Source organism: Bos taurus, chromosome 9 (genome assembly GCF_002263795.3).
Source record: "Bos taurus isolate L1 Dominette 01449 registration number 42190680 breed Hereford chromosome 9, ARS-UCD2.0, whole genome shotgun sequence".
Classification (NCBI taxonomy): domain Eukaryota; kingdom Metazoa; phylum Chordata; class Mammalia; order Artiodactyla; family Bovidae; genus Bos; species Bos taurus.
In genome coordinates this window covers 56,595,893-56,667,981 of record NC_037336.1, presented here as the reverse complement: position 1 = coordinate 56,667,981, position 72,089 = coordinate 56,595,893, and the positions used below count along the sequence as shown (strand labels likewise).

The 72,089-nt window shown below is 37.2% G+C and overlaps 1 non-coding gene and 1 pseudogene across 1 annotated transcript; one reads left to right on the top strand and one right to left on the bottom strand.

The window, feature by feature from the left end:
- Positions 1 to 22,371: 22,371 nt before the first annotated feature.
- LOC782527 (tripartite motif-containing protein 5-like) lies at positions 22,372 to 38,711 on the bottom strand (annotated as a pseudogene).
- Positions 38,712 to 57,922: 19,211 nt separating this feature from the next.
- On the top strand, positions 57,923 to 57,994 carry TRNAC-ACA (transfer RNA cysteine (anticodon ACA)). The gene has a single exon. It is a non-coding gene; the product is annotated as a tRNA-Cys (tRNA).
- Positions 57,995 to 72,089: the final 14,095 nt, after the last annotated feature.

Genomic DNA, 72,089 nt, shown 5'->3' with positions numbered 1-72,089 from the left:
GGATGGTCTTAGGATTTGGTTGAACTGGTGGATATAATGTGACAATGTAAGCAGTAGTATTTCTGAAATGCAATAAATTTTGAAAAGATCAAACATACTTATAATTCAAATGTAAGTATTGGATTTTGTTCCAAAGTCTATGTTGTTGATATTGGTAATGGTGTTCTATGTATAATACAGCGCATTCCTCTTATTTTGATATTCTTTAATATGGGTATGTGGCTGGAGTTACATTGTGAGATTTGATTAGTTCTACTAACAATCCTTGCTTCATTTCCTCTCCCTCCATTACTCTAATTTGGTTTCTTTCCATAGGTGAATTACATTTGGGTCAATATACATCTGCATTTAGGATACTGTTTTTTTTACAAATGTTATAAAGTAATCCCAAATAATTTGAAAGCAACATAGTATCTATTTAAATTTTATAAAATATGGTTACCAAAACAGTCCATAAAAGTAGTTCAACTTTGTTGTAATTGTCCGTCAGTAGAGCCGAGCACACTTCTTTAGTAGAGAGTTATCATATATCCTGTTTAGGTTAACTTGCATATTTTCTGCCATACATGCTGCCCTAGGAGGAGGCAGTAAGGAAGGGAAAGTATAGTGCTGCAAAAGAAAGGGACTCTTTCTACTTGGCATTGTGTGCGTTTTGTTTTGTTTTGTTTTTTTTTTTTTTTAATGAATCCAGAACTGCATGGATCATTCTGATACTTTTACTTGGAAACTGAAGTGTAAACTTATTCTGCTCCTATTAAACCATTCAAAGATTAAAACATGTTCAGTCTACTTTTTAAGGTTTATATTGGGAGTATATAAATATAATACTGAAGTTACAATTAAAAAAAAAACAAAACAAAACATGATGCTCATTATTTTCTTGTTGCTGCTGCTGGGTCACTTCAGTAGTGTCCGACTCTGCGTGACCCCATAGATGGCAGCCCACCAGGCTCCCCCGTCCCTGGGATTCTCCAGGCAAGAACAATGCAGTGGGTTGCCATTTCCCTCTCCAGTGCATGAAAGTGAAAAGTGAAAGTGAAGTTGCTCAGTCATATCTGACTCAGAGACCCCATGGACTGCAGCCCACCAGGCTCCTCTGTCTATTGGATTTTCCAGGCAAGAGTACTGGAGTGTGTTGCCATTGCTATTTTATGCAATTATGAATTCATTCGTAAGTCTGTATTTTATTTATTTTATTGTTGAAATAAGAGTAATACTGGTAAGGCAGTTTTAAAATAATTTAACATATACACCAATACATTGTTAGTTTATTTCACTTTCATCCTACATTACTTTATGTTTGTGAGAAAATCCAAAAGAAGCTTTTTGGCATTGAAGGACAAAATGTCTAACTGGCATGCACAATGAAAATTTTCCTAGCTTTTATCCTTTAGTTTTTTTTTTTTTTTATTCCTCTTGAGTCTCTCATTGTTGATAAAGTATCATTAAACCTTTTGCTTAGGATCTTACCTTGCAGCAGACTTGTAGGAAACCCTTTTAAATATAGATAGATAGATGGATAGATGGATACAGGTATGTATTACACATACTTATTTTTGCAGTAGATTTTCTTGCACAGTAAATATGGTTGATAAAAGACTTCCTGACAATTCATAAAAGAACAAGCCTTGGGGATCTTCATTAATTTTCTAATAGTTTCTGCTCTTGTCTGTCCCTAAAGTTTCTTGCTTTGTAAAGTATCTGTGGTAAAGCAGCAGCACTTGGGCTTTCCACTCAGCAGTGTCATCCAGCCAGATCTCTGCAAAATCTATATCTCTCTCTCAAGTAGTTTTAGCCTCAGCTATATTGTTGGCTGGTGTTCTGAGCCATGAAAGGGAGATGGTATTTGTTTAACTATGCTTCATAATACAAACAAGCCAAGAAAATACAACTCCTCTGGTCTTCTTTTGTGTCTCCTAATAGTAATATAGTTTTACTCTCAGTGACTGCAAAATTACTTGGCAGACAGATGTTCAGCATTTCTTTTGTTTGTAAGCATTTCTTTAAATATTGTACCTTAATAACATAATTGTGTTTAGAGTTATCAGATTAAGACAGTCTCTCATTGGTTACATTAAAAAATAACATGTCAAACAATCTGTGAAATGAGTTCCACATTATGTGACAACCATGAGTGGCTGTAACAAAATTTAATATGGAAAATAATTTCTTACTGGCTTTTACACTTTTTATACTATTAGCCAATAAACATTTTTAATTCTAAGATTAGGTTTATAGGGTAATCTTCCTTGAAAAAAGGGGTGGTATATCTAGCACCAAAATATTTTTTCTCAAAACCTGATGGGAATCGTGCTGTGCAGAATTTGATTTACAATATTCTAAGTGTATTTTAAAAGTGTGTGTGCCGGCATGCATGCTCAGTTGCTCAGTCATGTCTGAGTCTTTGTGACCCCATGGACTGTAGCCTGCCAGGTTCCTCTGTCCATAGAATTTTCCATACGAAAATACTGGAGTGGATTGCCATTTCTTTCTCCAGGGGATCTAACTCACATCTCTTGCATCTCTTGCGCTGGCAGGTGGATTCTTTAGCACTGTACCACCTGGGAAGCTCTATTAAAGAAGTGACTATTCTGTAAAAGAAAAAATCATGGGACTAATCTAGAACAGTACCTTGGTTACTTCATATGGTTTTGTATATACTGTGGAAAGCTACAAATGATTATTCCATATAATTTTATCCATTAAGATAGAAGATCAACTTGAAGCATATTACCAATCTATTAAATAAATGAAAAATTCTTTCGAGTAAAATCAACCACCTAAAACTGATGGTAACATAGGAAGATTTATATATGTGAAGGTATCCCTTCACTAAATTCTACATTTTATTTATTTTTTTAAAGTTTCGAATTCAAGTAGCCAAAAGATAAATTTATATAGGGCAACTATGCTTGAAAAGGAAGGTATAGAATTTAAACATTACAACCAAATGCAAAGTATTAAATAATATTAATTAGCTGTCAGGAAAAACAACTAAAGACATTAAAAATGTAATGCAAATCCAAATGGTTTGTGCTTGATTCTAAGACTTGTGTAGCACACACCACTTTGTCTTCTCAAAGTGTGATCTCCCAACTGGCAGCCTCAACATCACTTGGGACATGTTAGAAATACAAATTCCTCAGCCCTATCCTAAGCCAACTGAACCTAAAAATTGGGGCTAGAGTCCCTAATAAACTGAATTTTAACAAACATCCAGTTGGTTCTGATACACAGTAATGTTTGAGAACTGCTGCTTCAGACAGCATGCAAAATTGGCAAGAACTAATTCAGAGCTGAGGTCAATGCAGTGTTCTTAAATTGTAAGTCCAGAGGAAGTACAAGCCAAACCTTGACAACTTGGTAAAATGAAGATAAAGATCTCTTGCTTAATTATTTCTCTCATAGTTTTCAAGCAAGTGTGATTTTTTGGAAGTCACATGCAGAAAAGGCTTACTGTTCAAGGACAAGATGCTATTTTGCAAATCTGAGGGTGTGTGACTCCAGAACACCAAAGTAAACTCCAAACAGATCATTCCTTACAGCATCATTGTTTTTTTTTCTTGTATATTGTTGATGTAAAAATACTACTGGATATTTCTCTAGCAAGGAGGAGTTGATACTGGATTGGCACAAAACTGCAATTTGGGGTCTACAATCAATGCAAGCCATTTGCAAGTCCCAGCAAAGCAAAGAACGGAGAACGCTTTTTTAGAGGGGAAAAAGGAGTTAGGAGGGTTACAGTAAACAGAACCCATGGCTTTTCAGGGACTGAGACCGTGCCAGGAAAGGAGTCTTTCTTCCTGTTGGGTTCTGCTTTTGTCACAGGGTGCAGGAGCTCCCCCTTCTGGTCTCCTGAGCCTATTTAATTGAGACTTCGGTTTACTAACTTTCTAAGATATCTAGCTTTCCTCACCCGCCAAGCCAAGTGCTCATAGAAAAATATAACCACTACAGAAATTAATCAGCCTCTTGAAGCCTCTGCACTATGTATAATTCTAGTAAAATAGCTATGACCTAAGAAGCAGACTATCAAATTTTAATCACAATTTTAGTTACTTTGTTAGGATTTAGTGGGAGTACATTGAGCCAGTGGTATACTTTGAGGAAAACTTGCGTGTGTGCATGCTCAGTCACTTAGTCTTGTTCGACTCTTTTGAGACCTCATGGATTGTAGCCTGCCAGGCTCTTCTGTCCATGAGATTTTCTCGGTAAGAATACTGGAGTAAAACTTGGTAGAGAAGGCAATGGCAACCCACTCCAGTACTCTTGCCTGGAAAATTCCATGGACGGAGGAGCCTGGTAGGCTGCAGTCCATGGGGTTGCGAAGAGTCGGACACAACTGAGCAACTTCACTTTCACTTTTCACTTTCATGCATTGGAGACGGAAATGGCAACCCATTCCAGTGTTCTTGCCTGGAGAATCCCAGGGATGGCGGAGCCTAGTGGGCTGCCGTCTATGGGGTCGCACAGAGTCGGACACGACTGAAGCAACTTAGCAGCAGCAGCAGCAGCAGGAGCAGCAGTAGTCACTCAGTCATGTCCGGCTCTTTGTGACCCCATGGATTGTTGCCCACCTCTGTCCATGGAATTCTCCAGGCAAGAATACTGGAGTGGGTAGCTATTTCCTTCTCCAGGGAATCTTCCCAACCCAGTGGTCGAACCCAGGTCTCCTGCCCTGCAGGCAGATTCTTTACCAAGTGAGTCACCAGGGAATAGATAGTCTTTCATTGCTATCTGTATTTCTGGTAGCTAACAAACTGTATGGTAATCTAGTAGTAAGTACATTAAAAATCAACTAAGTTATCTTACTCTGTAGGTATACATATAAATATTTTCCATTCTGTTAGTGATCAAATGTTGCTATTAATGACCAACTATGGGGTCGCACAGAGTTGGACACGACTGAAGCAACTTAGCAGCAGCAGCAGCAGCAAGAGTATGTTATTAATAAACCTTGAGTGAGTGAGTGAGTGAAGTTGCTGAGCTGTGTCCGACTCTTTGCAACCCCATGGACTGTAGCATACCAGGCTCCTCCGTCCATGGGATTTTCCAGGCAAGGGCACAGGGGTGGGTTGCCATTTCCTTCTCCAGAGGATCTTTCCGACCCAGGGATCGAACCCGGGTCTCCCACATTGCAGGCAGACGCTTTACAGTCTGAGCCACCAGGGAAGCCTCAATAAACCTTGAGAAGGCAAAATACTTAATATCTTTGTCTTTCAGTTTTCTCATCTAGAAATTGGGAGTAAACTTACCCCTAAAAATGTATTCCCTAATATGGGGGTAATTTTGAACAATAAATGAGATTTTGAAACATACAACACTTAAAGTAATGAGTGGAAAATAACAAGCACTCACTTAATATTAGCTATGGCTATTATTTTTTTTATCTTACCATTTCATAATTCCGAAGTCAGAAATTTTAAAATGTCCTAGGCTCATTTTGCTGTATATACAAATATCAAACCCATAATGTTGTACACCTGAAACTAATACAGTATTATATGTCAATATACCTCAAAAATAAATACTAAAATAGAATTAATTAAAACATTTTTGTGCTTGGTTCTCAGTATTGTAAGGAGTCCTTTTTAAATATTAGGAAGTAGAATTTTTGTTTGGAAAAGAGATTCACATACTAAGATTCATTATAGGTTATGAAATAATTGTATTGGGCATCTGCATCACTAGTTATTAATTTACTTTGTTTTCTAAGGTTGTCCCATTAATCCTGAAACAGAGCTCGGAAAAGCAATAGTTAAAGGATAACTGCACAAAATAGTCATTTCTCAAGAGATGCAATCCACACACCTACTGTACATTTTTGGAATGCTCTTTAAGTCACTCTTCGAAAGGAGTATAATAAAGTGCACATCAGGAATGGGAATGCGTCCATTCTTGCCATCTGTTCCTAATTTTTTTGAGCCAAGGACTCTGTATTATTAAACCACTGTGTAAAATGTTAAAATGGCATTAGAAATCTGAGTAAAATCCAGAAGGGTTCAGATAACTTAAGGTTATTTGAAAAGATATTGACAGTGGCATTACAGTGATGAATAAAAAAAAAAAAAAAAGCCAGCCCCTTATTCTCAGGTAACCCTGAACTTCATTTCTCAACTTCCTGCAAGTTGAAAGTCCTTCCAAATACATTGTTACCTCAAATTGCATATATATTTAATTTCTATATAAACATGTACGGTTCTGCACCCTGCTTTCTTTACCCTCATTTTAGCTAATAAGAATTTTAACATATCCTCTAGCCCCTAAGTTATACAATTTTGACAGCTTACATGATCCCATGACAGATCTTTGGTGACTTTCTGAAGCCTTAACAGTTTCAGACTGTTTCTCCACAAATAGTAAGTTATTTGACTTATTTTCCCCAGGAAATGTGGACAGTATTTATTGTGGTGTCCTTCACAACTCCTAGAAACTTCTATATATAAAACCTGCCAGTATTGAACTCTCATCCTAGGCTCATCCCACATACCAATTTCCAGTAGGATTTGACAAGATACAAAAGACTCCTTGACTCCAAAATATCTCCATCCTTAGTTCTGTCAATGTACTAGAAACCCCTTCCATGAATCAGTACTCTCTATTTGGATTAAAATGTATTGTTAAAATGTAAATGTGCTCTGTTTTAGAAACAGGTCACATTTATTCAGCATTTATACTCAGACAAGCACTTCAGTAAGTGGGTTTCTATGATTGTAAGTGCTTCAGCATTTGAGAGGACCTGCATTATCTTTGCCCCAATTAGGTGGGTCAGATGGGCATTCAGGTATATAGATTTATTTTTACTTCTCTCTGAGATATCATCACCCACTTTTAAATAGTTCTCTACTTTTTCCTTTAAAGGAAAAGTCTATCAAAGAACAATTTTAAGAAAAGACTGTCTTAATTGTTTTTAAGGAGGTAGCAGTATACAATTGCATTTTTCTCATAGAAGTGTTCAGGTTTTTCTAGATCTCCATATTTATTTATTCCAGGATGTGCTGCTCATTTTCTTATGTGATAAAGGGCCAGTTAATTAATTTACTCATAAGATGTACTTGGAAACATTTCACTACCTGATTGGGTTACAAAGGTCTGTCTCAAAACTCTCCCTGGGAGATTAGGCTAATTACTTGATCCCATTCTTTTATGAGTTCATATCACACTGGTTCCTAAAGAATATTGGTGTCTTAGCCTCTTTTGACTGAGGTTATATTTCTCTCTTAACTTGATTCATTTTTCATGGACTGAACTGTGAACACTTTTTTGCTCATGATCTCCTTCAATTTTCTGATGTGTCTCCTGGGATGACCCGAATCTCTTCTGAGTTCACTGTCTTTGCTTTTTCACTGAGTTACTGCTTTGCTACCATATTCCTGTCACTGAAGAATCATTTTCTCTTATACCCACCCTTCAATCTCAGGAGGTTGGCTTGGAACTAGCCTAATTATCTCTGCCCATTTCCAAGGTTATCCTCCACGAAGCTTCTGCTGTGCTTGGTATTCTGCACCATCTTGCTTTCCATCTGACTCATGTATTTTTGACTCTCAGGGTGAGATCAAACAAATACTGAACATATAACACATCCCTTTGCTCATAGATATGGGACCTCCCTTTTCCACTTCGTAGAATGTTTTTGTGTTTTTCATTTTCTTCATTCATCTGCTAACTCCTGTATGGAAACATTATTTTCTCTTCATCTCATCTCACACCACTGCATAATCCATCCAGTATTTCATTCTACCTTAGTGTCCCTCAAGGGTAAGGTCAATAATAAAAAATAAGTAACAGCAATAATAATGACTAACACCATTTGGTTTTTTCGTGGGCAAGGCATTGTTTTAGTGTTTTGCATTTATTATTGTGTTTAATTCTCACAGCACCCCTAAGATGTTGATAATATTATCCCTGTCATAAGAAAACAGGAGAACATTTTGTGAGGCAAGATTAACATTGATCTGGGCAAGAACAGTGGACAAAAAGGAAGAAAAATACCTCTGTAAACTTGATCTTCCATTAACCTTCTGCTTTTACTGCTAGTCAGTACAGCTGCTGTCTCTCCATTGTTACCTCCCTCTTTTCCTCTACGCTTTACCCAGAGACCCGCCCAAGCACTGACTCAGCTTAGCATAGAAGAAATGCTCAGGTATTCTTAGAATGAATTTCTTCTCAAAAATATGACAGGCTATCTTTCTATTATTTGTCACCCCAAATCTACCAGTAGTCTTGTGAAGAGATGTTATTCTTGATTTTTATTTTTCAAAGCGTACAGCAAGGAGGTGAGCATTAGAAATAAAGTCCTTTATTCTTTCTGTCATCATTAGTAACAATAGCATTTTAATAAAACCTTCAATATGTTTTCTGCTTGGCTTAGGAAGAGATTGAGGGGAGAAGGCAGGAAATTATTTTTTATCATATTGCATCAGAAGATACAGAAATCTTTGTTAAGAAAGTGGTTGCAAAAGAGCCTTGCCAAGTAAACACTTGGGTTTCTTGAAAGAAAAAATAAGAGGGACAGGGATAGACAAGGTCAGAGAGCAAAAGAGAAAATATAATGATATAAAGGTATTCAAGTTTGAAGATTATCCCCACCGAAGTACACTGAAGGAGGACCTAGTTTCTCTGTCAGTCTCTCTGTGACCAACCTACTTGAACCAAATTATGAAAAACTGGAACTGGTGGCTCAGAGTAGCTTTGGGCTGCAAAGCTGTTTGGAGATTTATATTCTAAATACTTGAGTTTTCTTCTGCACACTTTTCCCCACAAACATGAAGTTGCATTGGTTGATTAGTTCCCTTGGTATCACAACCTACAAGAGTACACAAAATATTTTCTAGGAAGGAGTGGCTAACGTTTACTGAATACTCATTATATATGCCCTTTTCAAGCATTTACATAATTGGATAGAATAGGACAGGTGTTTTGTCCCTTTTTAATGGATTAAAGAAACTTCATTTAGAGAGTTTCAATAATTTCTCTAAAGTCATACTTAGAGGGTGGCAGAATATGTCTCTAGGTCTCTTTATTCAAAAACCTATGCTCTTAGTTACTGTACCAGTAGCTTTCTATTTTTTTTTTTGGTCATCACTGCACAGTTCTGAGTACTAGAATTTTTGACAATACTCTTGAAGTGATTAAAAGACTCAAAAGAACACTAAACGTTAGCAGTAATGACAATGCAGTCACTACGACAGCATAACAATGTCTCCCAGTGTCTATAAAAGAATCCACTGTTCTCTAACACAGGCCACTATTGGAGCTGGACTGTTTACTGCCCATCTAAACAAGCGCAGTTATATACTCACCAGGGAGAGTTCTCATACACCCTGCTTAACTCCTGTTTGTTCTCTGTCTCCAGCTTAACATTAAACTCTGCTTGACTCTTACACAGCACATCTTATGCCCAGCTATGAAGCCCAGCTATGAAGCACAGCTATGAAGGACTATCAGTGCAATATTCACTCTTTAGACATTGTTTAACATTACGTATATTCGGTTTTAGCAAAAATTGACTTGTATACATTGATCAAAATATACTGGTTGCATTAGTGCCTCAAAATACATTTCATTCCAGTGGCAGATGCAGACTAAGCGTGAGTTCAGATGAGCAGAGAGGGATCAGGGAAGACTTGACAGAAGCAATGACCTTGCATCTGGGCCATGAAGGTTAAGTAGGATTTTATCAAATGAGGGTGGAAGGAAAGGCATTCCATAGAAAAGGGGGAGCTTTGACAAAGGGCCAGAGACATCATATGTGCATTATTTGAAATTGCTGAGTGGATTACATTCATACAGCCAGAAGTGCTGTATGGAAAAGAGACTGAAAGGTTAGGTAAGAGTTACATCATAAAATTGGTGACAATAAAACTCTTTGAAACTGGAACACTTTTAAGAGTAAAAGGAGGTGCTATGAATAATGACACCAAAACAACAGATTCAGACTGGGATTTCCCTAAACAAAACAAGATAAATGGTCACCTAATAACAGCCCTTGAATGTTATGGTATATTATGCTCAGGAAGTGACTGAGATATTTAATCGGAGGCACATTTCTAGGAAGGATGGCTTTTGCAGTAGAGTGGAAAGAGTTATCAGTGAAGAGCTGGGAATGACAGACCCATTAAAAGGCAATTTCAGTGAAATGTGAGAGTACTGGGGACTCTCTGTTTCTCTCTGTCTCTACCTGAAGTTCCACATCTTCCCTGGAGCCTTCTTTGATCTTCTTGCTGGATCCTTTGAAGGGCCCAGCACTCTCTAGAACTATCTTCTTCACTTAGGTTCTGAACCAAATTAAAAAAAAAAAAGATAATAATAAGCAATGGGAGCCAAAATATCACCTTTATTACTGATAGATTCTGGGTTGAAGGATGTGGCTTATGACTGTAGACAAGTGCACTTCTTATGTCAAATTTCAAACCATAGGCAGCTCTGGACAGAGGCAAGTTCCCTCCACAACCTGAGACAGAGCTTAATCTTAAGAGAGCAAGCATACTCTACTCATGCAGGTAATTCCAAAAAGAGAAGGGCGATGTTAAACTGAAATTTTCCGATGAGAAAAACGCATTGAATTCCCATGGGATGGGAGGATTAAAGAGGCAGAGAGAACTCGAGTGCACTGATAATTTTACTTCCTCTCATGTGGAAGGAGTATTTAGGAGTGGAAAAGAGCTGTTACCTCCTAACACTCTTTACCTTGAAAAGTTCTTTCTGGACTCATTGTTAGTGCCCATTTATTAGTTAGGCATTGAATTGTATATTTCTATATTCACTACATTGTTCTATAGCGATTTCTACCATATTTTTGCATACTTCTTTATATTCTTGTGTTTTGTCTTCAGATAGAATAGAAATTCTCTTGCCCGGTCTCCACTGAGCGTTAACTGCTGGTTTAACAAGAACTCCCTGTCCCTGTGCAAATGACTGACCACTGTCTAAGGCCTAGAGAGTATTGCTCATAGGCCTCTCTTTAGTGCACCTGTGCACTTCTGCTCCCATGAAGTCCTTATATGCTTAATATGAATCAGTTATTTAAAAAAAAAAGAATCAGTTAAATTTGTTCTCTTTTTTTTTCTTTAATAGAAAATTATTTAATTAGTATACATGTGTTCCCCATCCTGAACCCCATCCTAAAAAAAAGGAAAAAAAAAATTTGTTCTCAAATATACTTAAATCAATTATAAATAAATTACGCATAATTGTATATTGCATACCGGGAGAAGGAAATGGCAACCCACTCCAGTGTTCTTGCCTGAGGAATCCCAGGGATGGGGGAGCCTGGTGAGCTGCCATCTGTGGGTTCGCACAGAGTCAGACATGACTGAAGTGACTTAGCGCAGCAGCAGTATATTGCATATAAAATTTATATTATATAAATATTGCATATTCATATTTTATATGTAAAATTATAATCCTATACTACTATTACATTTATAATTAAATGATTATAAATGAAATTGTAAATACATAATTAAAATTACATTATAATTACATATAATCATATATTTATAATTATTAATTGTGACAGGTGTTGGACTCTGAAGCTAAGTCCAATGCTCTCAGTATTTGGTCACCAAAGAAAAATATCTTTAAGTTTATGCATAAGTAAGGCCATATATCAGAGAAGGCAATGGCACCCCACTCCAGTACTCTTGCTTGGAAAATCCCATGGACAGAGGAGCCTGGTAGGCTGTAGTCCATGGGGTCACGAAGAGTCGGACACGACTGAGTGACTTCACTTTCACTTTTTACTTTCATGTATTGGAGACGGAAATGGCAACCCACTCTAGTGTTCTTGTTTGGAGAATCCCAGGGACAGGGGAGCCTGGTGGGCTACCGTCTATGGGGTCACACAGAGTCTGACATGACTGAAGCAACTTAGCAGCAAGGCCATATATGAGGCTTCCTGGTGGCTCAATGGTAAAGAATCTGCCTGCCAATGCAGGTGAGGTGAGTTTGATCTCTGGGTTGGAAAGATCCCCTGAAGAAGGAAATAACAACCCACTCCAGTTTTCTTGCCTGGAAAATCCCATGGACAGAGGAGCCTGACAGGCTACAGTCCACTGGGTCACAAAAGAGTCAGACATGACTCAGCAACTGAACAAGACCATGTGTAAGTAAGACCATAATAACTGATTAAAAAAAAAAAAAATACTGGAAGGATTTTTTACACATAGATCGTCAATCTACTTCACCTTACTTCAAAGAAATAAAGACTAGAAATATAAATAATATATTTCAATCACAAGACCAATATTTGTAAAAGATCTGACCTGAAAAGGTTGGTGAATGAGAGATTATTTGTATACGTTAAATGTTTAATTTATGTATTATTGTCATTTATTATCCCAATTTAGCTGTATTTCATTACTATAGATTTAGGCCCATTGGCAGGAGGGGCTTTGTTTAATAATCTTTTGTATTCTCACTAAGGAATCTTGTGGTTTTAATATATGTGGCTGGAGGTGGTGGTGATGGTGGCAATCATGAATAACAGACTACATTTAAAGAACCGGAAGGAATCTTTAGAAACTATCATTTAGTGCACTGATGAGTAAACTCAGACTAAGTGATTTTGTCATTGTCACACACATAGTTAACATAAGTTAACATTTAATAAAGGATGAATGATTGGATGATTGGATATTTTGGTCCACAGATAGTGTTAGTATTCAAATATGCTTAAAGATACTATTCAAAATAAAAATATTCTGTTACATCATCTTCTCCCTTTCTCTAACAGTAACCTGAATGTTCCGTTATTTTGAACTGTTATAGCCCTTCTTATAGTTCATGTGCTCATTTTTACCAGAGTAACAATTTCCTAATATCTCTTGCTTAGTTATCACAAAGGGATTAACTTTAAAGAGATAATATTCTGGCCAAAATATAGACTCACTTCTGAAAGAAAAAGATAATTGTTTCCCAAAGAGGAAAGTATGTGTATCTTATATAGGGTTTAAATGCAAGTTTGCATTAGACACTTTGCATTTATTTGTGTTATTTATTAGAAGGGAAAAACAATGTACCATATGTATCCCTCTGGAGAGGAAAAGCATTACTATCATTCTGAGGAGGAGCATTACCTATGAAGAGTACCTGTGATACATGGCTAAGACATTGGTGGGAGTATAGTCACAAATCTGCTCTGCCCTAAATTATCACAGATGAGAATGACTGCGGAGGAAAGACATAGCCTTTCATCCCAAGTGGTTAGCAAATTTTCTCAAGTTATAAATGGAGACATAGATACACCTAAAGATTGCTATGAGAAAAATGCAATCACATTCTGCTACTTCTTTAAAAAAAAAAAAAAAAAACTTAAGACATGATTTTCTTAAAATTCTTTGACTCCTTCAAAAGAGGAGTAGAGGACTATTTGAGGATGTGTGATAAGAGAAAAAAATAAAGGTGCTGAATTTTACATATGGGAAGTGTGTGTATATAAGCCATGTAAAAACACATTTGAAAGTAATAAATATTGGAATTAGATAAACCAAAGTAGTTGTATTCAAGAGGGGATAATTTTTCTTCTGTTTTTGTTTTCTTTATATTATTTTTGCAATTTAAAAATTATATAAAGATTTTTTTTATTAGCCTGAGTGGAAAAAAATGCCAGCTTAGGTTATTTCCCCACAGAAGAACAGAGTGCTCTGGCAAACTTTACAGCCTGTCAGAGAAGTTTTTGACATTAAGGCCTAATATTAACCAGTGTTTTGGCTTGTGACCTAGTATGTTCCTATGTTTATTGTAGATGCTGTAATCTGTTCTAGGTCTGTGTAGCATTCATAAAGGGTATTTCTACTTTGGTTCTGTAACTAACCAACCTTGGGGGCCACAAAATTTCAGTCTGAAGAAAGGATCTTAAAGGCTCTTAAAGGGTCTTTTTTAAGCAGAAAGGAAAAGGCCATAAATAAAAATAAGAACATCTATAAAAAAATCTCATTGGTAAAGTCAATTTTATACTAAAGGCATGGATCAACCCCTTAAAAAGTAAATATGAAGATTATAAGAAAGTATAAAGTCAACTATAACTACAATTAGTTAAGGAATATAGAAAATGAAAAGATGTAAAATATCATGTTAAAAACATAAAAGCACAGAAGGGAGGAAATATAGTGCTTTTAGAATTCATTCAAACTTATGATGAGCAGCCCTAAATAAACCGCATGTATATAGGTCAATATTCATGAACCTTATGATAGCTACAAACCATAAACATATATGTATACGCACACACACACACACACACACACACACACACACACACACAAGAGAAACCCAAGCATAACATTTTAAAAATTCTAAAACCATAAGGGAAGAGACTAAAATAAGAAAGAAAAAGAGAAGAACTACATAAACAACCAGATAACAATAAATAAAATGGCAAGTACATACATGTCAGTAATCATGTATTCAGCAATCAAAGGGACAGAATCAGAGAGAACATTTAAAAATACCCTGGGACTAACGAAAATGGAAACAGAACTTTGAAAAATTAATGTTGTTGTTGTTCAGTTGCTTACTTGTGTCTGACACTTTGCAACCCCATGAACTGCAGCACTCCAGGCTTCCCTGTCCTTCACTGTCTTCTGGAGTTTCTTCAAACTTATGTCCACTGAATAAATGATGCCATCCACCCATCTCATCCTAGGAGTCACTCTTCTCGTACTGCCCTCAATCTTTTCCAGATCAGGATCTTTTCCAGTGAGTCAGCACTTTGCATCAGGTGACCAAACTATTGGAGTTTCAGCATCAGTCCTTCCAATGAATACTCGGGATTGATCTCGTTTAGGAATAATTGGTTGGATCTCCTTGCAGTCCAAGGGACTCTCAAGAGTCTTCTCCAACACCACAGTTCAAAAGCATCAATTCCTCGGCCCTCAGCTTTCTTTATAGTCCAACTCTTACATCCATACATGACCACTGGAAAAACCATAGCTTTGATTAGATAGACCTTTGTTGGTAAAATAATGTCTCTGCTTTTTAATATGCTGTCTAGATTGGTCATAATTTTTCTTCCAAGGAGCAAGCATCTTTTAATTTCATAGCTGCAGTCACCATCTTCAGTTATTTTGGAACCCCCCAAAATAAATCTCTCACTGTTTCCATTGTTTCCCCATCTATTTGCCATGAAGTGATGGGACAAGATGCCATGATCTTGGTTTTCTGAATGTTGAGTTTTAAGCCAACTTTCTCACTCTCCTCTTCACTTTCATCAAGAGGCTCTTTAATTCTTCTTTGCTTTCTGCCATAAGTGTGGTGTCATTTGAGGTTGTGGTGTCATATATGTGTGTCATATATGAGGTTATTGACATTTCTCCCAGAAATCTTGATTCCAGCCTATGATTCATCTAGCCCGGGATTTCCCATGATATACTCTGTATATAAGTTAAATAAGCAGGGTGACAATATGCAGCCTTGACATACATCTTTCCCAATTTTGAAGCAGTCCATTGTTTCATATCAAGTTTTAACTGTTGCTTCTTGTCCTGCATACAGGTTTTTCAGGAGGCAGGTAAGGTGGTTTGGTATTCTCAACTCTTCAGAATTTTCCACAGTTTTGTGATCCACACAAAAGCTTTAGCACAGTCAGTGAAGCAGAAGTAGATATTTTTCTGGAATTATCTTGCTTTTTCTGTGATCCAGTGATGTTGGCAATTTGATCTCTGGTTCCCTTGCCTTTTCTAAATGTAGGTTGTACATCTGGAAGTTCTTGGTTTTTGTATTGTTGAAGCCACACTTGGAGAATTCTGAGCATTTCTCTGCTTGTGTGTGAGATGAGTGCAATTGTGCAGTAGTTTGAACATTCTTTGGCATTGCCTTTCTTTGGGATTGGAATGAAAACTGACTTTTTCTAATTATGTGGCCACTGCTGAATTTTCCAAATTTGCTGGCCTATTGAGTGCAGCACTTTAACAGCATCATCTTTTAGGATTTGAAATTGCTCAGCTGGAATTCCATCACCTCCACTAACTCTTCCTAGTAATGTTTTCTAAGACTCACTTAACTTCACACTTCACACTCCGGAATGTCCGGTTTCAGGTGAGTGACCACACCATCATGGTTATCCCAGTCATTAAGACCTTTTTTTCTTGCCCCCTCTTCTTAGTCTCTTCTGGCTTCTGTTAGGTCCTTACTGTTTATGTCCTTTATTGGGTCCATCTTTCCATGAAATGTTCTCTTGGTATCTTTAGTATTTTTGCAGAGATCTCTAGTCTTTCCCATTCTATTCTTTTCCTCTATTTCTTTGCATTGTGCACTTAAGGTTTTCTTATCTCTTCTTGCTATTCTTTGGAACTTTACATTCAGCTTGGTATATCTTTTCCTTTCTCCTTTGCCTTTCATTTCTTCTCTCAGCTATTGTAAGGCCTCCTCACACAACCGTTTTACATTGTTGCATTTATTTTTTTGAGGATGGTTTTGGTCACCATCTCCTGTGCAATGTAATGTACCTCTGTTCATAGTTCTTTAGGCACTCTGTCAACCACATCTAATCCCTTGAATCTCTTTATCACTTCCAAATAAGGGATTTGATTCAGGTCATATCTAATGGCCTAGTAGTTTTCTTTACTTTCTTCAATTTAAGTCTTAATTTTGCAATGGAATAATCAATGGAATATGGCAAAAGCAATTATAAGAGGGAATCATAGTGAACAGCCTTACCTCAAGAAATGAGAAAAATTCTAAATAAACAATTGAACTACATACCTAAAGGAACCAGAAAAGAAGAATAAACAAAGCCTAAAGTTCATAGAAGTAAGGAAATAATAAAGATCAGAGTACAAAAAAATGAAATAGATACTAATAAATAGAAAAATATCAATGATACTAAGCTAGTTCTTTGAAAATATAGAATAGATAAAGTTTAGCCAGACTCAAGAAAAAAAAAAGAGTATTCAAGTAAATAAAATCTGAAAGTAAAGAGAAGAAATGCTAACCCATACCACAGAAATACAAAGAATCATTAGAGACTGCTGTGAACAATTATGTCAGCAAATTGAGAAACCTAGAATAAATTCTTAGAAACATCCACTCTTCCAAGATAAATCAGGAAAAAGCAGAAGATATTAACAGAATTATTAATAATTCAGTGAATCAATAATCAAAAAAAACTTCCAACAATTAAAGTTCAAGTCCAAATGGCTTCTCTTCACAGGTGATTTCTACCAAATGTTTAAAGAAGTATTAATACCTATTTTTCTCAAATTATTTTTTTAATTGAAGAGGAACACTTCTGAAATCATTTTCTGAGACCAACATTACCCTGACTGATACCAAAACCAGATAAAGATACATCCAAAAAAAAAAAAAGAAAAAATCCAGGCCATTATCCCCAATGGACTTAAATGAAACTATTCTCAATACAATATTAGCAAAATAAATTCAACAATTGAATAAGAGGATAGTTGTACCATGACCAAGTGTGAGTTATTCCAAAGATGGGAGAATGGTTCAGTATCTTCAAGTCAAGCAAAATGATACATCACATTAATAAAGCAAAGTATAATAATTATACCATCATCTCAATAGATGCAGAAAAGTGTTTGACAAAATTCAGCATCTGTTTATGATAAAAACTCTGCACACAGTAGGTATAGAGAGTAACATATGCCAACATAAAAAAGTTATACATGATAAACTCATAGATAACATCATCCTAAATGGTGGAAAACAAAGTTATCCCTCTGAGATCAGGAAGAAATCAAGGATGCCCATTCTTGCAAGGTATATTCAACATTATTGAAAATGCTGGCTGCAGCAATCAGATAAGAAAAAAATAAAGAAATCCAAATGGGAAAGGAAGAAGTAAACTGTTACTCTTTGCAAGTTACATGACAAGATATATAGAAAATATTAAAGATGCTACCAAAAAAGTATTAAAACAAACAAATGAATTCAGTAATGTTGCAGCATACAAAGTAAATATATAGAAATATGTTTTATTTCTGTAGCAAACTATCAGAAAGCAAAATTAAGGAGATACCATTTACAATTATACCAGAGAACAAAATACCTAGGAATAAATTTAATCAAGGAGGTGAAAAATCTGTACTCTGAAAGCTATAAGACATCAATAAAGGAAACTGAAGATGAAGCAAGTGAAAAGATAGACTGTGTTCATGGATTGGAAGAATTACTGTTGTTAAAATGTCATTGCTACACAAAGCAATCTATATATTCAGTGCAATCCTGATCAAAATACCCATGGCAGTTTTTAGAGAACAAGAATAAACAATCCTAAACTTTGAGGAAACAACACACCCTAAAAAGTCAAAAGCAGTCTTGAGAAGGAAGAAAGCTGTAGGTATCATGCCATAAACAGTATAATACTGGCACAAAAACAGACACACAGATCAATGGAACAGAACAGAGAAGCTGCAAATAAATCTATGCTTATACAGTTAACTAATCATTTGGCAAAGGAGGCAAGAATAGAAAATGGGGGAAAAGACAGTCTCTTTAATAAAATGATGTTCTGAAAACTGGACAACTGCACAAAAGAATGAAACTAGACCATTTTCCTACATACCATACAAAAATAAATTCAAAATGAATTAAACCTTAAATATAAGACCTGAATCCATAAAACACCTGGAAGAAAACATACAGAATTTGCTGTTTGATATTGGTCTTTGCAGTATTTTCTGGATGTGTCTCTTCAAGCAAGGGCATCAGAAGGAAAACTAAGCAATGGCAGTACATTAAACTAAAATGTTTTTGTGCACAGCAAAAGAAACCATACTGTCAACAACAAAAAAAGGCAGCTTAATGCATGTGAGAAGGCATTTGCAAATGATGTATTTGATAAGGGCTTATTATCCAAACTATATAAAGAACTCATACAACTCATAATCCTCCAAGTCTACTTAAAATATGGACAAAAGACCTGAATAGACATTTTTTTCAAAGAAGACAGATGACCTGCAGACAGGTGAAATGATGCTCAGTATCATTCATCATCAGGGAACTATAAATCAAAACCACAGTGACATACAATCTCGCATCTATCAGATGCCCATTATCAAAAGATAAATAACAAGTATTGGTGATGATGTGGAGAGAGGGGAACATTGGTGCACTGTTGGTGGGAATGTAAATTTGTGTAGTAACTGTGGAAAACAGTTGAGAAATTCCTCAAAAAATTAAAAAAAAAAAAAAAGAACTAACATGGATCCAACCATTCCACTTCTGGGTATTTATTCAAAGAAAATGAAAACCCTAATTTGGAAAGACATATGCATCCCAAAGTTCACTGCAGTGTTCATTGATAGATGAATTAATAAGGAAGATGTGAGATACACACACAGGAATAAAACATAAAACCAAATCTGGCCATTTTTAACAAGGTGGATGGACCTAGAGGGTATTATAAAGTGAAATAATTCAGAAGGACAAAGACAGCTACTATCTGATCTTGTTAAAGATAAAATGAATGAGAAAACAAAGCAAATAGAATCCTAAAACAGAAAACAACTCAGTAGATGCCAGAGGAGAGGGAAGTTACAGGATGAGCAAAATAGGACAAGTAGATTAAGAGGTACAAACTTCCAGTTATAAATTAAGTCACTGGGATAGAATATACAGTATAGGGAATATGGTCAGTGAAATTGTAATAACTGTGTGGTGACTAGGTAACTGGATTTAAAGTGGTGGTCATTTTGTAATGTACAAAATTGTTGCATCACTGTGAGCCACACCTGGAACCAGTATAGTATTTTAACTCAATTATACTTAAATAAAAAAAGATAAAATATTCCTCTTTACTTTGAGCCACAGAAATACAATCACAAATATTTTACACTGTGATATTCATTCCTATTCCCTGGAGGTATGAAAATTAATTGACTTTTTCTAACTTATAATTTTAAAATTCTTGAAAACTGTTACTGTATATTTTCTTCCTTGAAACTCTTAGCTCATATCTGATATATATATATATATATATATATATATATATATATGATTTTATGTTCATTCAGCCATGTCTCTGTGAACTAACTAGCTAGTTTTCAGTGTCTGCTTTAACTTGTATCATGCAGAATGGAATAGGAGTCCAGAAATTGTATTTTCAGTGCAGGAATGTAGGAGATATTTACAATGAATACTTGTAGTAGATGCCAACCGTGGTCTTTTCCAACTTCTAGAACCAACCAAGACTCTATTCCCGATCTTGTATGGTGCCAAAAGTGATTGACCCAAAGCATAAGATAGCTCAATAAGATCCTTTCTTTTGGGAATTTGAAACCTCCCTGAATATTAGGAATGACCTGAATGAAGCACTTCAGTAGCAAAACTCTGAATAGAAATTCCAAGTTTCTATAGCTCAGCCCTGGGAAAATCTTAGTTTCTGCTTTTTCTCTAGCACATCTTTTGGTTTTGGATTCTACTTCTGGATCCTGCTTTTAGATTTTCTAACAGTTTCTTTTGTTTGAAGATTGATTGGGCCTTAAGGTATATGTCCTATTTAGATCCACACAAAAGCAGACTGGGTAAGGGGAAGCATCAGAGAAAAGAGAGAAAAAATGAATATTTTTATCATGACAGGCAGTTGAGGAGAAAGATTAAATAGAAAACAGGGGTTAACAACATTATGAAGGAAGCATGAAAAGCTAGGGCAAGTGTGCTCATTTAGGCAATCAGTAGATCATTGTTGGGCTTTAAAAATAAAATTTCAAGGAACTAAAGCTGTACTGTATATTTTTTCTTCTATTTTTATTGGAATACAATTGCTTTACAATGTTGCATTAGTTTCTGTTGTACAACATTGTGAATCAGCCCTGTGTATACATATATCCCATCCTTTTTAAGCCTTCCTCCCATCCCTCCATTCCACATATCTAGGTCATCACAGAGCATCGAGCTGAGTTTCTTGTGTTATAGAGCTGCTTCCCACTAGCTATCTATTTTACTCATGGTAATGTATATGTGTCAGTGTTACTCTCTCAATTCATCCTCCCTCTCCTCCCCCCAATTTGTCCACAAGTCCATTCTCTACATCTTAGTATAACTCTATTCCTGCCCTGCAAATAGGTTCAACAGTAACATTTTTCTATTAATAGATTCCATATATATGTGGTAATATACAATTTGTTTTTCTGACTTACTTCAATCTGATAGGGTCAAGGTTCATCCATATCACTTAAAGTAACTCAATTTCATTCCCTTTTTATGGCTGAGTAATAGTCCATCACTGGAGAAGGCAATGGCACCCCACTCCAGTACTCTTGCCTGGAAAATCCCATGGACAGAAGAGCCTGGTAGGCTGCAGTCCATGGGGTTGCTAACAGTCGGACATGACTGAGCGACTTCACTTTGACTTTAAAGTTGCACGCATTGGAGAAAGAAATGGCAACCCACTCCAGTATTCTTGCCTGGAGAATCCCAAGGATGGGGGAGCCTGGTGGGCTGCCATCTATGGGGTCTCACAGAGTCAGACACGACTAAAGCGACTTAGCAAGCAAGCAAGCAATATTCCATCACACACACACACACACCCCATATCTTCTTTATCCATTCATCTGTTGATGGACATCTGGCTGCTGTCCTAACTATTGTAAATAGTGCTGCAGCGAACATTGGAGTCCATGTGTTTTTTTGAATTATGGTTTTATCAGGGTATATGCACAGTAGTGGGATTGCTGGGTCATATGATAGTTCTCTGTTTAGTGTGTTTTTTTTTTTATGCTTTATACTTAGTTGTGTTGATTTTTTCACAATGATCTTGTGTATGGTACAATTTTATAACAAGATTATTTTAAGAAAATAAACATATCACTTAAATATGCTATTCAAGTTTACACTTCTAATATGTAGAGACAGGGCTTGAACTTAGACACTCTGAACACAAAACTTTAATTCTTAATACATATCATTCATGATATTTTTTCCTCAATTTCTTAATGAATATTGGCATCATGGATAAACTGAGACACAGCTCAGCACTCACTCTTTAGTGAAGGACTCCTATACTAGGTCTAATATACAAATGTTTTTGAAAAGCTTTCTATCATTTTCTCAGTCAGTGGCAGAGTAAATGAGATTGTAAAATTTGGCAAAGGTGTTACATCAATACTGCTCTTTCTTTATGGGGCATCCATCATTTTACCATGGAGTATGGAAAATTAAGATTTTCTAACACATACATGATATTGGGGAAAATATGACACAAGGGAAATTGTTCACCCTCCTAATGAATGAAGGATGTTCAAATGGAAAAAAAATAGAGAGGCAGCAAGGAAAAAGGGTAAGAATGTTGCAGATAAGCACAGGTGTGTCAGATGCACCTACAGTAAGAGGCACTATAGAGGAGTGAGTGTGAATGTAAGAAGACTCAACGGCTTGGTGAGAACAGAGTCATGGGGGCACCACAGTTCATAGGATTGAAATATGGAACTATGTTCTGAGGAAAGGAACATGAAGAGAATGTATAAATGGGAAACCCATGGTTGGTGACATTGAGAAATAAGACAGTGTGAGCCTCATAGTCTAGGAAAACCCCAACACGATGGGGAGAAACACTCAGGGAGAGGCTTAAAATCACAGGACCTGAGAAGGAAGACTCAAAGGCATTATATACAGAATCATGTTTTAACCCTATGACCCAATAGCCATTTTTAGGTTGATATCTGGAATAAACATTGTGACAATTTCCACAATTTCTATTTTTAGGTTTATATCCTGAAAAACCAATTGGATAATTTCCATTTCCTCAATTTCCAAATACTGATGGTACTATCATGGTATTTTCACATTTTTCACCACATACCCCCAGGATCCAGGCACTTTTCTTTGACACGTCTACCTCCCAGTAATGTCTCCCTGATGTGATAACTGGGGAGCCCAGGACACCAAAAGTTTCATAATTATAATTCAAGTATGCATTATAGCCTTGGTCACTGGATGCATATCTAACTTGTGTCTGATCCGGAGAAATGACAACATTTGCACACTTGGGAGAATTCAGGGTCACCTGAACCCAGTAGCGTTGCACATCTGTCAGCTCATTAAACACATGCAGTATCTCTCTCAGATCAGGAGCTCGAAACACTCTCCTCTGTTCCTTGGGGAAAGATTTTGGCTTCTTCAGAGCCAAGGTTTCACTCCTTTTCATGATAACATTCACATCCTGCAGCAGCTCCACTGTTGATCCCTGCAAATGGCGCTCCACATCTGAGATGAGATTGCTCACCAATAGCTTCTCTTGGACCAGATCATTCTTAGATCCTGCCAGCTCTTTGAGAATAACTCCCAACTCATCCTTCAGTTTTCTCAGTTCCTTAATCTCCTCATTGTCCAGGATTTGTCTTAGTTGTGTAAACTTTCCCTGGACATTTTGTATCTCATTTTGTATTTGAATCTTCCAAGTAGACATCTCTTCTCTGACTTTAATTTCCAACTCCTCAGCTTCCTGTTTTTTCCCCTTCAGCCTCTGCAGACATGATTGGAGCTTTTTCTGGTACTCTGGCACAATCTCTTCCATGAGGAATGTGTTGTGACCTCGGTGCTCCTGAGATCACTCGCAAAGCCAACAAATGACCTTCCCATCCTGCTCACAGAAGAGGTGGAGTTTCTCTCCATGGTGAGCACAGAGATTTCTCTCTTGCTCCACCTCTGGGCTCACCTTAACCTCTCAGAGTCTCTGCACTATATTGGCCACATGCCTGTTAGGCCGCAGGTTCCCAGGCTTAAGGAAACTCCATACTGTTCTTTGTATCAGTTCAGTTCAGTCACTCAGACATGTCTGATTCTTTGCAACCCCATGAATTGCAGCATGCCAGGCCTCCCTGTCCATCACCAACTCCCAGAGTTCACTCAAACCCATGTCCATCGAGTAAGTGATGCCATCCAGCCATCTCATCATCTGTCGTCCCCTTCTCCTCCTGCCCCCAATCCCTCCCAGCATCAGAGTCTTCTCCAATGAGTCAACTCTTCACATAAGGTGGCCAAAGTACTGGCCATGATAAGTACTGGAGCTTCAGCTTTAGCATCATTCCTTCCAAAGAAATCCCAAGACTGATCTCCTTTAGGATGGACTGGTTGGATCTCCTTGCAGTCCAAGGGACTCTTTCAAGAGTCTTCTCTAACACCACAGTTCAAAAGCATCAATTCTTTGGCACTCAGCTTTTTTCACAGTCCAACTCTCACATCCATACATGACTACTGAAAAAACCATAGCCTTGACTAGAAGGACCTTTGTTGGCAAAGTAATGTTTTCATATGCTTTTCAATATGCTATCTCGGTTGGTCATAACTTTCCTTCCAAGGAGTAAGCGTCTTTTAATTTCATGGCTGCAGTCACCATTTGCAGTGATTTTGGAGCCCAAAAAAATAAAGTCTGACACTGTTTCCAGTGTTTCCCTATCTGCTTTTCAATATGCTATCTAGGTTGGTCATAACTTTTCTTCCAAGGAACGAGCGTCTTTTAATTTCATGGCTGCAGTCACCATTTGCAGTGATTTTGGAGCCCCCAAAATAAAGTCTGACACTGTTTCCAGTGTTTCCCTATCTATTTCCCATGAAGTGATGGGACCAGATGCCATGATCTTCGTCTTCTGAATGTTGAGTTTTAAGCCAACTTTTTCACTCTCCTCTTTCACCTTCATCAAGAGGCTTTTTAGTTCCTCTTCACTTTCTGCCATAAGGGTGGTGTCATCTGCATATCAATAATCTGAGGTTATTGATATTTCTCCCAGCAATCTTGATTCCAGCTTGTGCTTCTTCCAGCCCAGCGTTTCTCATGATGTACTCCGCATAGAAGTTAAATAAGCAGGGTGACAATATACAGCCTTGACGTACTCCTTTTCATATTTGGAACCAGTCTGTTGTTCCATGTCCAGTTCTAACTGTTGCTTCCTGACCAGCATACAGGTTTCTCAAGAGGCAGGTTCTCTTGAAGAGTTTTCCACAGTTTATTGTGATCCACACAGTCAAAGGCTTTGGCATAGTCAATAAAGCAGAAATAGATGTTTTTCTGGAACTCTCTTCCTTTTTCCATGATCCATGGGCTGTATCAATTTACCTTCCCAACAGCAGAATAAAAGGGTTCCCTTTTCACCAATCCTCTCCTGTATTGTTTGTAGATTTTTTTTTGTGTGGATGGCCATTCTGGTCAGTGTGAGTTGATACCTTTGTAGTTTTGATTTTGATTTCTCTAATAGTGATGTTGAGCATCTTCTCATGTGCTTCTTGGCCATCTGCATGTTTTCTTTGGAGAGATATCTGTTCAGGCCTTACACCCATTTTTTTGATTGGATTGTTTGTTTTTTGGTATTAAAGTCCATAAGCTATTTGTATATTTTTGAGATTAACATTTGTTGCTTCATTTGAAAATATTTTCTCCCATTTGAGGATTGTCTTTTCATCTTGTTTGTGGTTTCCTTTGCTGTGCAAACTGGAGAAGGAAATGGCAATCCACTCCAGTACTATTGCCTGGAAAACCCCATGGAAAGAGGAGCCTGGTAGGCTAGAGTCCATGGGGTCGCAAAGAGTCAGACACGACTGAGTGACTTCACTTACTTACTTACTTTGCTGTGCAAAAGCTCCTAAGTTTAATTAGGTCCCAATTGTTTATTTTGCTTTTATTTTCATTATTTTAGGAAGTGGGTCAAAAAGATCTTGCTGTGATTTATGTCAAAGAGTGCTTTTCCTATGTTTTCCTCTAACAGTCTTATATTGTCCAGTCTCCTATTTAGGTCTTTCATCAATTTCAAGTTTATTTTTGTGTATCGTGTTAGGTCGTGTTCTAATTTCATTCTTTTACATGTAGCTGTCCAGTTTTCCCAGCACCACTTGTTGAAGAAGCTGTCTTTGCTTCATTTTATATTCTTACCTCCTTTGTCATAGTTTATGTGACCATATGTGCATAGGTTTATTTCTGGGCTTTCTATCCTGTACCATTCGTCTATATTTCTTTCTCTGTTCCAGGACCATACTATTTTGATTACTGTGGCTTTGTAGTATAGTCTGAAGTCCTTCTTCACAGAATTGAAACAAGAAAAACTTCCATTTTGTATAGAAATACAAAAGAAACTGAATAGCCAAAATAATCTTGAGAAAGAAAAACTCCAGCTCCGTTTTTCTTTCTCAAGATTATTTTGGCTATTCAGTTTCTTTTGTATTTCTATAGAAAATGGAAGTTTTTCTTGTTTCAATTCTGTGAAGAATGCCATTGGTAATTTGATAGGAATTGCATTGAATTTGTAGATTGCTTTAGGAAGTATACTCATTTTCATCATGTTGATTCTTCCAATCCAAGAACATGGTATTTTTCCACATGTTTGTGTTCACTTTGGTTCCTTATATCAGTGTTTTATAGTTTTCTGAGTATAGATATTTTGCTTTCTAAGCTAGATTTATTCCTAGGTAAACTTTTAAGGAGTAGTGTGAGTAGAAAGAAAATGAAAGCATTCTTGGGGTATCTGATTTAAATAAACACAGTTTGAGCTTGGTGAGTTATGTAAGGATAGTTTTTTAGCTCACTATGTTTCAGACATATGACTATGTCTGAAGAAGTTAAAGATGAAATAATTAATGAAGTATACAAAAAATATTTCCTGAGAACTAGGAGGTAATGGAATTAATAACTCAACAGTAAACTTTCCTTGAAAAAGGAGAAGTGGATGACAAGTAAGGGATGGTGAAAGATATTTGAATTATTTTGAGGTGTTGTAACAGGTGGACATGGAAACTATTAGTAAGAGTATATTGATATCTTCATTAGGACACAGGCCCCACTACATAATTTGAGTGTCCAGTGCACAAAAGGGGGCCTATGGTTCAAAGTTAAAAATTTCATCATGGGAACAACAGAACTCAAAGCCAAATACGAGTCTTTCTGAGTTAAAATACTCCAAATTATTTTTAATTAAAGAAAACAAGATTTGGGGAGGGAACCTAAAATATAATACAAAGAGTATAAATTAACTTAATAGTGTTACAAATGAATAACAAATTTATTGAAGGGATGGAAAGAAAAAAAAGAATATAAGGAACTTGCAAAACAATATTTTGATTAATCTAAAAACAGACAAAAACAACTTTACATAACTAGCATTTCTACTAGGAAAATGAGTTGATAATTGAGAGATTGTATCTTTAACTGAGCAAATAAGAAAACAGTGTGGGTAGTAAGTGTCAGGTTTCTTATTGTGGAGAAAAGGAGTTAGAATTAAGGAAAGGAGACTAGAAGTTGTTGAAGTAGAATTAGAAATATAAATTCGAGTTTAATATACTTAGGTGAACAAATAGGATATACACACATATGGAGATAAATATGTGTGTATAATATATATGTATTTTCTAGCTCTGTCTACTGAAAGGGTCTGGAAACAAAACGAAGTAGCAATTGACATGCTTTTTGGTTTCTGAATGGTAGTTTACAACCAATGGAACCAGAACTCTCAGGAAAAATGGCAGATTCCAGAAAATGGAAAGTACATTAAAGTAAAGGAACATCTTATGGTGGTATAAAGTAAGGAAGTGCTCAAAAGATTATTGGAACATGCACCAGTGGCCAAATATCTGGTACAATTAGAGCAAGAAAATAAGTGACAATAGTAATGGATTATAAAACATAAAAAAAAAAATCCATGAGTTCATAATGAATGTACCTATATATGCATGTATACATATATCCATATATATATATGAATAAATAAATGAGAGAAAAATGACAATTCAAATTAATTGTAGAAGAAATTATGGAAAAAGAAAATTGAAATTTGTTGAAGACTGTAGGTATAACTATTTGGGGCAAGAATTATCAATGGGTGCTAAAGGTAGTGGGTGAAAGTATGATGGAAATGGGGTATTGACATAATCTCAAGTATGTTCCCATCAGATAATTATAAGAACAAAAGGGGAAATGATTACTTTTTAATGGAAAGGCCTAGCAGATCTTTGGAGAAGGCAATGGCACCCCACTCCAGGACTCTTGCCTGGAAAATCCCATGGAAGGCGGAGCCTGGTAGGCTGCAGTCCATGGGGTCGCTAAGAGTCGGACACGATTGACTTCACTTTCACTTTTCCCTTTCACGCATTGGAGAAGGAAATGGCAGCCCACTCCAGTATTCTTGCCTAGAGAATCCCAGGGACGGGGGAGAGTGGTGGTCTCCCGTCTATGGGGTCGCAGAGTCGGACACGACTGAAGTGACTTAGCAGCAGCAGCAGCAGCAGCAGATCTTACTTGAGTGAAAAAGGTTAATTTGCCAGCAATGAACTATATCAATAACTTGAGCTTCCTGATAAGATACACCAAAGACAAAACATCACTTCTGTGATATACTTCCCCAAATATATAATCTGACCATCAGTTTAGTTCAGTCGCTCAGTCGTGTCCGACTCTTTGCGACCCCATGAATCGCAGCACGCCAGGCCTCCCTGTCCATCACCAACTCCCGGAGTTCACTCAGACTCATGTCCATCGAGTCAGTGATGCCATCCAGCCATTTCATCCTCCGTCATCCCCTTCTTCTCCTGCCCCCAATCCCTCCCAGCATCAGAGTCTTTTCCAATGAGTCAACTCTTCGCATGAGGTGGCCAAAGTACTGGAGTTTCAGCTTTAGCATCATTCCTACCAAAGAAATCCCAGGGCTGATCTCCATCAGACAACCTTAAATCATGAGATTTCTGTGAGATAACTTACTGATATTGTTCAAAAGATTCAAGATCACAGCAGATAAAAACAAGGAATTGTCCCAGATAAAGTGGTCTAAAGAAACATGACATATAAATGCAATATGTGGTCCTGATTGGGTTCTGGACAAGAAAAAGGATATTAGTGGGATGACTGAAGAAATTTCAATGATGTCTCTAGATTTTGACAAGTGTTGTCTCAAGGTTAATTTCCTAGTTTTGATTATTTTATTGTGTAATGGTGTTAACATTTGGAGAATATGGATACAACATTTTTGTATTAATTTCAAAATGTTTTTTATAAATCTGGAATTATTTTAAAATGAAAAGTCTAAACAGATAAATAACTGATCAATGGCATAGGATATGTTTTATCCATAATGCTTGATAACAGAAAAAAGTAGACTATAAATGAATATATTCATCCCACTGTGTGACTATTTTTAATGAGATTATATAATATACATTGGGAAGAATGTACATGAAAATATTGAGAGAAATGGGAAGTTGAGTTTTTTCTTTCCCTTCTTTTATTTTTTTTTCTTTCTCTCCCTCTCTTTCCTTCACCTATCCTTCCCATCCTCTCTCCTTCCCTTCTCCTTCCTTCCATTCCCTCTTCCTTCCTTTATTTCTATTTCTTTCTTTCTTTTTTTTTGCTTTTCTATGCTTTCCAAACTTTCCATAATTAGCATATATTGCTTTTGTAATCAAGAAAATATAGTACAATACTTATAAAATACACAAATTAAAGCATGTTCCATGGGAAATGCTAAAACCTTTTTATTTTAGTATCTGAGGATAAGTATTTCAAAATAATTTCATTTATATGTGGTTATTGTTTTCTATCCTATTTCTTTTATCTTAATAAAGCCATAGGTAGCTGTAATGAATTCTTGGACCAACACCAGTTAAAGATGGCCCAGTGTCGAGACTTTCCTCTAATTTCTTTTCATAGACTATCTTAATGATCTCTGCCTCTCTTCTCATGGTATTTCTAAAATGATTACATTCAACTGGGACAGCACACACTCATAATTACAATATAATAAGGAATACTTTTTGGTTTTGAAAAAAAATCCTGCAAGTATTATCTCTCTGTGTCAACTATAGGTATTTATAACATTAAAATATTAATATATACTTAAATGAATGATAAGTTTCTATTGATTTTGCTCTTCTAGGACTCATGGTTCTTATAGTGTGGTTGCTATACATTTCAAGTAAAATTCTTGAAAGTGTAATGTTTCATTAAAGCCCAGAACAAAACCAGTTTATCTAATTTCAAATCCCAACTCCTAATCTCAATGTTTATGTGACCATGAACAAGTTACTTAACATGTCTGTGCCTTAGTTTCTCACATGCAAGATGAAATAAAAATATAACCTATTTTTAAGGTCATTTTAAAAGGAGATGAATGATTAAAAGTCACTTAAAATAGTCCCTGGCATATGGTAAATACAAAGTAGGTGTGAGCTATTTTTCTTTTCTATTATACAAACTGAGATCCTGCTCAAAGGTGACCTCCAAATAATAGAGCAGTCTTATCTTTACATCAACTAAAATATCTTTGCTGTGGTTTTTACCTATCTTTCTACATTAGAATTAACCAAATTTTTAGAATATCTTCATTATGAAACTATCTTGACATATATAACAAATCTTACCTTTAAAAATGAAGTGCTTGATATTAATTTAGAACTTAGAGTTAAAAAAAGAGTTTTCCATATATTATCTGATTTCAGTTTAAGCTTCACACTTTGTTACACCCTAAATAATAGAGTCCCTAGCTTGTAGGTGTGCTAATTACCTGAAAGAGTTCTGTTCATTCAAACTCCAAGTTGCAGTTAATTAACTTAATTAATTTTTCATCATAATTTGATCCCTAAAGCCCCATTTTGGTTGTAATTTCTTGTAGTGTTCTGAGTGAACCAATGAAGCACACAAAAAACAGCATAATATTCCAGCTGTGACTTTTATCCTTGTATAACAGGAGACAACCAAACAAAATTTATAGCTCAAAGATAATAAGTTACATAAAAGTAGAAAAAATGATGGAGAAATGGAGCTGGCTGATGTTGAACATAGGTAAAGAGGAAGGGGCATCCCAGGGAAAGGGGAGAAGATAGAAGAAATCAATAAATAAGGAAGAGGTAAGACAACAGAAAATATATGGATAGGAATCTTAAAAAAAAAAAAAAAATTGTGAGAGTAGGAAGGAACCATTCTCAGTCAACAGAGCCAAAAAATAAGGGAAGAACATGGGGTCCCAAGATTTAGTTCACGTGAAAAGAAAGGGAAAAGGCAATATTCCTTTTAAATATATGTGGAAATGCTAGATTAAAACAGCTAAATAGCTAAGCTAAAATAATAAAGTGAATCCATACCCACTTGAACTGTTACAAAACCAGTACAAAAGTGATAGGTCAGGGTTGATAGCCAAGTGGTTGAGAGATTGGGGTTCTAGAAGGTCCTATAAGGGCTGGAGAAGTGGACTCTGAATCTCATGAAGATTTACCAGGGTTTGCAGTATGACCTCAGGGCTGCGCAAGGTAAGCACTTACAGAAAATTCAGCACTCCTCACTCCAACCCCTTTTCTTGGAAAAAAGTACAGGGATTTTTGTGTTTTGCTTTTAAGAGAAAATGTCACTTAAGGGGAATTTGGAATTCCAGGCATTTCTTACATGTAGGTATGGAGAGAAAATGCACATATTTTGCATGGTTGAGAACCTCATAGCAAAAATTCCAGGTGAAAGTTGGTCCAGGATCACTGAAGTCCTTGAAATTCCCTCAATTAAACAATCCAAAAATACTTCCAAAATAACATTTTTATGACAACTTCAGGGTCTCATATTGAAAACAACAAATAAATAAATAGAATTTCAACTAAATATAGCAAATAAAGTAACATGAGAATTGGCACATAGTATGAAGAGAATAATGACCTAACTAGAAATATTGTAAGATTAAAAATTATTAAAATGATAAAAGAAGCAATAAAACCATAAGAAAACAAGAGTAAGAATAAAGTGACCTGAATTTAAAGCCTCCAAATCCTGGGATTGGTCAAGTTCACCAATAAGTAGTTGAAAATCTGGTGTTGAATTGCTTTGAGCTTGAATTTTTTCATGGAACTACTGATATGTTTATCTCATGATGTTTGCATAAAGATTGTATAAGGAAATGCATGTAAAGTCCCTAGAAAATTATAAGTAGTCAGTAAATATCAGTATTTATCTCCCATTTATGACAGAAAAAGATGTTGAAACATGGTCCACTGTTTATTTGTAGTTCTGAGTACCAAGATCTATTTAGTGTACATTAAATTTTGAAACATGATTTCCTACTTAGTAGCATTGTAAAAAATTAGTGTGGAATAGGGCATTTATCAAGATACACAGTTAATGTGATAACAGTAACATGCCAATTTTCCATCCATATATGTAATATCTTCCTCAGAGATGTGTAAAATATAGTCCAAATACTTCTCTCAAGCATGACTTTCTCTAGAGGATAGAGCATGGGGATAGCACCAACTATTTTTTCAGATAAGGCTTAAAATCATTTTTGCCAAGTTTTAAATACATCTTTTTTGGATATTGATTAGAATTTCATTATATTTACAGATAATTTTTAGAAATGGAAATCTTTTCATCCAGAAATTTGGTGTGTTTCTTTTATTTGCCTTTAAAAATACTTTATTCCTTTGCAAAGCTTTGTGATACCTTTCATAAACATTTCTTAATAAATTAATTCCTATATATTTTAGACCTTGGTTGCTATAGTGACTCACATCTTACATACTATTAGGTATCCATGGAAACTTTTTATTTCTTTATATTTTATGTCTAACATATATACCATTTTTCAAGTATTTTTAATTTTTCCCTTTGCTTTTTTTAGGTAAATAGATAGTGACATATTCTAGATGCCTTCCTTTACAAATTAGTTCTACTATTATTTATCACACTGACAAGAAATTTCAAATAGTATGGCCTGGTAAGTGAAAAGCATAGAACTTATTGTCCTGTACATGTTGAATTCGGTTTTCTAAAGATGATAGTTTGTTTGGCTTCTTGGTGTCACATAATATATTAAAGAATTTTATTAACAAAATTTCTAATTGGAACCACCCTTTTCTTACTATATATATACACACACAAATAAAAATTGATTATGAAAACTAAGTCTTTTAATAATCTTCCGAAAAACATGTCCTTGTATTTTGGACAACTTCGAAAGATCATACCATAGTTTATTTTCACATGTTACATGTTACTTTGTTGGGTCTAAGTACCAAGACTAAATTCATGGGCCTGAGAATATGTTTCTTTACAGTTTTAAGTAATGCAGCTGTAAAACTGTACTGTAAGTTGTGAAGGCAAGGATATTTCCTGTGGTAAACAACTCAGAAGCTTAGAGAGATATTCATTGGTTAGGTAAGTTACAACATAAACACAAAACATCAGTGTTACTAAAATAATTTTCTTCTGATGAATCAGTGCCTTTCTATTTAAACAAATTTGGATGTTTACCAAAGTAAAAATGCTCAATTGTCTTCTCCTGTCACTAATAGCCCTTGGTGGAAAATTCTGTTTTAAAAATATAAAATTTTGCTTTATGTATTTTGAGACTGATGTTTGTCAGAATCTTAGGGCTTCCCTGATGACTCAGACAGTAAAGATTCTGCCCGCAATATAGGAGACCTGTGTTCGATCCCTGGGTTAGGAAGAGCCTCTGGAGAAGGGAATGGCAACCCACTCCAGTATTCTTGCCTGGAGAATTCCATGGACAGAAGAGCCTGGCAGGCTACAGTCCATGGGGTTGCAAAGAGTCGGACATGGCTGAGTGGCTTTCGCTTTCACTTAGGTTCTTAGAATACTTTGAATTCTGATGATCTCCTTCAGTCATTAATTTTATGTCATTTCATAAATAGACAGTATTATTTTGTCATCGTTGATATTATTATTATTTGTTAACAGGCAATGCTTTTGTAAAATTGTTTTCTTGCTTTCCAATGCCCTTGACCTAACTTACCTGCCTTCCTTTTAGTTTTGTGTACTTTTTTTAGATATAGTATCGATCTTTGAATAATGCAAGGGTCAAGCTGAAACTCCACTCCACTCAGTTTAAACTCCACTCAATTGAAAATCCAAGTATAACTTATAATAGGCCCTCTATACACAGGGCTACTGCTTATTTGTGGTTCCTTCATATCTGTGGTTTCCAATCCACAGGTTCAACCACCTACAGATGGTGTAGGACTGTTGTTTTTATTGTTGAAATAATCCTCCTATAAGTGGACCCACACCGTTCAAACCTATGTCATTCAAGAGCCATCTGTATCTCTTTTATAACTTGTAAAAGGTAATATCCTTCCATCTCTCTGAGGATATCTTTATTTCCCTTTTGGTCTTATGAAAATTTATGTAGGTGTATAGTGCTAAGTTCAACATGTTGAAGATATGTCTTCAGCCTTTATTGTTGATAAAAATTTCTGCTCTCAACCTAATTCTTCTTTGCATGCAGTTCTTGTTTTTATTCTTAGGAAATTTTAAACAAATGTTTGAATTTTAATTTATTTTTATTTATCCATTACATGTTTTTTTCTGTTTGGTTAATACAAAGGTTTGTTGTGGAAATTCTCAAGCAATATACACTTTCATTATTTTTCTCTTAGTTCTATTGAGATATTATTGAAATTATGTAATTTCTAATTATGTACAAAATTATGTAATATGAGATATTATTGAAATTATGTAATTAGTATATATAATGTGATGATTTGATACATAGGTATATTGCAAAATGACTTTAAATTAGCTAATACCTACATCCCATTACAATATTACCATTTTAACTTTCAAGTGTATGATACACTACTGTTAACTATAGTCACTATCTTATATTCTATCTCCAGAACTTACTTCTTATGAGTTCAGTAACTCAGTCATGTCTGACTCTTTGCAATCCCATGGACTGCAGCATGCCAGGCTTCCATATCTATCACCAACTCCTGGAGCTTGCTCAAACTCATGTCCATCGAGTTAATGATACCATCCAACCATCTCATCCTGTCATCCCCTTCTCCTCCTGCATTCAGTCTTTACCAGCATCAGGGTCTTTTCCAAGGAGTCTGCTCTTCCCATCAGGTGGCCAAAGTATTGGAGTTTCAGCTTCAGCATCATCAATCCTTCCAATGAGTATTCGGTACTGATTTCCTTTAGGATGGACTGGTTGAATCTCCTTGCAGTCCAAGGGACTCTCAAGAGCCTTCTCCAGCACCACAGTTCAAAAGCATCAATTCTTTGGCACTCAGCTTTCTTTATACTACACCTCTCACATCCATACATGACTACTGGAAAAACCATAGCTTTGACTAGACGGACCTTTGTCAGCAAAGTAATGTATCTGCATTTTAATATGCTGTCTATGTTGGCCATAGCTTTTCTTCCAAGGAACAAGCATCTTTTAATTTCATGGCTGCAGTCACCATCTGCAGTGATTTTGGAGCACCAAAAAATAAAGTGTGTCACTGTTTCCATTGTTTCCCCATCTATTTGCCATGAAGTGATGGGACCAGATGTCATTATCTCATTTTTTTAATGTTGAATTTTAAGCCAGTTTTTTCACTCTCTTCTTTAAATTTCATCAAAAGGCCCTTTAGTTCTTCTTTACTTTCTGCCATAAGGGTGGTGTCATTTGCATATACTTATCTTATAGCTGGAAGTTTGCACCCTTTGACCAACATTCCCCTACCCCTTAGCTCCTGGCAACTCCACTCTCTTTCTATGAGTTTAGGTTTTTAGATTCCATATATAAATAAGAATAAACACATTTGTCTTTGTATGATTTATTTCACTTGGCTTATGCCCTCAAAGTCCAACTGTATTGTCACAAAAGGTAGGATTTCCTTTTTTCTTGTAATTAATGATTATATTCAATTCTTTAATCCATTTTGTGTTAATTTTTGTGTAATAAAATGAGTTGAGTTTTATCCTTTTTCCTGTGAATATACAGTTTTAACACTATTTGTTGAAGAGACTATGCTTTTCCCATTGAGTATTCTTGTCTCTCTTATCAAATATTCATTCACTTCACATGCTTGTATTTACTTCTGAGCTCTTGATTCTGATTTTTTGGTCTTTGCATCTATTTTTATGCCAGTTCCATACTATGATTACTTTTGGTGTCTGACTTAAAAAGATCATACAGATTTTAGTATTGTTTTCTCCTTCTGTAAAAAATGTCATTGGAATCTTGATAGGGATTGCATTGAATGTATAAATGGCTTTGTGAATGGACATTTTAACAATATTAATTATTTCAATTCATAAAACATAGGATATCTACTTACATGTGACTTCTTCCATTTCATTGAACCAAGTCTTTTAATTTTCTGCATACAGATTTTTCACCTTTGTTTTTGTGCTGATCCCAGTCTATTGAACGTATTGATCTTGGCTAGAAATACCAGAGTGTGGTTCTTACTTGGGCCTGAGGCAAGTTTCTCATAGACTTATCCCCTTTTGGAACCATTGTTGTGGCTGGACTGGCACTGTAGGTCTTATGATTGCAAGATGCCTTCAGTAATTACCATGAAGAGACTATGAAACAACAGAGCTTATTACTCACAGCTCTTGGAGGGTACATGGCACACCAGGGGTCACATAGGGAGGCCTCAGGTGGAATGAGGAGAGGTGGGGGGGTGGGCACGCAGGCCTGGTAGCTCTGCTTCTATTGCAGTCAGTAGTGGGGACCTATGATTTTGTGGGTTCACTTTTTATTGGTGAATTTAAAGCATAAGATGAGGAATTAACGTGCAAGAAGAGAAAATCCACCAGCCACTAGTCAATTATCTAAGTGAATCAAAGATCTCTAAAACAAACTTTGGTGCTATAGGGGCGTGGGGCAAAGCCTAGCTCTTTATCTAGTCATGGGACCCTCGATGTGTTTAGTAGCTGTATTTGAACTGGATTTCTTAATCACAGCTTAAGTTAGGCATTTGCATTATGATAAAAACAAAAAAACACTCAGGTACTTACAATGCAAGCTCCTTGGTTAAAGTATTTTATTATTTGTGATTCTATATTAAACGATTATTTTAATTATCAGGTAGTTAGTTGTTAGTGCATAGAAACAGCTGATTTTCTATGTTGATGTTTGTATCCTACAACCTTTCTCAATTCACTTTTTAGTGTCAGTAATGTTTTGATGTCATCTTTAGGACTTTCTATGTGTAAGATCATGTCGCCTGAAAACAGAGACACTTTTACTTATTCGTCTCTAATTTGGATGCCTCTTATTTAATTTGTTCTTACCTAATTTCTCTGACTAGGAATTTTAGTATTATGTTGAATAGGAGTGGTAAAATGAGCACCTTTGACTTGTTCCTCATCTTAGTAGGAAAGTTTTAACATTTCACTACTGAGTGTGATGTTAACTGTGTGCTTATTATATATGATCTTTATTATGTTGAGGCATGTTCCTCCTATACCCACTTAGGTGAGAGTTTTTGTCATAAAAATTTGTTGCTTTTGCTGCATCCCATAAGTTTTGATATTTTGTATTTTCACTTTCATATGTTTTCAAATAATTTTATTTCCTTTTTGATTTCTTCTTTGACTCATCGGTTTTTCAGGAGTGGTGGTCTAATTTCCACACATTTGTCATTTTTTCAGTTTTCCTCCTGTTACTGATCTCTAGTTTCACACCATTGTAGTTGGAAAGATACTTGGTGTGATTTCAATCTTGCATTTGCTATGGCTTATTTTATCTCTAAACATACACTCTATCCTGGAGAAACTCCAGGTGCACTTGAGAAAAATATGTATTCTGCTGATGTTTGGTGGATTCTTTTATACATGTCTATCAAGTCCACTTGGTCTAAGGTGTAGTTCAAGTCCAATGTTTCATTACTGATTTTCTGTCCGGGTGATCTCCCCATAGTTTATGTGAGGTATTGAGGTCCCCTACTATTATTGTATTGTCTGTTTCTCCCTTTGCATGTCAGTGTTTGTTTAATATATTTAGGTGCTCCGATACTGGATGCATATATAAGTATAATTAGTATATCCTCTTGGTGAACTGACCACTTTATCATTATATGATGGCGTTATCTGTCTCTTGTTAAAGTTTTTGATTTAAATTCACTTTGTCTAATATAAGTGTAGCAATTTACTGTCTTTGGGGTTCTATTTACTTGGAATATCATTTTCCATCCCTTCATTTTGAGCCTATGTGTGTCCTTAAAGTTAAAATGAGACTCTTCTAGATAACATAACATTGGGTCTTATTTTTTAATCCATTCAGCCATTTCTCTCTCTTGATTGGAGAAGTTAGTTCATTTACATTTAAGGTAATTTTGATAGGCATGGATTTACTATTGCCATTTAGTTATTTTGTAGCTGTTTTATAACTTGTTTATTCCTTTTTCTGTTGCTCTCTTACTTTGTGATTTATGATTCTTTAATAGTGCTGTGCTAAGTTGCTTCAGTCATGTCTGACTCTTTGTGACCCTGTGGACTGTAGCCTGCCAGGGTCCTCTGTCCATGGGATTTCCTAGGCAAGAATACTGGAGTGGGTTGCCATTTCCTTCTCCAGGGGATCTTCCTGACCGTGTCTCTTAAGTCCCCTGCATTGGCAAGTTGGTTCTCTACCACTAGCGCCATGTTATGTATTCATTCTTTTCGTCTATTAATTATCTTCAGTAGGCTTTTGCTTTGTGTGCCATGCGGCTCACAGGAAAAAAAAATTATAATGATCAATTTTAAGTTGATAATAACTCTAAACACATAGAAATGTTCTACATTTTTTTCCTCTCAGATATTCTGTTTTTGATTTCACTTTTCCTCTATATATACTGTATATCCATTTACAAATTATTGTTCTGTAGTTATTTTTGTCTTTAAACTTCATACTCAAATTATAAGGGATTTACCCTCTACCTCTTTTTTGATTTTATTCAATATTATTGTGTGTCTTGGAGTTAGATTGTTTTGAGTGGAAATTTTGTGGTGACTTATTACCTTCATGAAATCGGATATTGAAATCTGTCCCCAGATTTGGGAACTTTTTAGCCATTTTTTCTTTAAGTTTTCTGCTCCTTTCTTTGTCAGTTCTCCTTCTGAGACTTAGATTGTTTCTTTTAATGATATCCCCAAATTCACTCTTTCATTCTTTTTTCTTCTTATTCCTTCGTGTGATTTCAAATGACCTGTATTTTAGTTTTTTTCAGACAATTCATAGATTTTTATTTCCTTAGGATTTATCATGGAAGCTTTATGGTTTCCTTTGGCAATGTCCTGTTTCCTTCATTAGCAGTGATCCTTGTGGCCTTGTGTTTGTGTCTTTCCATTTGAGAGGCACGTCTCCTAGTCTTTACAGACGCTTCAGTAGGCAAAGCCCTCCATGTTCAATCTGTCCAGAGCTTCTGAGTGGGCCAGCTGATGGAGTCCATGGATGAATTTGCTGCTCAGAGTCTTTGGGCAGGCACAGCTAGTGCCTGGATATGCAGTCGCAGACCTAGATATTGATTCTATAGGAGTCAACCAATACTGAGATGAACTGGCAGCCAGGTTTTGTAGGACCCAGTCTGGAAGCTGGGGTTTTTGAGATCATTCTCCTAGCAGGATGAGGTAGAGTCTGTGGCTCCAAGAGTCAGCTTATAACCTGGGGTCTCAGATGCTGACCTGGGCCTAGCCTGGCACCGTGAGCCTGGGTCAGTCAGCTGGTCTAGAGTCTAGGTCTGTGGATACTGGCCTGCAACTGGTATGGGTCAAAAGTCTGGTTCTATCGTAGCTGGCCTGGCATAGGACTTAGCTGGGAGCCTGTATTCACAGGTGCCCACTTGGAGCCTGGTGCCATGAAAGTTGCCATGGGACTCAGCTGGCACCAAGGTAAGCTAAGAGCCTAGCTTCAAAGAAGTCCACTGAAAGCCTAGAGCCATAGGAGGCACCCTGGGTCATAGAAGCCAAAAGCACTGGGGTGGGAGCCTAGGAACTAGAGTCCACTGACAGCGTGGTGTCATGGGAGCCACCTGGGGCCTCAGGAACTGCCCATGTCTTCAGGAGCTGACAGGAGTAGGGGTGAGCTAGGGGCCTGGATTTTGGGGAGCCTATGGGGACCCTGGTGCTGTATATGCTGCCTGAGACTTCAGGAGCCACTGAGGCCACTGGAATTGGCAGATGCCAGAGTAAGTGAGGGGCCTGAGTTAGTAGAAGCATACAAAGAGAGACCTAAGGTCCAGGGATTAGTCTGGAATTGGGTTAAGTCTGTTCTGGACTCCATGGTAAAGTCGAGTACTTGCCTCACTCTCCATTTCCCACAGGGAGCATATCTTTGTCCACACCAGGCTGCCCAGGCTTGGGGAAAGGATGATGGAGGTAATGTGAATATATGCTTCTTAACCTTTCTCATTTCATCTTTTCTTATTTTTGTGCTTTACCCAAGTGCTATAATCCCTTACCTTGAATTTTTCACTCATATGAAGATATTTTTGAATGCACATAGTTAACAAAGTTGATGTTTTTGTTGGGGTAGAGCTAGAAATTCCTATGCTGTTATAGGAAATTCTCTTGACACTTTTTTCCTAGAGTTATCACTAATTCAGTAAATATGTACATATTTATTGAGAGTTACCATGTTACCAATACTTTACTAGGTGTTATGGAACTACCAGCCTTGGATTCATGTCAGATCCTCCTTATCTCATAACATCTCTCATATTATCTGTGATAGATTATCTATCTAGCTGTCTATGCTATTTTCTGTATTATTTTACTAAATCCATTTTTTTCTAACCATTAATACTCTTTTCACTTCTGTATGCTATTTTATGGAAAAAATTTTTATTTCAAAATAAAATTTTTATTTATAGAAGTATAGTCTTTTTCTAACCTACTTGTTTTTCCCCATTATCCTGTAGTTTCTTCAATAAATATTATAGATAGTCCTTTATGATTATCTTTCAGATTTAATGCTGTTACTCTACTTATTAAGGATAAAAATGTAGGAATCATCATAGATTCCTTTTTGTTCACCCTGCATCTAGTTCTTGACCTCTCTCCAATATTTGTCCAAAATCTTTCCACTTTCTGCCACTTCCACTGGTACTGTGTGTGTGTGTGTGTGTGTGTGTGTGTGTGTGTGTGTGTGTGCTCAGTCATGTCCTACTCTTTGTGACTCTGTGGACTGTAGCCTGCCAGGCTCCTCTGTCCATTGGATTTTCCCAGAAAGAATACTAGAGTGGGTTGTCATTTCCTCCTCCAGGGGATCTTCCCAACCCAGGGACTGAACCCACGTCTCCTGCGTCTCCTACATTGGCAGGCAGATTCTTTACCACTGAGCCACCTGGGAAACTGTCCCAGTCTGGTATGTCACTATCATTTGTGCCTGGGTTGTTACCATAATCTCCTAACTAATCTCTACCCAAGACTTGTTCACTGACTGCTCCACCATCCTGCCCACTCCCCACCCACTCACCCAATAGCAATGTATTTGGAGCCTCAGCCAGAGTGACTGTTTCAAACTCTAAATCAGGTTATGTCACTTCTGAGTTTAAAATTTGCTCCTCATCTTTTTCAACATAAAACCCAAAGTTCTCTCCATGGCTTATTGAGTCCTATACATCTGGCTTCTACCTCTCCACTTAACTCCAGTTCTCTTTTTCCTTACTCAGATCCAGCTAGTTTGGCCTCCTTATGCTTCTTCAAACACACCAGGCATATTCTTATCTCCGAGACTAACCCTTGCTTCTGTTTCTGGTTAAGTTTCTGGATGTTCTTCCTCTGGATATTTGCATGTGTGTTGATTATCTACTGCTGCCTAGCAAATTATCCCTGAAACTTAGTGATTTAAAATTTTAAATATTAGCTCTCACAGATTCTTTGGCTCCAGAATTCGAGGGCATCTTGGCTGAGAAATTCTATCTTCCCTTCTTACAGGATATAGCAAGATGTTAGCTGGAACTGTATCCATCCGATGTATGCATGTATTTACTGGGCCTGGGAGGTTAACTTCCAAAGCGACTGCTTACATGTGTGGCAAGTTGATATTGGCTATTGGTGGGAAACATTATTTCTTCTCCATGATAGCCTCTTCATGGGCTGAGTGAGTGTCCTCATGCCATGACAGCTGGCCCTCCCTAGAGAGTGAACTAAGAAATCAAGACAGAAGCTACCATGTCTTTCACAGCTTGGCTACAGAAGTCACACAGTCTCTTGTACAACATCAAGTCTTTCTAGTGTCACTTTCTCAGTGAGGACTTCTTTGACCTCCTGCATGGTAAACTGCAACCTCACTGTCATCCTTGCTCTCTACTCCCTCTTTTTTTTTTTAAATAGATTTTTGATTACATGTGTCATCTTCCGGTAAAGCAGATGTTTAATTGCTCCTTGTGTCTGTCTCTCTTTCTCCAGTGGAACATACAGTCCATGAAGAGAAGGGCTTCATCCTCTTCATTTCTGTTTCCACTGTGCTAAGAAGACTGGCTCACAGTGAAAATTTGTTTTATTAGTTTCTGCCTTTTTTTTCTTCTTAAATTTATTTATTTATTTTAATTGGAGGGTAATTATAATAGTTTCTGCCTTTTTAATCTGCTAATATCTGCTTCACTGAGGTTTCTTATTCAGTGATTGTATTGTTCTCTGTGTAGTTGCTTCTGATTCATATTTTCCCTGTGGTTGTCTGCACTGTTGCCTTGACTTCTATAAAGGGACACTGATTAAACATACTTTCAAAATGTTTAGGATTTTGTCAGAAAACCTAACTCTTCTGACTGCTCTTCTGAGTTACACTGTTTTGAACTTTCATGTAATTTCCTATAGCCAGTGATTTTTTAAATACTAGTTTCTCCTTATAGAGAACTCTTTTGGGTCATTCTGCTCTGGTGTGAATTGGGGCCTGTCGGAGGTTGTGGGACTAAGTCTTTCAAGCTGAAATGAAGGGATAAGAATAAAGTTCCCATGTATCATAGTTTTACTTTGTCAGTTTAGACCTCCATTTCCAGAGTTATCTAGAGAGAGACCAATGTGATGGGCTTTGCAGTGGGAGCCTCTCTCCACTCAAAGACCACCTCTCTTTGTTTACCATGGCAGCTATTATTTAGCAGGGGCACTTCCCAGGATACACCATGAGCGAGTGCCACGGGATCAGATGTGTAAGGCAGACAGAAATTGGGCACTTAACTGAAATTCTGATGGAATCACAAATTACTATCTTACTGTCCTGATACCTGGTTTTTCTGCAAGTTGCTGCTAGTGAGTTCTTTTGGGATCTCTTCACTTATTTCCCAAGCAAGGTATTCATTTGCGTGCAGACAAGACGTTGTCTGTGCAGATTCTCCTTGTATAGAGAATTTCCCTGAAGTTCCTGGTGTGAGACAGTTGTTCTTCCATGTTTTCTAATGCTGGATACAGGATTTTCTCTGTATATATTGTATATGCAGATAGTCCTTTTAATATGATTTTGAGAAGGAAGTTAAATGTATGTCTCATTCATTATTTAATCAAGATATCAGCATGATACCCTTAATATCAGGTATTAAGAGAGGGTACCTCTGACCATCCAAAGAAGGTCCTTTCTTTTAATTCTGAGGCAGATCCATTTATATTTTTCCCTTGGAGCACTTAAACAATTTTAAGGTATTTAATTATTTGTTTACTTATCCTTTGCTCTCTTTTACGTTCAAAGCTCTGTATGGTTAGAAATTCTGTTTTGTCGCTATATCTCCATTGCCTAACATAGTCCCTGAAAGTCAATAGTTTTAGATGAGGCACCAGGGATATGAGTAAGGTAAACAGCCCAGTTAGTCTTTCAGGCCACAAAACTTCACAACTTTTAGCTTTAACTCTGCCCATGTTGTGGCATTCATTTCTTGAAGAGGTTGAGAGAAATATGAAAATACAAAAAGAAAAATGCCTCTAATTTGTCAGAAACAGCTAAAGGAGTGTTATTTTGCCAGTAGTAAGATTTATGAACTAAATATATGCACCATTATGAAAATATAACAAAAAACCTGATTGTATTTTCTCCAGCATCATTAAAGACACAGCAAGAGGAATTGGCATTTACTTGTACAGAAAAAAACACAAAAACTGAAGTACAACAAATAACTTCACAGTAAGATCATTAATGACAGGAAAAAGTGCCGAAGGGCATTAACGAATATTCTTTTTTACAGTATCCTCTGGAAAAAGGAGAAATACCAGTTAGGTGTTTCAGATTCAGCCTTTGTAAAGGCAAGTCACCTCTGAAAAATATTTTTAGATGAAGAGATAAACCAGAGTAAAGTATTTCAGACATATTTTTGACACAAGCTAAATGTAAGCCTAGAATAATTTGCTAAATGTCACAAAAGAGAAAAAAAATTAGTCAGAATAAATAGCTGTCTTTAAGCTTAACTGGAGTATTTTCTTGTATCTGTGCTTTAAAAAATCACCCCTGTTAGCTAACAGAACACATTAAATCAAAAGGATTTAGCATCATGGTTAATGTTCTTTATGAGCTGCATGGGCCTAGATATTACAGCACATATTTTACATATGTAATTCTGCTTTGGGACTACTTTCAAACCAATGTACAATATGCTGAATTAATAATGCTTATAAGTGTAATATATATGAAGAGAGTTTGAGAAACTCTTGACGAAAGGTGATATATATTTATGAGGTGCCAGATGTTTTCCTTTAAAAGTAATTTTTTCTGACTAACCCACACTTTGGAGATTTGTATTGAAGTGGTCTCTCTGTGGTAATATATTATTTAAAATATGTTCTGTGAGACCTAGGCACAATGGGGTGAATAAAAGAATAAGTACCTGTCTAAATTTTATATATTTTTAAAAATTGGACCATTGGGGTGCATTTCTTAATGCAGGTGCAGTGAATTAGATAGAAAACAATAAAAAGAGTTACATATTTCATATATAACTGCAGGTGTTGAAAATGCACATATTATTTTTATTTTAATATTTTCTTTTTATTATGGAGGTAATCATGATATCATATGCTTATATATCATATTTCTTCCAAGGTGTTCAAACACATCACAGTCATGAATTATTTTACATTTCATAACTTTCCCAGAGGAAAGCAGAGACAAGTATTATTGCCCCATTTTACAGATGAAGTACCTTGTTACCAAATGACCACTTTCTAAATGTCTGCAGAATCTTTTCAAGCATTTCTCAGGGACTTTTTCCTCTGGCCTTCCATAGTGTACAAGAAACTGGGCTGTTTCTGTTGACTGCCCCCTGCCCCCCTCCCCCTCCCCCTGCTGCTGTAGTACCACTTCTCTGATAACTGTCTTGCCACTGTGACTGGGACACTCAAGAATGTGCTCACTTCTTCCCAAATATAAGGCAGAGTTCACATTGCAATTTTTTTTTCTGTTATTACATTAAAAAATGTTTATTTTATATTGAAGTTGAATTGATTAAAAATGTTGTCTTAGTTTCAGGTGTACAGCAAAATGATTCAGTTACATATTCATATATCCTTATTCAAATTCTTTTCCCATTCAGGTTATTATAGAATATTGAACAGTATTTCAAGTGCTATACAGTGTAGGTACTTGTTGATTATCTATTTTAAATGTAGTAGTGTGTACGTGTTAATCCCTAACCCCCAATCTGTCCTCCCCATCCTTCCCGCCTTGAAACCACAAGTTTGTTCTCTAAGTCTGTGAATCTCTTTCTGGTTTGTAAATAGGTTTGTTTGAGTCATTTTTTCAGATTCTGCATATAAACAATATCATATGATATTTATCTTTGTCTGACTTGACTTAATATGATAATCTCCAGGTCCATTGATGTTGCTCCAAATGGCATTACTTCATTTCTTTTAATGGCTGAGTAATATTCCTTTGTATATATGTACCGCATCTTTATCCATTCATCTGTCAGTGGAAATGTGGTTGCATCCATGTCTTGGCTATTTTAAACAGCACTACACTGAACATTCAGGTGAGTCTATGATTTTAAACCATGGTTTTCTCTATATATGCCCTGTAGTGGGATTGCTGGATCATAGAGTAGCTCTGTTTTTAGTTTTCAAAGGAATCTCCATACTGTTCTCCATAATGGTTTTATCAATTTATACTCCCATCAACAGTGTAGGAGGGTTCCCTTTTCTCCACACTCCCCCCAGCATTTATTGTTTGTAGACTCTTTTTGACCATGCCGCATGGCTTATAGGGGTTGGTCTCAGTTCTCCAACCAGGGATCAAACCCAAGCCACAGCTGTGAGTCTGAAATCCTAATTAGTAGGCTACTAGGGAACTCCCATGTAGACTCTTTGATGATGGCCATTCTGACTGCTGTGAGGTGATACCTTATTGTAATTTTTATTTGCATTGCTCTACTAATTAGTGATGTTGTGCATCTTTTCATGTGCCTTTTGGCTGTCTGTGTGTCTTTTTTGGAGAAATGTCTATTTAGGTCTTCTGCCCATTTTTTATTATTATTATTTTTTATACTGAGCTGCATGAGCTGTTTGTAAATTTGAGGGATTAATCCCTTGTATGTTGCATTGTTTGCAATATTTTCTCCCTTTCTTTGCATTGTCTTTTCATTTTGTTTATGGTTTCCTTTGCTGTGGATAAAAGCTCATAAGTTTTATTAGGCCCCATGTTTAATTTTATTTCCATTACTCTAGAAGACAGATCAAAAAAGATATTCCTGTGATTTATGTCAAAGACTGCTTCATTTTCACATTTTATAGCATCAAGTCTTATGTCAGGTCTTTAATCCATTTTGAGTTTATTTTTGTGTATGGTGTTAAAAATGTTCTAATTTTATTTTTTTACATTTAGCTATCCTATTTTCCCAGCACCATTTATTGAAGAGACACTCTTTCCTTCATTCCGTATTCTGACCTGTTTTGTCATAGATTAGTTGCCCATAGGTACATGGGTTTTTCTCTGGGCTTTGAGCATCTTTTCATGTGCCTCCTGGCCATCTGTATGTCTTCTGTGGAGAAATGTCTGTTTAGGTCTTCCACCCATTCTTCCTCTGTAATTTTTTGGAAGAGTTTCAGAAGAGTAAGTGATTCACAGAATTCACTTGTGAAGACATTTAGCCCCGGATTTTTGTTTGGGAGTTTTTAATCACAGTTTCAGTTTCAGTACTTGTGATTAGTCTGTTCATACTTTCTGTTTCTTCCTGGTACAGTACTGGAAGTTTGTACCTTTCTAAGAATTTGTGCATTTCTTCTAAGTTGCTCATTTTATTGCCATAAAGTTACTTGTAATAGTCTCTTATGATCCTTTGTATTTCTGCATTGTCCACTGTAACTTTTTCATTTCTAATGTTATTGATTTGAGCTCTCTCCCTCTTTTTCTTGATGAGTCTGGCTACAGGTTTATCAGTTTTTATCTTCTTAAAAGATGCCAGGTTATCCCTGGCAGGTATAGGATTTGATTTTATCAGGATTACGCCCATTTGTACTTCTATGGATTCTTCTTTGTCTTTGGATGTAGGATTTATTTATTTATTTATTTATTTGGTTGGCAGTTAATCCATAGTTAGTTGTGATTTTGGTATTTCTGTAAAAGGTGACCTCATCTTTCTACTCTGCCATTTTGTCTCCACCTAGCTGCTCTACCACACTGTGTCTTTCTTTAGTTCCAGGAGATATTCACCAGTGATTTAAGGTGGAGGAAAGATCCATTAGTCCTGGAGCTCTGAGGGTAGACAGAATGTCTCACAAACTCCTCCAACAAATGCCGTTCTGTGTGTGTCTGGGTAGAGGGGCTGGCTGCGTGTGTTCTGCCCCACATGCACTATATGCTGCATTTGGCCCCCTTCTCTCTCTCTGAAACTTGGCACTGACCTCACCAATGCTCCATGGCCAGCCTATGGGCTTCACACTGCAAACTGTAATGACATTTTTAGCAAGCTTTGACAAAGTAGGTCTATGTTAAAAAAAAAAAAAAAAGAAGAGTATTTTCAACAATTGTGCAGGTTGTTGAAAATACTCCTTATGGCCTTTCTCTCTTACTCCTTACTCCACTTCTGGAAGCTAAGGCAGTTTTTCCCTTCCTGCATCTCAGAGTCAGATCTACTTGAGGCCCTGGGAAGACCAGGAGAAACTTTCTTTCCCTAATCTAAAATCCACTGCCATAGGTGCCAGAATTAACTTCTTCCCATTTATCTTAAAGGAAATTTCACCCTCACCTATACAAGAGTATGTCCCATCATATGGCCATAATACCAAATTTATGCAGTAGTCCAATTCATTGTCTATTGTCTGGCTTATTTGCCTTAAATGACATCATCTATGTGACAGAAACTGCACAGCCATGTCTATTTTCATCATCAGGGAGTTAGTGTACATTAGTGTTGTCTTACCTAAGAATCCTGGTTTTTGTGACACACAATTTGTGCATGCAGGACAACAAACAACTCAGCAGAATCTGAAATTCTAAGGCCATCAGTATGTTGGGACCCCGATTGAGTCTCATGTATCCTTGTATCCATTCACTTAATGACTGATTCATTAAGCAAACATTTATTTCAGTGTTTGTCTGTGATGGTTGTTACTAGATTATGCCATAAAAATCAGGCAGGTCCCTGTCTTCACACATCACCTTGCAGAGAAAGTAAAATACAAGTAAATAACGAATTTTCTCTTTAAAAAAAACATTTCAGATCTTTGGGAAGATGGCAGAGGAATAGGACAGGGAGACCACTATCTCCCCCACAAATTCATCAAAAAATCATTTGAATGCTGAGCAACTTCCACAGAACAACTTCTGAATGTTGGCGGAGGACACCAGGCACCCAGAAGGGTAGCCCATTCTCTTCAAAAGGAGGTAGGACAAAATATAAAAGACACAAAGAGAGATAAAAGAGTTAGGGACAGAGACCCATCCGGGGGAGGGAGGCGTAAAGGAGGAAAAGTTTTCAAACACCAGGAAACCCTCTCACCAGCGGGTCTGTGAGAAGTTTTGGAATCTCAGAGGGCAATATAACTGGGAGAGAAAAAAAAAAAAAAGCCCACAGAGTATGTGCATAAACTGTGGAGACGTAGTCCAGAACTCACATCAGCCACCAGTGAGTGGGGGCTGAACAGGGAGGCGCAGGTTGCTTTCTTAGGGTAAGGACCAGGACTGAATGCCCTGAGGACAATCAGGGAGCTAACGTGAGATAGCAACCCAAACTGTGGAATAGCCAGAGAGAGAAGGAAAAAAAGAGAGAGAGATAACTTTCCCATGAAAAGCTCTAACCTAAAGGGCAGCCTGGAACACTCCCAGAACAAAGAATTGAGTGAATACCAAAGGAGAGTTAGCCGTCTGTGGACCAGCCCATCCCCCCACCGGAGGCAGAGAGGCAGGCCTGCCGACATCCAGACATCCAGGGAGGTGATTAAGACGCAAAGCCCACCTAGGACAGTGCACTCACCAAGCACCTGGTTGCCTGAGCTCCTCGGACCTGGGAAGGGCACAAACACACGCCCAACGGAGTCTGTGCCTTTGTGGAGTACCCCAGAAACTGAACCTGAACCTGAGCAGCTTAGACCTGGGAAGTGCATGAAACCTAGGGCCCACTTTGAACAGTTCCCCTGCAGAGCAACCTGGAGCCTGAGCAGTGTAGACCGGGAAAGCACATGTGCCATGAGCTGGGGCAAACCCAGTGTGGTTCATAGACTGCTAGCATTTCCCACACATGCCAGTGATATTTGTTTGCAGTGTTCCTCCCTCCCCACAGCACAATTGAGCAAATGAGCCTAAATAAGTGACCACCTTCGCCCCCTGTGTCATGGTGGAAATTAAACACTGAAGAGACATACAAACACAGGAAGCCAAACAAAACAGACAAACAAACAAGGAACCACTCTGGAAGTGACAGGTGACAGGTACAACAGGTTAAAACCCTATAGTTAGCATTGACTATGCATTGGAAGGGGCCTATAGACCTTGAGAAGAAGTATAAACTGGAACAAGGAACTATCTAAAACTAAACTGACCCCACACTGCCCTCAACAGCACCAGAGAAATTCCTAGATGTATTTTTACTATTATCATTTTTAATTTAAAAAAATTTTAAGTTCTTTATTACTCCTTTCATTTTCATTTTTATAACCTACTGTGGCTGCTGCTGCTAAGTCGCTTCAGTAGTGTCCAACTCTGTGCAACCCCATAGACAGCAGCCCACCAGGATCCTCCACCCCTGGGATTCTCCAGGCAAGAATACTGGAGTGGGTTGCCACTTCCTTCTCCAATGCATGCTGCTGCTGCTGCTAAGTTGCTTCAGTAGTGTCTGACTCTGTGCGACCCCATGGACGGCAGCCCACCAGGCTCCCCCGTCCCTGGGATTCTCCAGGCAAGAACACTGGAGTGGGTTGCCATTTCCTTCTCCAATGCATGAAAGTGAAAAGTGAAAGTGAAGTCGCTCAGTTGTGTCCGACTCTTCGCGACCCCATGGACTGCACCCACCAGGCTCTCCCGTCCATGGGATGTTCCAGGCAAGAGTACTGGAGTGGCTTGCCATTTCCCTCTCCAACTTATAACCTACTGCTGCTGCTAAGTTGTTTCAGTCGTGTCTGACTCTGTGCGACCCCATGGACGGCAGCCCACCAGGCTCCACCATCCCTGGGATTCTCCAGGCAAGAACACTGGAGTTGGTTGCCATTTCCTTCTCCAATGCATGAAAGTGAAAAGTGAAAGTGAAGTCGCTCAGTTGTGTCCGACTCTTCGCAACCCCATGGACTGCACCCACCAGGCTCTCCCGTCCATGGGATGTTCCAGGCAAGAGTACTGGAGTGGCTTGCCATTTCCCTCTCCAACTTATAACCTACTGCTGCTGCTAAGTTGTTTCAGTCGTGTCTGACTCTGTGTGACCCCATAGATGGCAGCCCACCAGGCCCCGCCGTCCCTGGGATTCTCCAGGCAAGAACACTGGAGTGGGTTGCCATTGCCTTCTCTGTATAACCTACTATTACCTTGCAAAAAAAAATACCCTATTTTAAAAGCAAATTTGATATATATTTTTTATAATTTTTGTGATTGATTTTGTTTTATATTTTTAATATTATATTTTTGAGTGTCTAACATCTCTAGATTTTTAGTCTTCGCTTTTTGATATTTGTTATCAATTTTTTACCTATAAGAATCTAATCTTCAGTATCCATTTTTACTTAGGACTGTGATTACCGGCTTGATTGCTCTCTCCCCTTTGACTCTCCCTTTTCTCCCCCGGTCACCTCTATTTCCTCCCTCCCCCTTCTCTTCTCTACTTAACTCTGTGAATCTCTCTGGGTATTCTGGGCTGTGCAGAACACTCAAGGAACTGATTACTGGCTAGACTGCTCTCTTCCCTTTGGATTCTCCCCCTTCTCCTCCCTGTCACCTCTATCTCCCTCCTCCCTCATCTCTTCTCCTTGTCACTCTTGGAACCTCTCTGGGTGTCCCTTACTGTGGAGAATTTTTTCACCATTAACCTAGATGTTTTATCATCTGTGCTGTATGGATGGAAGTCTCGAGGCTACTGTAAGAATAAGACTGAAAGCGAGAGGCAGGAGGCTTAGATCCAAAACTTGAGAACACCAGAAAACTCCTGACTCCAGAGAACATTAATTGACAAGAACTCATCCAAAAGCCTCCATACCTACACTGAAACCAAGCACCACCCAAGAGCCAACAAGTTCCAGACCAAGACATACCACACTAATTCTCCAGCAATGCAGGAACATAGCCCTGAGCATTAATATACAGGCTGCCCAAAGTCACACCAAACCCATAGACACCTCAAAACTCACTACTGGACACTCCAGAGAGAAGAGATCCAGCTTCACCCACCAGAACAATGACGCAAGCTTCCCTAACCAGGAAACCTTTACAAGCCCCTAGTCCAACCCCACCCACAGGAAGCAACATTCACAATAAAGAGAAACCACAAACTTCCAGCATACAGAAAGGCCACCCCAAACACACCAATCTAAACAAAATGAAAAGGCAGAGAAATATTCAGCAGTTAAAGGAACAGGATAAATGCATACGAAACCAAACAAAGGAGGAGATAGGGAGTCTACCTGAAAAAGAATTCAGAATATGATAGTAAAGATGATCTCAAATCTTGAAAACAAAATGGAGTTATAGATAAATAGCCTGGAGACAAGGATTGAGAAGATGCAAGAAATGTTTAACAAGGACCTAGATGAAATAAAAGAGTCCATCAATAATGAATAATGCAACAACTGAGATCCAAAGCACTCTGGAGGGAACCAACAGTAAAATAATTGAGGCAAAAGATAGGAAAAGTGAGGTGGAAGATAGAATGGTGGAAATAAATGAAGCAGAGAGGTAAAAAGAAAAAAGAATTAAACAACCTCAGAGACCTCTAGGACAATGTCAAATGCCCCAACATTCGAATCATAGGAGTCCCAGAAGAAGAAGACAAACAGAAAGGCCATGAGAAAATACTTGAGGACATAATAGTTGAAAATTTTCCTAAAATGGGGAAGGAAATAGCCACCCAAGTTCAAGAAACTCAGAGAGTCCCAAACAGGATAAACACAAGGTGAAACACCCCAAGACACATATTAATCAAATTAACAAAGATCAAACACAAAGAGCAAATATTAAAAGCATCAAGGGAAAAGCAACAAATAACACACAAGGGGATTCCCATAAGGATAACGGCTGATCTTGCAATAGAAACTCTTCAGGACAGAAAGGAATGGCAGGGCATACTTAAAGTGATGAAAGAGAAAAATCTATAACCCAGATTACTATACCCAGCAAGGATCTCATTCAAATATGAAGGAGAAATCAAAAGTTTTACAGAGAAGCAAAACTTGAGAGAATTCAGCACCACCAAGCCAGCTCTTCAATGAATGCTAAAGGATCTTCTTTAGACAGGAAACACAGAAAAGGTTTATAAACTCAAACCCAAAACAACAAAGTAAATGGCAAAGGGATCATACTTATCAATAATTACCTTAAATGTAAATGGTTCGAATGCCCCAATCAAAAGACAAAGACTGGCTGAATGGATACAAAAACAAGACCCTTATATATGCTGCCTGCAAGAGACCCGGCTCAAACCAAGGGACACATACAGACTGAAAGTGAAGGGCTGAAAAAAGATATTTCATGCAAATGGAGACCAAAAGAAAGCAGGAGTAGCAATACTCATATCAGATAAAATAGACTTTGAAATAAAGGCTGTGAAAAGAGATAAAGAAAGACACTACATAATGATCAAAGGATCAATCCAAGAAGATATAACAATTATAAATATATATGCACCCAACATAGAAGCACCGCAATATGTAAGGCAAATGCTAACAAGTATGAAAGGGGAAATTAACAGTAACACAATAATAGTGGGAGACTTTAATATCCCACTCACAACTATGGATAGATCAACGAAACAGAAAATTAGCAAGGAAACACAAACTTTAAATGATGCAATGGACCAGTTAGACTTAATTGATATCCATAGGACATTTCACCCCAAAACAATGAATTTAACCTTTTTCTCAAGTGCACATGGAACATTCTCCAGGATATACCACATCCTGGGCCATAAATCTAGCCTTGGTAAATTCAAAAAAGTTTGAAAACATTTCAAGCATCTTTTCTGGTCACAGTGCAGTAAGATTAGATGTCAACTTCAGGAAAAAAAAAACAAAACAAAACTATTAAAAATACAAGCATGTGGAGGCTAAAGAGCACACTTCTGAATAACCAACAAATCACAAAAGAAATAAAAAAAGAAATCAAAATATATATGGAAATGAATGAAAATGAAAACATGACAACCCAAAACCTATGGGATTCAGTAAAAGCAATGCTAAGGGGAAGGTTCATAGCAATGCATGCTTTACCTTAAGAAACAAGAGAAAAATCAAATAAATAGCCTAACTTTACACCTAAAGCAACTAGAAAAAGAAGAAATGATGAACCCCAGGGTTGGTAGAAGGAAAAAAATCATACAAATTTGGGCAGAAATAAGTGGAAAAGAAACAAAGGAGACTGTAGCAAAAGTCAACAAAGCTAAAAGCTGGTTCTTTGAGAAGATAAATAAGTTAGACAAACCATTAGCCAAACTCATCAAGAAAAAGGGGAGAAAAATCAAATCAACAAAATTAGAAATGAAAATGGAGAGATCACAACAGACAACACAAAAATACAAAGGATCATAAGAGGCTACTATCAGAAACTATGCCAATTAAATGGACAACTTGGAAGAAATGGACAAATTCTTAGAAAAGTATAACCTTCCAAAACTGAACAGGAAGAAATAGAAAATCTTAACAGACCCATCACAAGCACAGAAATGGAAACTGTAATCAAAAATCTTCCAACAAACAAAAGGACCAGATGGCTTCATAAGTGAATTCTACCAAAAATTTAGAGAAAGGCTAACACTTATCCTACTCAATCTCTTCCAGAAAATTACAGAGGAAGGTAAACTGCCAAACTCATTCTATGAGAATCAGTTCAGTTCAGTTCAGTCCCTCAGTCATGTCTGACTCTTTGTGACCCCATGAATTGCAGCACGCCAGGCCTCCCTGTCCATCACCAACTCCCGGAGTTCACTCAAACTCACGTCCATCAAGTCAGTGATGCCATCCAGTCATCTCATCCTCTGTCATCCCTTTCTCCTTCTGTCCCCAATCCCTCCCAGCAGGAGTCTTTTCCAGTGAGTCAACTCTTTGCATGAGGTGGCCAAAGTACTGGAGTTTCAGCTTTAGCATCAGTCCTTCCAAAGAACGCCCAGGACTGATCTCCTTTAGAATGGGCTGGTTGGATCTCCTTGCAGTCCAAGGGACTCTCAGAGTCTTCTCCAACACCACAGTTCAAAAGCATCAATTATTCGGTACTCAGCTTTCTTCACAGTCCAACTCTCACATCCATACATGACTACTGGAAAAACCATAGCCTTGACTAGATGGACCTTTGTTGGCCATCTAACATGTAATGTCTCTGCTTTTGAATATGCTATCTAGGTTGGTCATAACTTTCCTTCCAAGGAGTAAGTGTCTTTTAATTTCATGGCTGCAATCACCACCTGCAGTGATTTTTGCCCCCCCCCCAAAAAAAAATAAAGTCAGCCACTGTTTCCACTGTTTCCCCATCTATTTCCCATGAAGTGATGGGACCAGATCACTACTATCACCCTAATACCAAAACCAAACAGATATGCCACAAAAAAAAGAAAACTACAGGCCAATATCTCTGATGAACATAGATGTAAAAATCCTTAACAAAATTCTAGCAAACAGAACCCAACAACATATTAAAAGGATTGTACATCATGATCTAATGGGCTTTATCCCAGGGATGCAAGGATTCTTCAATATTCACAAATCAATCTGTGTGATACACCGCATTAACAAACTGAAAGATAAAAACCATATGATTATCTCAATAGATGCATAGAGAGCCTTTGACAAAATTCAACATCCATTTATGATAAAAACCCTCCAGAAAGCAGGAATAGAAGGAACATACCTCAACATAATAAAAGCCATATATGATAAACCCACAGCAAACATTATCCTCAATTGTGAAAAATTGAAAGCATTTCCCCCAAAGTCAGGAACAAGACAAGGGTGCCCACTTTCACCACTACTATTCAACATAGTTTTGGAAGTTTTAGCCACAGCAATCAGAGAAGAAAAATAAAAGGAATCCAGATTGGAAAAGAAGTAAAACTCTCACTGTTCGCAGATGACATGATCCTCTACATAGAAAACCCTAAAGACTCCACCAGAAAATTACTAGAGCTAACCAATGAATACAGTAAAGTTTCAGGATATAAAATTAACACACAGAAATCCCTTGCATTCCTATACACTAACAATGAGAAAACAGAAAGAGAAATTAAGGAAACAATTCCATTCACCAATAAAAAGAATAAAATACTTAGGAATAAGTCTACCTAAAGACACAAAGACCTATATATAGAAAACTATAAAACACTGATGGAAGAAATCAATGATGACACAAATAGACACAGAAATATACCATGTTCATGGATCAGAAGAAGCAATGTAGTGAAAATGAGTATACTACCCAAAGCAATCTATAGATTCAATGCAATCCCTATCAAGCTACCCAATGGTATTTTTCAGAGAACTAGAACAAATAATTTCACAATTTGTATGGAAATACAAACAACCTCCAATAGCCAAAGCAATCTTGAGAAAGAAGAATGGAACTGGAGGAATCAACCTACCTGACATCAGACTATACTACAAAGCTACAGTCATTAAGACAGTATGGTATTGGCACAAAGACAGAAATATAGATCAATGGAACAAAGTAGAGAGCCCAGAGATAAGTCCACGCACCTATGGACACCTTATCTTTTACAAAAGAGACGAGAATATACAATGGAGAAAAGACAATCTCTTTAACAAGTGGTGCTGGGAAAGCTGGTCAACCACTTGTAGAAGAATGAAACTAGAACACTTTCTAACACCATACACAAAAATAAACTCAAAATGGATTAAAGATCTAAATGTAAGACCAGAAACTTTAAAACTCCTAGAGGAAACATAGGCAAAATACTCTCTGACATAAATCACAGCAGGATCCCCTATGACCCACCTCCCAGAGTAATGGAAATAAAAGCAAAAATAAACAAATGGGACCTAATTAGACTTAAAAGCTTTTGCACAATGAAGGAAACAATAAGCAAGGTAAAAAGACAGCCTTCAGAATGGGAGAAAATAATGGCAAACGAAGTAACTGAAAAAGAATTAATCTCAAAAATATACAAGCAGTTCATGCAGCTCAATTCCAGACAAATAAATGACCCAATCAAAAAATGGGCCAAAGAACTAAACAGACATTTCTCCAAAGAAGACATACAGATGGCTAACAAACACATGAAAAGATGCTCAACATCATTCATTATCAGAGAAATGCAAATAAAAACCACAGTGAGGTACCATCTCACACTGGTCAGAATGGCTGCTATCAAAAGTCTACAAATAATAAATGCTGGAGAGGGTACAGAGAAAAGAGAACCCTCTTATACTATTGGTGGGAATCCAAACTAGTACAGCCACTATAGAGAACAGTATGGAGATTCCTTAAAAAACTGGAAATAGAACTGCCATATGACCCAGCAATCCCACTGTTGGGCATACACACTGAGGAAACAAGAATTAAAAGAGACATATGTACCCCATTGCAGCACTATTTACAATAGCTAGGACATGGAAGCAACCTAGATGTCCATTGATGGACGAATGGATAAGAAAGGTGTGGTACATATACACAATGGAATATTACTCAGCTATTAAAAGGAATGCATTTGAATCAATTCTAATGAGGTAGATGAAACTGGAGCGTATTATACAGAGTGAAGTAAATCAGGAAGAAAAAACACCAATATAGTAATATATGGAATTTAGAAAGATGGTAACAATGACCCCATATGCAAGACAGCAAAAGAGTCACAGGTGTAAGGAACAGACTTTTGGACTCTGTGGGAGAGAGTGAGGTTGGGATGATTTGAGAGAATAGCATTGAAACATGTGTATTACCATATGTGAAATAGATCACCAGTCCAGGTTTGATGCATGAGACAGGGCTCTCAGGGCCAGTGTACTGGGATGACCCTGAGGAATGGGATGGGGAGGGAGGAAGGAGGAGGGTTCAGGATGGGGGACACATGTACACCCATGGCTGATTCATGTCAATGTATGGCAAAACCCACTACAATATTGTAAAGTAATTAGTCTCAAATTAAAATAAATAAATTAATTTTTAAAAATAAATAAAAAATCATTTCAGTTTTTGTCTAAAGATTATCTCTTTTCTACTAGATACCATCCAGAGGGACTGTTAACCAGAAGCTCCATTAAGGACTGGACATCACCAGTTCCCTTGATCGCTGTCTCCCTTCCTCTTTGTCTCACTGTTGAAGTTGAAAGTTGTGCTTTCAGACATCTCTCTTCCCATGTGATGATTCATAGCATCATTCATAATACCACTTCTTCCAACTTACCCAGAGAGATAGCAATAAGACTGGGCAGCTGTTGCATCTGTCAATTTTCTCAAACAAGGTCAATATTTTTCTGAAGTTCAGTGTCATCAATAAACCTAAAATGAACAGTAACCAAAGATTCTGTGGAAATGTAGACTGAATTGTTTTTATGGAAATTCTTAGGAACATAATTAATAGAAAAGGGGCATTTAAATGGCACTGTCTTTCTTCTTACACAAATAAAACATTTAATTTCTGCACATTGATCATAAAGATATTTATTTTAAAATTTGTAATGTTAGGTAATTCCATAGGTTATTACAAAAACTATGAATTAGAAGAGACTTCCCTGGTGGCTCAGATGGTAAAGCATCTGCCTACAATGCAGGAGACCCAGGTTCGATCCCTGGGTTGGGAAGATCCCCTGGAGAAGGAAATGGCAACCCACTCCAGTACTCTTGCCTGGAAAATCCCATGGACACAGTCCACAGTGTTGCAAAGAGTCAGATACGACTGAGCGACTTCACTTAAGAGGGAAAAAAAAAAAGATTTCTGAGTATGAGCAATACCTACCATTTAAATAGCAAGTATGATTTATTTTAAAATTTTCTTATGTAAATCATTTCTCATTTTTGCATATCAAAGAGAATAGTTTTGCTTTCTATCTTTATATAGATTCATAGATTCACAGAATCGAAAGAGTTGGAAGATGCCTCAGAAGTCCTTTCATTTTAATTTCTGTTGAACACAGATATCTCTTTATCCCCATAATGGACAATTTTTTCCCCTTCTTTGGAACACACAAAAAATTGGAAAAATCACTGTTTGTCATTTCACAGTTCTCACAGTTCATTTTACTGTTGGACTACCTTGATGGCTGTCAGAAATTCCCCATTATACCTGAAATTCTGCCCTTTTAGTCTTCTAAACATTGGCATAATTGGTGCTCTCTCTCTACATATATGAAAAGAAAAATAATGTGCCTTCCATCGCCACCCCCCCTTTTTATTTCCAGGCTAAAAACCTTACTTTATAGTAAGAGAAGAATCCTTTATGTCAGGCAGGGAAGCAACACAACAAATATACAGAACAAGCACTTTGTGAATTCAACTCACAGTACTGGTTAGAGCATGGAATTCATGAGCAGTAAGAGAAAAGAGAAAAATTGGAAATGAGACCGGAGTCTGATTGTGGGTGGCTATGGGCAAGAGGATCTTTGCTGTGTTTATTAGGCAGGTTCCTGATATGATCAGAGAGCTGCTTCTGGAAGATTGATCAGAACATGACTAGAGCATGAGTCCCAGATGAATATGAACTTTTGGTCATTTTTCCTCCATAGCTTTTCAACATTCCAATCCTTGTGTAACTCCTTTTGTTGAGTGTGGGCTGAACATAGTAACTAAATTCTAACCAACAGAAAGTACTGTAAGTGCTAGGCTATCACTTTATAACTAGCTTACATAAAATTATTACTTTCATCTTAACAGCAGACTCTCTCTCTATTGCCTGCTCAGTTTGCATGGATTCATGAAGCAAGTTGACTCCTTGGAAAGATCCACGAGCAAGGAACTGAGAATTCCCTCTGGCCAACTACCAGTGAGAAACTGAGGCCCTCAGTCCAAGAGCTTGCAAAGAAGAGAATCCTGCCACCAACCACATGAACTTGGAAGTGGATATTTCCCCAGTTAAACCTTGAGATGACTACATCCCAGCTGACCGAGGAATTACAACGGGTAAGAGACTTTTAAACAGAGGACCCAGCAAACTCATCCTGGATTCTTGACTTAAGTAACTTAGCTAAAAATGTGTCTTGTTTTAAGCTGCTGATTTTTATGGTAAATTGATTACTTCTGAGCATATGAACTATAGGAGCTTAACTTGATGCAGAGGTTGTGAGGTTGCAAACATTGGACAAGGGTATAGTAATGCCCAGAAATGATGGGAGATTATAAATGTTTAGATTATGGATTTTGATGGTTCGGTATATGTACATTCATAGAGTTCATTCGTATTCAGCAATAAAACAGAACTGTATCTTCTGGACTGAGGTATTACTGACAGCAAAAGGGAGTACTTTTGTATCCCTAGAGAGCACATTTGATAAATTTTTATGAGCAACTTTGTAGACGCAAAGTATGTACCACGCTAAAATGTTCATTTTTTTTTTAAACTGGTAGACGACCAGTCAATGAAACCTCTAAATAGGACCTCAAAAATTAAGAAAGAAGTTAGCCCTCATATTTTAATGTGTTCTTGCTACCATTTTTCAACTGTAAAACTCATTCCAAATACTTGAACTTACAGAGCAGATCTTTGGCATGATAGCTGAAAGCATAACAAGTAAACCACCACCACCAGAAACAAAACGAAGTGCTGCCAAACCAAGTCAAATTGCTTTACTCTGCCAAGTCCAAACACTGATATAGTCTTTCTTGTGAAAATACCTCATTAATGAATGTTTCTAGGATTCTGCATTTTGTTACAGAAATTTCACAAGGGAATATTAATTTCCCTTATTGGGAGAACTTGAAATGCTGAGGAAAAACATACAAAGAACAATCCCTTTGAAGCACGGGAGTTCTAACAAGGCAAGAAGAATTATGGGACCAACAACCAGGGGGAGATAGAAACTCCAAGAGGTAAACTCAGTATTTGGGGCTACTTTTTTCCTAGGTTTAGAGGCATCTGTAGATTCTATTCTATCTGTAGATTCCTATGCTGGAGTTGGAAATGACAACCTACTCCAGTGTTCTTGCCTGGGAAATTCCAGGGGCCTGGTGGGCTACAGTCTGTGGGGTCACAGAGTCAGACATTACTGAGTGACTGAGCACAGACACATATACAATAGATTCTATTAGAGACAAGCTGAGCAGAACTTTTGATAAATTAACAGTTCTAAGGAACAGAAATTCAAATATAAACAGCCAAATTAGAAACCCTAGAAAACCCCTATGACTTGAATTAGAACCTCCAAGGGATACATTCCAGAAGAGAGAAACCAGAAATAAGAAATATCCTGTCCCTAACAAGGGTTGACACTCTCAGTTTAAACTGTCTCAGGCTCAGTAACTGGATTAAGATGATCACCACTTGCTAGTTCACCAGCTGATGGTCTAAATCAAACATAAATCCTCAAAGGGATTCACTTTTGGGTAAGATGGAACATTTTGAGGCAGATCAAAACAATTATAAAACAGAAAACCTAGAAGAGTTACCAAATTATTTTCTTTTTTCTTTTATTCATTTCTGGACAATATTTTATTCTAAGATGGATTCATTAAGAGCCGTTAACTCACCCGGCTCTTGAAGGCATCAGAGAACTTCAGCAGCTGCAAAGACTAAAAAGAGTAAGATTCCAACAAGAGGATTCATTATGGAGAAGAGCTAAGGGCTTGAGCATCCTTGAAGGCATTTGTTGGTTGCAGATTTGAGACCAAATGGAGATTCCTAAGCAAACCTGCACACAGGGTTGCTACTAGGAGGACAGACAGAGTGACTGGCAGAGATTGGAGGGGTCACATAGAAGAATCAGAGGTTTCAGAAACCTCAGATATAGTGCTCTCTCCTGCAGTGTATGTCTTAAACGCTAAAACAGCACAGAGCTGGAGGCCAAAGAACTAAGACCGAAGATAAAGTGCCTAAAAATCCAGGGACTGTATTGGAAGATTAATTGTAACTTTGTCCATTTTTCCTGAGCTTGTTTAGTTGCTTCAGTCGTGTCTGACACTTTTGCGACCCCATGGACTGTAACCCACTAGGTTTCTCTGTCCATGGGATTCTCCAGGCAAGAATACTGGAGTGGGTTGCCATTTCCTTCTTCATTCCTGAGCTTAACTAAGGATTTAATGCAATTCCAACCAGATTCCTCAAGGGTAATTTTTAGGAGAAACTGACAGATTAAAAACGAATATGGAAATGCAAAAAAGAAAACCAAAATTAAATTAGGGAATGTACACTAACATATACCAAAACTCAATAACTATTATAAAAATGTAGTTAAGACAGTATGTATTGGTATAGGTACCAATACGTAGGCCAATGAAATGAAGGGTCCAGAAACCTACCACCTGTTTATGGTCACTTGATTTATGACATATATGATGGCAGGGGGCAAATATTATCTTTCCAATAAATTATCTTGTGTCAACTATATACCCATAGGAGAAAAAATGAAATCTGGCACTTGCCTCACACTTACATATTAGCCAGTTCCTGGTGGGTTAAAGTGAAAAATATGAAAATTATACCAATAAAGTTTTAAAAGATCCAATTAAAATAAATAAATTTATATTAAAAAAAGATAATAGAAGGAAATCATCTTGACCTTGGGAAAGGAAAAGAATTTTTATATTAAAGTGATAACCATAAAGAACAGACCTGGGGTCTGTGATACAAGTGAAGTAAGTCAGAGAAAAACAAATATTATATATTAATACATGTATATGAAGTCTAGAAAAATGGTACAGATGAACGTATTTGCAGGGCAGGAATAGCGATGTTGACATAGAGAACCAAAATGGGGACATGGGGTCAGGGGAGGGGAGGGTGGGAAAAATTGGGAGAGTAGGATTGATATATATATATCAATATATATATACTGTCATGTATAAAATTAATAGCTAGTGGGAACTTGCTGTAGAGCACAGGGAGCTCAGCATGGTACTCTCGGATGACCTAAGGCCAGGAGCTGGAGGATCAAGAGGGACAGAATATATGTATACATATAACTCATTCCCATATGGCTTCCATAATGGCTCAGCAGGTTAAGAACCTGCCTGCAATTCAGGAGACACAAGAGATGTGGGTTCGATCCTTGGGTCGGGAAGATCCCCTGGAGAAGGAAAGGGCAACCCACTCCAGTATTCTTGCTTGGAGAATTCCATGGACAGAGGAGCCTGGTGGGCCCCAGTCCATGGGGTCACAAAGAGTTGGGCACGACTGAGTGACTATTACTAACTCATTCACTTTATTGTACAGAAGAAACTAACAACATTATAAAGCAATTATCTTCCAATTGAAAAATAAACATGGAATTGCTGTGTGATATGGTAATTCTACTTCTGGGAATATACCCAAAAGAAGTGAAAGCAGGAACTCAAACAGACATTTGTATACACACCCACATTCATAGCATCAGTGTTCCCAAGAGCTGAAAGGCAGAAACAATCCAAATAACTATTGGATGAATGGATAAACAAAATGTGGTATGTATATATATATATATATGTGTGTGTGTGTGTGGAATATTATTCAGCCTTAAAAAGCAAGAAAAACACCAATACAGTATACTAACGCATATATATGGAATTTAGAAATATGGTAACAATAACCCTGTGTACGAGACAGCAAAAGAGACACTGATGTATAGGACAGTCTTATGGACTCTGTGGGAGAGGGAGAGGGTGGGAAGATTTGGGAGAATGGCATTGAAACATGTATAATATCATGTATGAAACGAGTCGCCAGTCCAGGTTTGATGCATGATACTGGATGCTTGGGGCTGGTGCACTGGGATGACCCAGAGGGATGGTATGGGGAGGGAGGATGGAGGAGGGTTCAGGATGGGGAACACATGTATACCTGTGGCAGATTCATTTCGATATTTGGCAAAACTAATACAATATTGTAAAGTTTAAAAATAAAAAAAATAAAAAAAGCTAAATCACAACCCCCCCCAAAAAACAATATATATAAATCACAGAAATGATATTTAAAAAAAAGGAAGACAGTTATTTTGATATAACATGGATGAAACTTGATGTTATGAACCTTAACATTATGCTAAGTAAAATAAGCAGACACAAAAGGATAAACATTGCTATTCTATTCATATGAGATACATAAAGAAGTCAAATTCATAGAGACAAAAACTAGACAAAAGCTAGAACTGGGGGAAGGGAGGTGTGGGGCATTGTTTAATAGGTGCAAAGTTTCAGTTAGGGAAGATGAGAAGTTCTGGAGATGGACAGTAGTTCTGGGTTCAATTCAGTTCAGTTGTTCAGTCATGTCTGACTCTTTGTGACCCTATGGTCTGCAACACACCAGATCTCCCTCTCCATCACCAAATCCCACAGCTTGCTCAAATTCATGTCATTGAGTCTGTGATGCCATCCAACAATCTCATCCTCTGTCGTCCCCTTCTACGCCTGCCTTCAACCTTTCCCAGCATCAGGGTCTTTTCAAATGAGTCAGCTCTCCACATCAGGTGGTCAAAATATTGGAGTTTCAGCTTCAGCATCAGTCCTTCAAATGAATATTCAGGACTGATTTCCTTAAGGATGGACTGGTTGGATCTCCGTGCAGTCCAAGGGACCCTCAAGAGTTTTCTCCAGCACCACAGTTCAAAAACATCAATTCTTTGTCACTCAGCTTTCTTTATAGGCCAAATCTCACATCCATACATGACTACTGGAGAAACCATAGCTTTGACTAGACAGACCTTTGTTGGCAAAGTAACATCTCTGCATTTTAACATGCTGTCTAGGTTGGTCATAGCTTTTTTTCCAAGGAGCAAGCATCTTTTAATTTCATGGCTGCAGTCATCATCTGCAGTGATTTTGGAGCCCCAAAAATAAAGTCTGCCACTGTTTCCATTGTTTCCCCATCTATTTGCCATGAAGTGATGGGACCGGCTGTCATGATCTTAGTTTTCTGAATGCTGAGATTTAAGGCAATTTTTTCACTCTCCTCTTTCACTTTCATCAAGGGGCTTTTTAGTTCTTCACTTTCTGCCATAAGAGTGGTGTCATCTGCATATCTGAAGTTATTTATATTTTTCCTGCTAGTCTTGATTTCCAGCTGTGCTTCATCCAGCTTGGCATTTCACATGATGTACTCTGACTGTAAGTCGAATAAGCCGGGGGACAGCCTTGATGTACTCCTTTCCCTATTTGGAACCAGTCTGTTGTTTTATGTCCGATTCTAACAGTTGTTTCTTGACCTGCATACAGGTTTCTCAGGAGGCAGGTCAGGTGGTCTGTTATTCCCATCTCTGAGAGTTTTCCACAGTTTGTTGTGATCCACATAGTCAAAGGCTTTGGCATAATCAATAAAGCAGATGTTTTTCTGATATTTTCTTGCTTGTTCGATGATCCAATGGATATTAGTTTGATTTCTGGTTCTTCTGCATTTTTTTAAATCCAGCTTGAACATATGGAAGTTCATGGTTCATGTACTGTTGAATCCTGGCTTGGAGAATTTTGAGCATTACTTTTCTAGCATGTGAGATGAGTGCAATTGTGCAGTAGTTTGAGCATTCTTTGGCATTGCCTTCCTTTGGGATTGGAATGAAAACTGACCTTTTCCAGTCCTGTGGCCACTGCTTAGTTTTCCAGATTTGTTGGCATATTGAGTGCAGCACTTTCACAGCATCATCTTTTAGGAGTTAAAATAGCTCAACTGGAATTACATCACCTCCACTAGCTTTGTTTATAGTGATGCTTCCTAAGTCCCACTTGACTTCACATTCAAGATGTCTGACTCTAGGTGAGTGATCACACCATTATGGCTATCTGAGTCATGAAGATCTTTTTTGTATAATTCTTCTGTGTATTGTTGCCACCTCTTCTTAATATCTTCTGCTTATGTTAGGTCCTTTATTGGGTCCATTTCTGTCCTTTATTGTGCCCAATGTTGCATGAAATGTTACCTTGATATTTCTAATTTTCACGAAGAAATCTCTAGTCTTTCCCATTGTATGGTTTTCCTCTATTTCTTTGCATTGATCGCTGAGGAAAGCTTTTTTATGGTGATGGTTACACACTATGAATATACTTAATGCTACTGAACTTTACTGATATAAATTGTAAATTTTATGTAAAGGACGTTATGGCAGTAACAAGGGGGAGAAAAGAATAGACTGAAAAATCAAAATAAAACTGCTTATTAGAAGGCACCATTTGAAGAATAGAAACACAAGCTCCCCTGCCCTCCACAAATGGCTTTTATGATTTTAAATACATATAGCTAAGACAGGGTTTGTGTCCATACAAATTGATGAGGAAAGGACAAATCTATAGAGTAAGTGGCAGAACTCTGCACTGAATTCAAATAAGACCCAACCACATTAGTCATCAGGAAGATGTAAGTTACACCCACTGTGAGATGCCACTCTTCCCATGGAAGAAGAGCTAAAATATGAAAGCTAAAATAGCAAAGTTGGGTGAGGATGTGGGACAGTGGGAACTCTAATACACTGCTGTTGGGTTTGTAAATCAGTACAACTACCAGAAAACAGTTTGCACTAATTCACAAACATTAGAAACATGACGACTTTTTATACAGAAATTCTAATTGAAGGTTTATACTAGTGAGAAATAAATCTGAGTACTAAACAATATACATAAGAATTTTAACAATAATAACTGTAAGAATCCCAACTGAAACCATAGATTAATGAAAATGAATCTCATGAATATAATGTGAAGCATAGGATGCTGGACACAGAAGAATATCATCTGTATTGTTGGAAAGATAAGCATTTAAAAGCCAAAAATTAAAAAAGACTGTGCTAAAAGTAGGACTATGGATCAACAAAATGAAAGAAACCCCACAGGATAGAAGAATATATTTGAAAATGAAGCAACCAGCAAGGAATTACTCTCCAAAAATATACAAAGCACTCAAACAGCTCAAAGTAAAAAGAAGAGCCCAATCAGAAAATGGGCAGAAGATTTAAATATACGTTTATTCAAAGACCTATGATAGTCAACAAACACATGAAAAGATGCTCAACACCACTAATTATTAGAGAAATGCAAATAAGGCTACAATGAGGTATCATCTCACACCAGTCAGAATGGCCATCATCAAAAAACCTTCATACCATAAGTGCTGGAGAGGGTGTAGAGAAAAAGGGAACCTTCTCACAACACCATTGGTGGGAATGTAAATTGGTTCAGCCACTATGGATGTTCCCTAAAACACTAAAAATAGAACTACCGTTATGACCCACAAATTCCATTCCTGGGCTTATATCCAAAGAAAACCATAAGTCAAAAAGTAGACTCACCTCAGTGTTCACTGAAGCACTGTTTACAATAGCCAGGATATGGAAGTAACCTAAATGTCCATCAACAGGTAGATGAATAGATAAAGAAGATGTGGTACATATATACAATGGAATAGCACTCAGCCATAAAAAAAAAAAAAAAAATAATGCCATCTGCAGCAACATGAATGGACCTAAAGTTTATCACACTAAGTGGAGTATGTCAGACAGCAAAAAGAAATATAATATTGCTTATATGTGGAATCTAAAAAAAAAGTACAAATAAACCATTTCCAAAGCAGAAATTGAGTCCCAGATATAGAAAACCTAATGGTTACTAAGGAAGAAATGCAGGGGAGGAATAAATTGGAAAATTAGGATTGACATATGTACACTATTATATATAAAATAGATAAGAACTTATTGTTTAGCACAGGGAACTCTATTCAGTACCCTGTACTGACCTATATGGGAATAAGAATCTAAAAAGTAGTGAATATTTGTATAACTGACTCACATTGCTGTACAGCAGAAACTAACACTATATTGTCAAATCAATTATACTCCAATTAAAAAAAATTAACCTTAGGAATATGGGTTACTATGGGGGACAAGGTAGTAGAGAAGGGAAATGAGTAGGAGGGGACAGAAAGGGCTTTTGAGTGATGGTGTATCTACTGCTTGAAAACATAACAGTTCTAAAATTATCAGCTTCTATGAATCAGGAATCAGGGCACAATTTACCTGGGTCCCTCTGTTTCAGTATAATTCTTACAGATGAGATTAAAGTGTCAGCCAGGACAGTCTTTTTGAGCCTCAGCTGGAGCTAAAATATCTTCTTCCAGACTCAGGGCTTTGGTTCTGACAGGCCCCTGAATTCTGCTTCCAAGCTCATTCATGTGGGTCTCTCCCCAGGGCTGTCTGGTGACTTTAGAGATGACTTGAATCACTGTGAGTGCTTTAAGTGGAGAACAAGCGAGAGAATGCCAAGAGGGAAGCCACAACCTTTATATAATCTAATCTCAGAAGTGACTCTCCATCACCTCTGCCTCATTCTTTTTGTTGGAAGCACATCTACCCCAACACATTCAAGGACATGAATCAACAGGAAGCAGGTATCACTGAGGTCCATGGAGCTTGCTGGCCCCAGATGGCAATGTCAGTTTCTTGACCGTGGTGGAGATTATGTAATTGCTTTATGGTTATTCATTGGACTGTATGTGTTCTGCACACTTTTCTATAAAATGTTATCTTTTACAAAAAATTTTTTTAATTAAAAATAAAGTCATATTTTCAGAAATGACAGATATCATGTGAAGGTCTTTTAGAATATACCTTAAAAATCTCTTTATGAGATTTAGTTAAATGGGGCGGAAATGAATAATGGGAAAATATGAATAGAAGATGTAGAGCAGTACTATGAATAGTTTGTGGACTGGTTTATATGAAACACACTGCTTGTCTTATTTGTCTTGCAATTACTTTTGGTGATGCTACAGATATGGTGATTTCCTGCAGTACTAAATTCTCCTTGACATGTAAGTTAACGTGATGTTTGGCTTGTCTTAATAAATTCGTATCTTTCCAAAAAAATAAACAGTCATAAAATTTCTTCAAGTTTCCTGTTCCTGATTCCTTGAATGTACTCACGATGCTATATAACTCCAGAGAACCTCTTACCCCACTCATTTAGAAATATGGACTGCTTTAAGAATATTTAGGAATTTTAACTAAGGATCCCATTTACTAACAGGTAAATTCACCAGTATTCAGAATAGAAATTGATAAATTGATCTGATCTTTTACATGGGAAGCAATTGTTCTTGAGACCCTATTCAAAGTTTTCTTACTTAGGACATTTTTTAGCTATATGAAGACAAAGTATACTTAAGAGACAGTCTCAAATTTGTCATGAATACCACTATCAGTATGAACTTATTAAATCATAATACCTTAATTACAATTTTCTCAATTTCTTTGAAAAAATTCTATTTCACAGACATTTGCAATACTGATTGAATAGAGAAATAAAAATGTCAACTAATCTTGTATTTTGCCACATATAAACATTTTCATTAGTACCTAACCATGAATATTATGCCTTAATGGAATATAAATGGTGCATATGGCATTAATAGAAAAATAAATCTTTAAATTTGTACTAGTCATTCAATAACAATACATGTAGATAAATTAATTCTTTCATGGATAGAAGAGGAGAAGCTTACAGTTTGAATGAACTGCTCACTCATTCCTTGACAAACTTGACATTTGGCACAGCCCAGCCAGTCAAGCTGCCCTTCTTGATGGGAAAGAGCACAGAAGTGAACATGGATGTGAAACACCACTGTCACCTCCCCTCAAGGTGAGAAATAGAGAGGTTACAAACTATCAAGGAAAATGCGATGTTTCTTTTTTATGTAATATTTTACTATAAGTAAAAATCATTAAATACCAACATTTATAAAATGTATACAAATAATGTACAAAGTTGACTTTTTAAAAGTATATTTTAAATCATGAAATCTAAATTCTTAGATTTTAAGAATTTCACAGTAATAACAGTAATAAATGTGTCAGTTATTGAGCTCTTCTTTCTCTTAACTTCAAATCATCCTTCTATACTTTGATGCAAGGGTGGAGATCTTGCAAACCACACTGTCAGCTGCTTATCAACAGATTCCATCAGTAGGGTCATAAGAAAGAACATGGAAGGGTGGAGGGGAAAAGCGGCTTATTCTGTCCTCTTTGCTGGCTGGTCCTGATAGATGGCTTAGCAATAACCCTTAACTCCAGCAGTGGCAGTTGATTCCAGCCTGTATTTGTCCCCACTCCTCAGACCCCTCAGACGTACAAGGGACATGGGTCTCAGGACCCTCCATCCACCTCTTCTCGTTATTACTCAGCCCTGGAGATGGTGGCTACTTCCAGCAGACAAGTGTTTTGTGGTACTTTGGTATTTTTATAGTTTCAGTTCTCTAGCATATGTGTTAGCAATTTCATATACTGACTTCTGTGTTCAAATAATAAATATGATTTCTTGTTTCCCTGACTGGACCCCAAATGTTATAGTAGTCTACACAATCATTTTATAATTATTATAAAATTGTATTATGGCCATATATGATCCTATTCCATGATTTTCTGAAGAGGAAACTGTTTTTCCTCTGCCAGCTTAAGTGAAAATAATTCCACTGGTTTAAGAAGAAAAACTACTGATTACCATTTAGATTTTGGGAAGACTACACACAAATAATTTCTGAACTCTAGACCCATATTAGTGCTCCATAAAAATCACAAGATAGATAGTAAGAATAAGTCTGAGCTAAATTATTAATATATATCATTCTTAGAAAGTCCTGTTGCCATACCATGCATGAGAAAACAAATCTATAAATATAATACAAATAAGAGGTTTTTCTATTATTAACAATGATAGGGGAAAAGTACACTAATTTTTGGTATTGAACAAAACAAAAATTTTTAAAAATTACAAAAATACTTGGCAGTTGACCAACCAAAATACTGTGTTTACTTAGATACTTGATATTTTGAAAATACTAGATATTTTTGAGAAATACCAATACAAAGTTTGTTTCCATTGTGTAAATATACAGTTTTCATATATTCTCCTTTTGAAGGCAAAAGGAGAAGCAGGTGGAAGAGGATGAGATGGTTAGATAGCATAACAGACTCAGTGAACATGAATCTGAGCAGATGGACAAGGGAGCCTGGCGTGCTACAGTCCATGGGGTTGCAAAGAGTCAGATATGACTTAGTGACTGAACAACAACAACAAACACTACATATTTCTGATAACAAGGTGAATTCCTGTGAAATGTGTTCGTAAGAGTTCCAGAGACATTTAGTACACACACCAGTTTTTTAATAAAAATTTCTTTCTATGATTCACACTTCATATTTATGGGGTTTTTTTTTTGCATTTTTTTGTTTGTTTTTAACGTAGAACATAATGGTGATTTTGAAAATAAAGAATTAATTGAAAAGCATATGTGAAGGGATTGGGACATAGAGTTCTAAATTTTAATAGATTACTCATCAATTTCCATTTGGATACTTGGAGACATTTTTTCCCAATAATATGAAGCTAACTAATAGCTCATGCAGCTCAATACAAAACACACACACACACACACACAAAAATGGGTGGAAGACCTTAATAGACATTTCCCCTAAGAAGATGTACAGATGGCCAGGAGGTACATGAAAAGATGCTCAACATCACTAATAGAGAAATGCAAAACCTACAGTGAGGAACCACCTCACACGGATCAGAATGGCCATCATCAAAAAAATCTAAACATGTGGCTTCCCTAGTGGCTCACTGATAAAGAATCTGCCTGCCAGTGCGGGAGACACAGGTTCTATCTTTGGTCCAGGAAGATCCCACATGCCGCAGAGCAACTAAGGCTGTGCGCCACAACTGCTGAACCTGTGCACTAGAGCTCGGGAACCACAATTACGAAGCCCATGTGCTGCAGCTACTGAAACCTGCATGCCCTAGAGCCCGTGCTGCCCAGCAAGAGAAGCCACTACAATGAGAAGCCTATGCACAGCAACTAGAGAGAAGACCCCCGCTTGATACAACTAGAGAAAAACCCACACAGCAATGAGGACCTGGCACAGCCAAAAGTAAACAAACAAATCTTTACAAAATAAAACAAATGTTGGAAAGGGTGTGGAGAAAAGGAAATCCTTTTATGCTATTGGTGGCAATGTAAATTGATACAGCCTCTATGGAGAACAGTGTGGAAGTTCCTTAAGAACTAAATATAGAACTACCATATGACCCAGCAATCCCACTCCTGGACATATACCTGGAGAAAATCATAATTTCAAAAGATACATGCACCTCAGTGTTCACTGAACCACTGTTTACAATAGCCAGGACGAGGAAGCAACCTCATGTCCCTCAGCAGAGGAATGGATAAACGTGTGTGTGGGGGGGTGTGTGTGTATTTATATATGTATATATAGTAGAATATTACTCAGCTGTAAGGTGGAATAAAACTGTGACAGTTGCAGAGACATGGATGGACCTAGAGACTCTCATACAGAGTGAAGTAAATCAGAAAGAGAAAAATAAATATTGTGTATTAACGCATATATGAAGAATCTAAAAATATAGTATAGATGAACCTATTTACAAAACAGAAATAGAGACCCAGGCATATAGAATAAACATGTGGACGCCAAGGGATTGGAAGGGGGATAGGATAAATTGGGATATTGTGACTGACACATATACACTGCTATGTATAAAGTGAAAAAAAATAGTGAGTGTTATTAGTCGCTCAGTCGTGTCTGACTCTTTGCGACCCCATGGACTGTATAGCCTGCCAGGCTCCTCTATCCATGGAATTTTCCAGGCAAGGATACTGGAGTGGGTTGCCATTCCCTTCTCCAGGGGACCTTCCTGGCCCAGGGATTGACCTGACTGCACTGTAGGCAGATTCTTTTTTTGTCTGAGCCCCAGGGAAGCCCACTATGTATAAAACAAGTA